The sequence below is a fragment of the Electrona antarctica genome (genome assembly GCF_951216825.1).
Source record: "Electrona antarctica genome assembly, contig: scaffold_232, whole genome shotgun sequence".
NCBI lineage: Eukaryota > Metazoa > Chordata > Actinopteri > Myctophiformes > Myctophidae > Electrona > Electrona antarctica.
Genome location: NW_027638008.1, coordinates 1 through 72,089, shown reverse-complemented (window position 1 = coordinate 72,089; position 72,089 = coordinate 1). Strand labels below are relative to the sequence as shown.

Genomic DNA, 72,089 nt, shown 5'->3' with positions numbered 1-72,089 from the left:
TTGAATATGAATGGGGGTTTTTTTGTCTGTCATTTAATAACCCATTTTGGGCGGGAACCCCTTTTGGTGTTTTAAACATTATGTTATAATTTGAGCTTGTAGGTCTGCTATTTTTGAAAAATTGTGAGAATATTTATTTATTTATTATCCATCATGGCCCATAGCACTTACCCTATACCGCCTTAGATAGCACTTTTTAGACTTAGATAGCATTTGAAACAGACTTATAGCATGTCATGTAGACAGCACAATAATTGCATTGTATGTAGTCAATAGCACTTCATAGTACATATGTATAGTATATATGTATAGTTTATATGTATAGTGTCATTATATAGATATGTTCTAGTTACGTTCTTAGCTTATGCATGTTTCATGATAAATGCATTTTATATATGTTATGTATTCCCATGCTTTTTTGTTCTAATGTAAATCGCTCTGGATTAAGAGCGTCTGCTAAATGCCTAAATTGTAAAGCTTGTAAGGTTTTATGGGAATCAACATGTTCAAATATGTGGAGAGAATTTAATTGGAAATATCATAACATATTTAACACCCCTGCAAAAACAATAGATACTATTGGAGATCATTCAATCAAAATGCAGCAAACCATTTGCATTCATTTTTTTTTAATGCCCAGTCCTGAATCCATATTGGAAGGAAATTCACAAACATTTGGAAGCTGTATTTGGAAATATCACCCCCTTCCAGTTTGACACGTTACACTTTATACAACCTCTCATATGACTTACTTATTTATTTATTTATTTAGTTGACAGGGACAAAGCTCATTAATCATTGTCAGTTTTCACCTCAATGTAAATGGGCCAGAGTTAGCCAAAGCTAAATTTCATCTGTAGTCCCTGAGCAGGCTCTTAAAAAATGAATGATAAAAAGAAAGACAGAGTGTATAGTGTGCCAGCACACAACACCATGCGTTGATGCCATGTGTGCATATGTGCCGGCCCAGCACACACAATAACAATACAATACAGATAAAAGAAAGACAGAGTGTGTAGTGTGCCAGCACACAGCACCATGCGTTGATGCCAGTCTTACTGGACTGCAATGATAAAAAATAATTATTCTGATCCTCCTGGTGGGGAGAAAGAAGGCTATCACGAGAAAGTGGCTCCAACCACAGCCGCCTACAGTTGAAAAATGGATTGAGATATTTACAAAATGGGAAAACTGTCTTACTCACTTACACAGACAGTTTGAGAGGGGGAGAGGTGGTGGAGTTAGCTGCTTTATAGCAGACCGTTTGAGAGGGGGAGAGGTGGTGGATTTAGCTGCTTTATAGCAGACAGTTTGAGAGGGGGAGAGGTGGTGGAGTTAGCTGCTTTATAGCAGACAGTTTGAGAGGGGGAGAGGTGGTGGAGTTAGCTGCTTTATAGCAGACAGTTTGAGAGGGGGAGAGGTGGTGGAGTTAGCTGCTTTATAGCAGACAGTTTGAGAGGGGGAGAGGTGGTGGAGTTAGCTGCTTTATAGCAGACCGTTTGAGAGGGGGAGAGGTGGTGGATTTAGCAAGGATTCCCAAGTCAATATATACTTGGCCGTGGAGCCACGTCCGAAAATATTTGGTTAAATGTTTTAAAAGTCTTCAACATTTTACACAAAGGAAATATTTTTGTCCGTAATATTTGATCAAATAATTGTGTTCCGGCTTGGATCAATGGAATTAACATGAAAGAGTTTAAAAAAGAAAAAAAATACGATTGCCGTTTATTTTTATAATTGTTTTGGGACCCTCTTGCTAAACTCCACCCCTCCCCAAAGTGCAATATGGGTGGGGCTAGGGGTAAATATTAGTTTTTCAGAAAACTAAAAGGTTAGGATTTAGAAGGCCTTTATAGAATCTGCCTGGACCCCCTCACCCATGTTGAACCTGTCAACCTGTAATTGGTACCCGTCTCCTTCTACTCGTTCTACTAGATTGTATAAACTCAAGAACAGTGGCTTCTATTTCAGCACGTTAACTTCCCAGTGAAAGATTTCTGTCATTCCTATTAGCTCGACATCGCTGTTGTGATGTCGTTGGTAGCTGGTAGGTAATCTAGGCAGGTCTGTGATGTCGTTGGTAGGTAATCTAGGCAGGTCTGTGATGTCGTTGGTAGGTAATCTAGGCAGGTCTGTGATGTCGTTGGTAGGTCATCTAGGCAGGTCTCTGAACAACTGTCGACACTACAGCCCACCAAAGAGGACCGCTTATAGCTGGGAGGGAATTCAGACAAAATCATCAAGATCGTGCACAAAAATAAAAGTTTGTCGATCCAAATGGATCAAGAAAAAGAAAAAAATACTAACAAACATGACATAAATGTAACCCAAAATAAATTGCAATAGTAATCGTGATCCTTAGGGTCATCCAAATAACATATTAAAACTTTATTTGACAGGGACAAAGCTCATTAATCATTGTCAGTTTTCACCTCAATGTAAATGGGCCAGAGTTAGCCAAAGCTAAATTTCATCTGTAGTCCCTGAGCAGGCTCTTAAAAAATGAATGATAAAAAGAAAGACAGAGTGTATAGTATAGTGTGCCAGCACACAACACCATGCGTTGATGCCATGTGTGCATATGTGCCGGCCCAGCACACACAATAACAATACAATACAGATAAAAAGAAAGACAGAGTGTATAGTATAGTGTGCCAGCACACAACACCATGCGTTGATGCCAGTCTTACTTGACTGCAATGATAAAAAATAATTATTCTGATCCTCCTGGTGGGGAGAAAGAAGGCTATCACGAGAAAGTGGCTACAACCACAGCCGCCTACAGTTGAAAAATGGATTGAGATATTTACAAAATGGGAAAACTGTCTTACTCACTTACACAGACAGTTTGAGAGGGGGAGAGGTGGTGGAGTTAGCTGCTTTATAGCAGACCGTTTGAGAGGGGGAGAGGTGGTGGATTTAGCTGCTTTATAGCAGACAGTTTGAGAGGGGGAGAGGTGGTGGAGTTAGCTGCTTTATAGCAGACAGTTTGAGAGGGGGAGAGGTGGTGGAGTTAGCTGCTTTATAGCAGACAGTTTGAGAGGGGGAGAGGTGGTGGAGTTAGCTGCTTTATAGCAGACAGTTTGAGAGGGGGAGAGGTGGTGGAGTTAGCTGCTTTATAGCAGACCGTTTGAGAGGGGGAGAGGTGGTGGATTTAGCTGCTTTATAGCAGACCGTTTGAGAAGGGGAGAGGTGGTGGAGTTAGCTGCTTTATAGCAGACCGTTTGAGAGGGGGAGAGGTGGTGGATTTAGCTGCTTTATAGCAGACCGTTTGAGAGGGGGAGAGGTGGTGGATTTAGCTGCTTTATAGCAGACCGTTTGAGAGGGGGAGAGGTGGTGGAGTTAGCTGCTTTATAGCAGACCGTTTGAGAGGGGGAGAGGTGGTGGATTTAGCTGCTTTATAGCAGACCGTTTGAGAGTGGGAGAGGTGGTGGAGTTGGCTGCTTTAGCAGACAGTTTGAGAGGGGGAGAGGTGGTGGAGTTAGCTGCTTTATAGCAGACAGTTTGAGAGGGGGAGAGGTGGTGGAGTTAGCTGCTTTATAGCAGACAGTTTGAGAGGGGGAGAGGTGGTGGAGTTAGCTGCTTTATAGCAGACCGTTTGAGAGGGGGAGAGGTGGTGGATTTAGCTGCTTTATAGCAGACCGTTTGAGAGGGGGAGAGGTGGTGGAGTTAGCTGCTTTATAGCAGACCGTTTGAGAGGGGGAGAGGTGGTGGATTTAGCTGCTTTATAGCAGACCGTTTGAGAGGGGGAGAGGTGGTGGAGTTAGCTGCTTTATAGCAGACCGTTTGAGAGGGGGAGAGGTGGTGGATTTAGCTGCTTTATAGCAGACCGTTTGAGAGGGGGAGAGGTGGTGGAGTTAGCTGCTTTATAGCAGACCGTTTGAGAGGGGGAGAGGTGGTGGAGTTAGCTGCTTTATAGCAGACCGTTTGAGAGGGGGAGAGAAGGTGGAGTTAGCTGCTTTATAGCAGACAGTTTGAGAGGGGGAGAGGTGGTGGAGTTAGCTGCTTTATAGCAGACAGTTTGAGAGGGGGAGAGGTGGTGGAGTTAGCTGCTTTATAGCAGACAGTTTGAGAGAGGGAGAGGTGGTGGAGTTAGCTGCTTTATAGCAGACAGTTTGAGAGGGGGAGAGGTGGTGGAGTTAGCTGCTTTATAGCAGACCGTTTGAGAGGGGGAGAGGTGGTGGAGTTGGCTGCTTTAGCAGACAGTTTGAGAGGGGGAGAGGTGGTGGAGTTAGCTGCTTTATAGCAGACAGTTTGAGAGGGGGAGAGGTGGTGGAGTTAGCTGCTTTATAGCAGACAGTTTGAGAGGGGGAGAGGTGGTGGAGTTAGCTGCTTTATAGCAGACCGTTTGAGAGGGGGAGAGGTGGTGGAGTTGGCTGCTTTAGCAGACAGTTTGAGAGGGGGAGAGGTGGTGGAGTTAGCTGATTTATAGCAGACAGTTTGAGAGGGGGAGAGGTGGTGGAGTTAGCTGCTTTATAGCAGACAGTTTGAGAGGGGGAGAGGTGGTGGAGTTAGCTGCTTTATATCAGATCGTTTGAGAGGGGGAGAAGTGGTGGAGTTGGCTGCTTTAGCAGACAGTTTGAGAGGGGGAGAGGTGGTGGAGTTAGCTGATTTATAGCAGACAGTTTGAGAGGGGGAGAGGTGGTGGAGTTAGCTGCTTTATAGCAGACAGTTTGAGAGGGGGAGAGGTGGTGGAGTTAGCTGCTTTAGCAGACAGTTTGAGAGGGGGAGAGGTGGTGGAGTTAGCTGCTTTAGCAGACAGTTTGAGAGGGGGAGAGGTGGTGGAGTTAGCTGCTTTAGCAGACAGTTTGAGATGGGGAGAGGTGGTGGAGTTAGCTGTTTTATAGCAGACAGTTTGAGAGGGGGAGAGGTGGTGGAGTTAGCTGCTTTATAGCAGACAGTTTGAGAGGGGGAGAGGTGGTGGAGTTAGCTGCTTTATAGCAGACAGTTTGAGAGGGGGAGAGGTGGTGGAGTTAGCTGCTTTATAGCAGACCGTTTGAGAGGGGGAGAGGTGGTGGATTTAGCTGCTTTATAGCAGACCGTTTGAGAAGGGGAGAGGTGGTGGAGTTAGCTGCTTTATAGCAGACCGTTTGAGAGGGGGAGAGGTGGTGGATTTAGCTGCTTTATAGCAGACCGTTTGAGAGGGGGAGAGGTGGTGGATTTAGCTGCTTTATAGCAGACCGTTTGAGAGGGGGAGAGGTGGTGGAGTTAGCTGCTTTATAGCAGACCGTTTGAGAGGGGGAGAGGTGGTGGATTTAGCTGCTTTATAGCAGACCGTTTGAGAGTGGGAGAGGTGGTGGAGTTGGCTGCTTTAGCAGACAGTTTGAGAGGGGGAGAGGTGGTGGAGTTAGCTGCTTTATAGCAGACAGTTTGAGAGGGGGAGAGGTGGTGGAGTTAGCTGCTTTATAGCAGACAGTTTGAGAGGGGGAGAGGTGGTGGAGTTAGCTGCTTTATAGCAGACCGTTTGAGAGGGGGAGAGGTGGTGGATTTAGCTGCTTTATAGCAGACCGTTTGAGAGGGGGAGAGGTGGTGGAGTTAGCTGCTTTATAGCAGACCGTTTGAGAGGGGGAGAGGTGGTGGATTTAGCTGCTTTATAGCAGACCGTTTGAGAGGGGGAGAGGTGGTGGAGTTAGCTGCTTTATAGCAGACCGTTTGAGAGGGGGAGAGGTGGTGGATTTAGCTGCTTTATAGCAGACCGTTTGAGAGGGGGAGAGGTGGTGGAGTTAGCTGCTTTATAGCAGACCGTTTGAGAGGGGGAGAGGTGGTGGAGTTAGCTGCTTTATAGCAGACCGTTTGAGAGGGGGAGAGAAGGTGGAGTTAGCTGCTTTATAGCAGACAGTTTGAGAGGGGGAGAGGTGGTGGAGTTAGCTGCTTTATAGCAGACAGTTTGAGAGGGGGAGAGGTGGTGGAGTTAGCTGCTTTATAGCAGACAGTTTGAGAGAGGGAGAGGTGGTGGAGTTAGCTGCTTTATAGCAGACAGTTTGAGAGGGGGAGAGGTGGTGGAGTTAGCTGCTTTATAGCAGACCGTTTGAGAGGGGGAGAGGTGGTGGAGTTGGCTGCTTTAGCAGACAGTTTGAGAGGGGGAGAGGTGGTGGAGTTAGCTGCTTTATAGCAGACAGTTTGAGAGGGGGAGAGGTGGTGGAGTTAGCTGCTTTATAGCAGACAGTTTGAGAGGGGGAGAGGTGGTGGAGTTAGCTGCTTTATAGCAGACCGTTTGAGAGGGGGAGAGGTGGTGGAGTTGGCTGCTTTAGCAGACAGTTTGAGAGGGGGAGAGGTGGTGGAGTTAGCTGATTTATAGCAGACAGTTTGAGAGGGGGAGAGGTGGTGGAGTTAGCTGCTTTATAGCAGACAGTTTGAGAGGGGGAGAGGTGGTGGAGTTAGCTGCTTTATATCAGATCGTTTGAGAGGGGGAGAAGTGGTGGAGTTGGCTGCTTTAGCAGACAGTTTGAGAGGGGGAGAGGTGGTGGAGTTAGCTGATTTATAGCAGACAGTTTGAGAGGGGGAGAGGTGGTGGAGTTAGCTGCTTTATAGCAGACAGTTTGAGAGGGGGAGAGGTGGTGGAGTTAGCTGCTTTAGCAGACAGTTTGAGAGGGGGAGAGGTGGTGGAGTTAGCTGCTTTAGCAGACAGTTTGAGAGGGGGAGAGGTGGTGGAGTTAGCTGCTTTAGCAGACAGTTTGAGATGGGGAGAGGTGGTGGAGTTAGCTGTTTTAGCAGACAGTTTGAGATGGGGAGAGGTGGTGGAGTTAGCTGCTTTAGCAGACAGTTGGAGAGGGGGAGAGGTGGTGGAGTTGGCTGCTTTAGCAGACAGTTTGAGAGGGGGAGAGGTGGTGGAGTTAGCTGATTTATAGCAGACAGTTTGAGAGGGGGAGAGGTGGTGGAGTTAGCTGCTTTATAGCAGACAGTTTGAGAGGGGGAGAGGTGGTGGAGTTAGCTGCTTTATATCAGATCGTTTGAGAGGGGGAGAAGTGGTGGAGTTGGCTGCTTTAGCAGACAGTTTGAGAGGGGGAGAGGTGGTGGAGTTAGCTGATTTATAGCAGACAGTTTGAGAGGGGGAGAGGTGGTGGAGTTAGCTGCTTTATAGCAGACAGTTTGAGAGGGGGAGAGGTGGTGGAGTTAGCTGCTTTAGCAGACAGTTTGAGAGGGGGAGAGGTGGTGGAGTTAGTTGCTTTAGCAGACAGTTTGAGAGGGGGAGAGGTGGTGGAGTTAGCTGCTTTAGCAGACAGTTTGAGATGGGGAGAGGTGGTGGAGTTAGCTGTTTTAGCAGACAGTTTGAGATGGGGAGAGGTGGTGGAGTTAGCTGCTTTAGCAGACAGTTTGAGAGGGGGAGAGGTGGTGGAGTTAGCTGCTTTAGCAGACAGTTTGAGATGGAGAGAGGTGGTGGAGTTAGCTGCTTTAGCAGACAGTTTGAGGGTCAAATGGAGTTAAGAGGTTGTGTCCGAAGTGCTTTCTACTACTTTCTATTGGCTTAATATTGTTTTAACCAACACACAGACGTAAAGGGTGTTCAATGGCTCTGATTCATGCAAACAACAATCAAAAACCTCCAAAATGGAGTTAGGTGGTTTCCTCCCAACATAAATACTGTTATTTATTAATTATGAACAAAACCACTTCATCAGTGTCTCCTAGATGTATTTTTAGGGTTAAAACAATCAGTAAAACACACTATAAACAACTGTACTTTTTTAGTGTTTATTATTGACAGAATGTATAAATACATTACGGGGTCAACAAACACTCGTCTATTTAATGTAACGTTACCACAATATAATGTACTGGTACAGTAACAGTGTTAATGGTACAGTAACAGTGTTAATGGTACAGTAACAGTGTTAATGTAATGGTACAGTAACAGTGTTAATGGTACAGTAACAGTGTTAATGGTACAGTAACAGTGTTAATGTAATGGTACAGTAACAGTGTTAATGTAATGGTACAGTAACAGTGTTAATGGTACAGTAACAGTGTTAATGGTACAGTAACAGTGTTAATGTAATGGTACAGTAACAGTGTTAATGGTACAGTAACAGTGTTAATGGTACAGTAACAGTGTTAATGGGACAGTAACAGTGTTAATCTAATGGTACAGTAACAGTGTTAATGTAATGGTACAGTAACAGTGTTACTGGTACAGTAACAGTGTTAATGTAATGGTACAGTAACAGTGTTACTGGTACAGTAACAGTATTAATGTAATGGTACAGTAACAGTGTTAATGGTACAGTAACAGTGTTAATGGTACAGTAACAGTGTTAATTGTACAGTAACAGTGTTAATTGTACAGTAACAGTGTTAATGGTACAGTAACAGTGTTAATGTAATGGTACAGTAACAGTGTTAATGGTACAGTAACAGTGTTAATGGTACAGTAACAGTATTAATGGTAAAGTAACAGTATTAATGGTAAAGTAACAGTGTTAATGGTACAGTAACAGTGTTAATGTAATGGTACAGTAACAGTGTTACTGGTACAGTAACAGTGTTAATGGTACAGTAACAGTGTTAATGTAATGGTACAGTAACAGTGTTAATGGTACAGTAACAATGTTAATGGTACAGTAACAGTGTTAATGGTACAGTAACAGTGTTAATGGTACAGTAACAGTGTTAATGTAATGGTACAGTAGCAGTGTTACTGGTACAGTAACAGTGTTAATGTAGAGGTACAGTAACAGTGTTAATGGTACAGTAACAGTGTTAAGAGTTTGAGAGGGGGAGAGGTGGTGGAGTTAGCTGCTTTAGCAGACAGTTTGAGAGGGGGAGAGGTGGTGGAGTTAGCTGCTTTATAGCAGACAGTTTGAGAGGGGGAGAGGTGGGGGAGTTAGCTGCTTTAGCAGACAGTTTGAGAGGGGGAGAGGTGGTGGATCGAGTTAGCTGCTTTAGCAGACAGTTTGAGAGGGGGAGAGGGTGGTGGAGTTACCTGCTTTAGCAGACAGTTTGAGATGGGGAGAGGTGGTGGAGTTAGCTGCTTTAGCAGACAGTTTGAGAGGGGGAGAGGTGGTGGAGTTAGCTGCTTTAGCAGACAGTTTGAGGGTCAAATGGAGTTAAGAGGTTGTGTCCGAAGTGCTTTCTACTACTTTCTATTGGCTTAATATTGTTTTAACCAACACACAGACGTAAAGGGTGTTCAATGGCTCTGATTCATGCAAACAACAATCAAAAACCTCCAAAATGGAGTTAGGTGGTTTCCTCCCAACATAAATACTGTTATTTATTAATTATGAACAAAACCACTTCATCAGTGTCTCCTAGATGTATTTTTAGGGTTAAAACAATCAGTAAAACACACTATAAACAACTGTACTTTTTTAATAAGTGTTTATTATTGACAGAATGTATAAATACATTACGGGGTCAACAAACACTCGTCTATTTAATGTAACGTTACCACAATATAATTTACTGGTACAGTAACAGTGTTAATGGTACAGTAACAGTGTTAATGTAATGGTACAGTAACAGTGTTAATGGTACAGTAACAGTGTTAATGGTACAGTAACAGTGTTAATGTAATGGTACAGTAACAGTGTTAATGGTACAGTAACAGTGTTAATGTAATGGTACAGTAACAGTGTTACTGGTACAGTAACAGTGTTAATGTAATGGTACAGTAACAGTGTTAATGGTACAGTAACAGTGTTAATGGTACAGTAACCGTGTTAATGTAATGGTACAGTAACAGTGTTAATTGTACAGTAACAGTGTTAATGGTACAGTAACAGTGTTAATGTAATGGTACAGTAACAGTGTTAATGGTACAGTAACAGTGTTAATGATACAGTAACAGTATTAATGGTACAGTAACAGTGTTAATGGTACAGTAACAGTGTTAATGTAATGGTACAGTAACAGTGTTAATGGTACAGTAACAGTGTTAATGGTACAGTAACAGTGTTAATGTAATGGTACAGTAACAGTGTTAATGGTACAGTAACAGTGTTAATGGTACAGTAACAGTGTTAATGTAATGGTACAGTAACAGTGTTAATGGTACAGTAACAGTGTTACTGGTACAGTAACAGTGTTAATGTAATGGTACAGTAACAGTGTTAATGGTACAGTAACAGTGTTAATGTAATGGTACAGTATCAGTGTTACTGGTACAGTAACAGTGTTAATGTAATGGTACAGTAACAGTGTTACTGGTACAGTAACAGTGTTCATGTAATGGTACAGTAACAGTGTTAATGGTACAGTAACAGTGTTAATGTAATGGTACAGTAACAGTGTTAATGTAATGGTACAGTAACAGTATTAATGGTACAGTAACACTGTACCATTAATACTGTATAATGTGTAATACATAGTGCTGTATGAAGTTAACATGTACTGTATCAGAATATGTAACATAGTGCTGTATGAAGTTAACATGTACTGTATCAGAATATGGAACATAGTGCTGTATGAAGTTAACATGTACTGTATCAGAATATGGAACATAGTGCTGTATGAAGTTAACATGTACTGTATCAGAATATGGAACATAGTGCTGTATGAAGTTAACATGTACTGTATCAGAATATGGAACATAGTGCTGTATGAAGTTAACATATATATATATATATAACATATATAGCCTATGTCTCAAAACACTGGCCTATACAGTTAAATTACTAAAAAAAACTAATAAACTAAATAAATATGAATTAGAAATTAAGACAAATACTGACAATGCTACTGATTGGTTCATTCTTTATTGGCTTGCAGTTAGTTATTGGTCAGGATGGGGAAAACAAGTCCTTTTTTAGAAAACATTCAGTTGGCACGCGCGCACGCACACACACACGCACACACAGCATGTATGCACGCACGCACGACGGCCCCCATGACGATTATAAAAACATTTCGTCTCTGAAAGGCAGAGCGTGCTGTTTTACAGGGAGACACGCAGCTAAGCTATACATCTCCTTACAACCGTACTCTACCGGATTTTTTATGAGAGTGGTTGTTGCACTTGCGTCTGAGAAAATGTCTAGTGTAATCAGCTGTTGTTCAGATCCATGCAGTACAGGGTTGTTGTTCTGCTGGGCTGAGCACGCCGTCACCCCCAAAGCAACACCAAAAGGTTGTGTTGGGACAAGACAGGTTTTTTAAGGTCAACCACACCAATGAAACTCATTGAGTGTTGCAATGGATTTTGATTTTAATCATGGAAACCCCCCTAGTTTGACCCGCATATTGTCACATGTTACTTAAAACAGGATGACATTTCGATATATTAACCTAATTATTAAAAACATGAATCCCTAATTCCCGTACCTGGCCTCCGTGCTGCTGAGCTTCTCTCTCTGCTGGACCACGGTGGCTCCCAGACGGAGCACCTCGTCTCGGAGATCCTCGGAGTCTTCCTCGCTGGCTGATAGCCTGGCCTCGGTGTTCTTCAGCTGGACTCTCTGCTCCACCACCATGTCCCTGAGATGTCTTAGCTCGGCCCAAAGAAGGTCATGGTCAGGTTGCTGTACCAGGGTACCAGCTGGTCCAGTCTGAGCCTCATGGTCAGGTTGCTGTACCAGGGTACCAGCTGGTCCAGTCTGAGCCTCATGGTCAGGTTGTTGTACCAGGGTACCAGCTGGTCCAGTCTGAGCCTCATGGTCAGGTTGCTGTACCAGGGTACCAGCTGGTCCAGTCTGAGCCTCATGGTCAGGTTGCTGTACCAGGTTACCAGCTGGTCCAGTCTGAGCCTCATGGTCAGGCTGCTGTACCAGGGTACCAGCTGGTCCAGTCTGAGCCTCATGGTCAGGCTGCTGTACCAGGGTACCAGCTGGTCCAGTCTGAGCCTCATGGTCAGGTTGTTGTACCAGGGTACCAGCTGGTCCAGTCTGAGCCTCATGGTGAGCCTCAGACAGACAGAAGAGCAGCAGCAGAACAGCCACACAGCAGAGCTTCATTCTGGAACAGAGTGACCACGTCGGCGTCTCCCCTTTTTTTATCCCCCAAAAAGACACGTAGCCGACGAACCAGCGTCGGCCGCGCGGTCGCGCCCAGTGGAAAGTTAATGTACAACCGCACGCCGTTGTGTCATAACAGTACCGGCGCTGGAAAAGAGCGTCTGAGAAAATGTCTAGTGTAATCAGCTGTTGTTCAGATCCATGCAGTACAGCAGGGATGTCAAACTCAAATACACAGTGGGCCAAAATAAAGAAATTGGTACAAGTCGAGGGCTGGACTGTGTTTCAACACACAGGCACTGCAGTCGTCCAAGGCAAACAGCAAAAAAAGTAAATCCATTTAAAACTGAAAATGGATTATTATTAATCTCAGTTTCCTGTTCTATGATCCTCACCATCACTGCTTTCATGGTATGTGATATGTGCCAATGCACTCGTAGTGCATTGTCGGACTTGTAGTATTATGGTGGTCCGTGCAATATACCCGAGGGCCAGTTCTAATACTAATTAAATATCATCCCGCGGGCCAAAGATAATTCATCCACGGGCCTGATTTGGCCCCCGGGCCTTGAGTTTGACATATATGCAGTACAGGGTTGTTGTTCTGCTGGGCTGAGCACGCCGTCACCCCCAAAGCAACACCAAAAGGTTGTGTTGGGACAAGACAGGTTTTTTAAGGTCAACCACACCAATGAAACTCATTGAGTCGTATTGGTGTGGTTGACCTTTGACCTTAAAAGGGTTTTGTCCCGAGCAGTCTCTACCGGTGTGGTTTGGGCTTTAGGGGCTCCATCTTGGGCTTTAGGGGCTCCATCTTGGGCTTTAGGGGCTCCATCTTGGTCTTTAGGGGCTCCATCTTGGTCTTTAGGGGCTCCATCTTGGGCTTTAGGGGCTCCATCTTGCGCCACCCCTTAACTCTTATCCCTAAACGTATTTGCTATTTTTTACTATTTAAAAAAAAACGTTTAAAATAGTTCAAATAGCCGATCTACAAGCTCACAACATGCATAGATGTAGATGTAGATCGGCTAGTTGAACTATTTTAAAATGATTTTCAAAATAGTAAAAAATGGCAAAATAAGTTTAGGGATAAGGGTGGCGCAAAGATGGAGCCCTAGATGTTCAGTTAAATATAAAAAAAATCACACCTGTGTGAAATGAGGGGCGCTCTCATCGTCATATATCATCATACTTCACATTCAGTGCTCAGCCAATCAGATGAGCACATTCTGTGCCAATCTGTATACAGACACACACAGCTGTAATAGATATACATTTATTCATTATTACTTGAACAAGCGGAGCGCGCAAGTACTGCGGTCGGCTGGATATGTATGTGTGTCGGTGGGCAACACAAACATATGCATAGGGCAACCTTAAAGCTGCTACAGTCTGGTTCCCTTCCTTCCTTCCAGAGAGGTACCTATGGATGTCACTAGCTCGTAGGTACCTTAGGGGGCCACTCCCCCGAGGGGTGTGGTTTTGCCTTAAGGGGTGTGGTTAACCCTTCTTTTTTTCACGCACTGTGTAATATAGTAGGTGGACAGTAGGTGTCAGACCAGAGCTCTTTACTCTATACTACTCTATTCTTATAGCTGGCATATAGCAAATTGTAATTTGCACTGTTCATTCCACTACATGTGTTTACATGTAATACATGTGATGTGTCTTTTCCTCAGGGTTCTGTGGAGATTTTACTAAGTTGCTTTTGAAATGAATATGGAGTTCCAAGCAGGCACATAATCCTTATTTCCGTTTATTGGTCAGCAATCAGTTACAGACAGGTTACAGATATCATCGTTCCATCGTATTGAGGCCTGCATCTCATGCAGGGCCCCCCTTGTCTCTCTCTCTCTCTGTCTCTCTCTGTATCTCACTCACTCTCTCCTTACTGATTCCCTGCATCATGTCTTATACATTCTTAACATGTGGGTGTCGCCTTGTTCCTGTGTGTGTGTGTGGGTGCGTGCGTGCGTGCGTGTGTGTGTGTGTGTGTGTGTGTGTGTGTTGTTGACCCTCAAGGCTTAGTCAACAAGCTACCACAGAGTCAGCAATCAGTCACCACAGCAGGGGTCCTTTTGTAAAAGGACTCCTGAGTGATAAAAGTCACTGTCCTTACTATATGACAGGAAGAACTCACAGCTGTTTGTAAGCTGACCATCCCAAGTGTCCCTAGGCTTAACTCTTCACTCATTGAGACTCAATGTGACCTCCTAAGCCAAAGTGTTGTGTACAATTATGACATATGTTGAGATGCATAAGCTATCAAAATATACATCAGACCCCCCTTCTGGGGAATTAAATATTCCCCAGACATAATTCATATTTTATAAATGACCAAAATTAATTTTCCAAAAAAATGTTCACTTTTTTATTTTTTCTCAAAAAATCCCAAAATGTTCAAATTCCCCAAACGGTCTCCCTTCGTAGGTAATTACCCTCTTCCCCCCTGGATAATGTGAAGATGAAACACAGTCAGGTTGACACAAAACTCAAAACAAAATGAACAAAATCAATCTGTTAGACAATGACCCTATCAGTCCGAAGCTGTTTGTTGTCACACCCAGATAAAATAAATTCAAGTGAACTGTTCCTAGGCTAATTACTATACTATTTTTAATTTGTTCCCCAACATTAGATAGGCTGATTCCTGTACCTGTATAGACATCAATATTTGTTTGGAAGTGGATTCCAATATCGACTTAATAAGAAATAATATAATATTCCCTTCTCCCCCCCTTCTTAGTTAGTGAGCAACTTTCATGGAATAATGGATGAATGGCCCTGCAGAAACCATCCATCCGACACTCGGAAAGTTGCACACAAACTAAGAACTAACATGTAATACTCATGGTGAGGTTTCAACCTGTATCAATATTATATGTGACTATTAACATAGTAACATTATACTGACTCCATCAGTTCAACATTGTCTGCAATATATTACTCGATAACCTAAAGCCTACGGGTTACTTCATCCTGTTTTAGTACTTGGTAATGTTCAGTACTTTGGTCTGTTCCACCCATATAAACAAGCACACAGAGGCGACCCCTGTGAACCCTGCCTCCCCAGGCAGACGAGTCAATTTAGTGCATGTGTATACAGGTTCCAATACCAACTCACTCACATCTTCTGACGTTAACTCATTATCCTAATGTAGGCCTATTTTAACTAACAATCAAAGAACATTTGTATTACTAACTAGAATATAATTCTCATTTTTGGATTGGATTTGAACTGTGATACTTAAGGAAGTTATCTAAAATGAACTCATATTATTACCATCAACTATTATTTTTAAACAAATCAACCAAAACCTTTTCAACTATCTATATTGTACCAAATTAGAACCGAACAAGCATGGGGCTTGTTCCGTTGTATCTCCTGTATGACAGACCTGAAACTGAACCATATTTAAAACAGAAATTAAACTCCTTATCTAACTGAAATCCTATTTAGACTAAATCAAATTCCTATATTGATTACATCCTGTTTAGACTAAATCAAATTCCTATATTGATTGAATACAAATAGCCTACCTGTAAATGAAAAGTTAACACTCATAGCATGACAAAATGGTTAATCATAAAAACAAACATCCCTAAAACAGTACTATTTCAGTACCTTGTTATATCTACTTTGACCTGTCAGCACAGAATACAACAAAACACAAACATTAGAGCAACTCTTCCAACATCAATCACAATTCAGAATCATTTCTTAGGATATTGATGACACTACAAGCTACTGGTCACTAAGATGACCTCTCTGGCCTTGATCTCATTCTTTTGCTAATCTCCCTAGTTCTGGCATGGAAAAGAAATGTAAATAACCATGGTGTTGAGAGATTACAATGAGACTATTAAATGAGAGTCATAAATAGTGTCGCTGAACTAACTAAATTCACTGATGTCACGTCACCAAACGTATTGATGGACAGGTGTTTTGAGCTGAGGGGCTGGCTTGCTTTAACCCTGAAAGGTTCAACCGTGGGTCTAGATCCCCCGGTTAAAACTTCCACTCCTGGAGATATGGGTCAAATCCCCCTCAGTATGCTACCAGCAAGTCTTGTGCTCAGAACACAGGGTGGCGAATTCCTGTGATCACCGTTATGCAGTAAGGCTGTAAGCCGTCGCCTCCATTACCCTACACACAAACAGACACTTTTGACTAAAACCAATACTTAAAATTCACACCATAATACACCCTTACAAATGTAGTCCTTAATTGCGACCTACTTGTTGACATCAGACTCCAAAAGCAGACTTTCTTCCCATCTTTTTCTCTAAATAGCACCCCCAATAAACAGCTCACAGCGGGTCAAACAGAGGTAGGAGGTATGGACAGGACAGGACAGGAGGTCCACAGGAGGTCCCTAAAGCCCTCTCCCTGTTATCTGAAACTAAACAAGGTATTTATTTTAGGGTGAGAAGGAAATAGCTCTCTCCCCCCTCTTTACCCTAAAGCACATTCCGTCAGAGCATATAAAGATTGACTCTCCAGCATTCGTATTCAGCTCTGTATGTATTTGCTCATTTAACTATCACTCTTAGAATGGCTTCTACTAGCAATATTTCACCGGACATAGATAGAACCTTGTTTGAAGTAAGTCTAGTATGAAGTACATTCAATCATTCATTCACTCACACATACATTCTCAGGCTTGTGTGACCTTCTCATTGAAACCCCTGGCTGGTGTCTACCCCAAACTCAAGCTTCATATGGCCTGGCAAACATACTGTACGTTTCTTCTGACACCTGTGACAGGTGTACCAAGCCATAAATCCACCACCAAAATAAAAAAGATCAACCGTAGACAAGTCTACCATTGCTATGCCATTTTCAATGAGAAGTTCCCTTGCCTGTACACACGCTCATACAGAGTTGATTCAAAATACTACCACTGTTTTAGTAGTATTATTTTCCAACCCTTCAAACATAACTCACCTAACTCACTCACTTCACACAGTCGAACAGAGAGGGGAGAGGGACCCCCCTCGTCTCACTCACTCATGCACTCAATCAGGCGGTGTCCCCTTTCACACACACATTTCAATAGAGAGGGGCGTGTCAAGTCAACTGTCAAAAGAAGAGCATGGCACTTCTCCTTTAGCTGTAGGTCCGGTCAACTTGACTTCCCTCAAAGTTTCCCAATGTGGTTTCTGATCACATTGTCCAGAAAAATGACCATATATCCCACATTTATGGCAAACACCTCTCATCCTCCAGCTTTCCGGGCTGTGACGTGTCTGTGGCTGTACTGCCCCCTGATAGGGTCGCACAGGTGGCTGACATCCCCATTGTTGCCATCTCTGCTGTCTCGGGTTCTCCCACTGCGGGTTCTCCCACTGCGTCTCTCGTACTCTCCATGGCAGAAGTGGTTGTGGAGGTTCCCACTGCTGTGGCAGCGGACGGTTCGGCAAAACAGCCGTGCAAAAACGCTGCAAGTGCGTCACATCGCCACACCTATAACAGCCTGTGTAATAACGTGGTCCACTCGGCTTGGGATTATGTGGACGAAACTGTTCGGGCTGAGTCTTGTCAACCCTGGGTGCACTGGGTAGGTCAAGAGCCGCCTGGGGCTCAACCCCAGCTGTCACGACAGCCGCTTGTATGATCTGTTGTGCGCCCTCCAACTGGGTCTTGGTCAGCAGTCGAACCATTTCTGTGTGACTTTGTTCCTGCTCATCTGCCTCCTTGCGAGCAAGTCCAACACAGTGCACAATGTGATCCACGTACAGAGCAAGGGGCAATTTCGCCAGGCCAACCACTGTCTGCAGATTGGCCCTGACTTTCTCAGGAAGACCTTGTTCAATTTTTGAGTAGACAATAGACCGTTCAAGATCGCTACGCTCAGGGTCCTTTCCTGTGGCATCCATCCATTCCTGGTACACGCGGGCGACATATTTGCGTGGTGGTTCGGAGACCCCCAGCGGAGATATCGTAATCGTATCCGGATGCACGACAGTGGGGTACAAGACTCTCAGCGCACGCCATAGTGCTCCTCTGTGACTCAAGAAAAGGTCTGCGTCTCCAGCCGTCGTGCCTGCGTACAGTCGAAGTCCCGCACGGATAAGAATGTCATCTAGGCCGTCTATGTCAATCAGATTTGCCAGAAGTTGTTTTAAGTCACCCACAGTTAGCTCTGTCTCAGTCAAAAGGTCCTCAAACTTCGATATCCAGCGGTGCGCACCATCCCGCAAAAGGGGAAGTTGACGCACAATGTCAGTCATGTCGACGGACGCCCATGGCTTGTATTCCATATGTCTGCCCTTCCCCAGCACCGGGAGCATCCTGGGGCAGTTATCATCAATGTCAGGTGTGGGCCTCTTTGATCTGCATGGGCATTCGTTCAAGGCCCCCCTGGAGTCTTTCACACGTCTCCGGCTCGAACGTGTGCGAGTGCCGGAATGGCTCTCACAATCACTGCTGTCCTGTTCAAAATCCTCATCACTTTTGTTGACGTACTTCCTCTTACTCCCACTCTGCCTGTCGTGACTCGGTAACACACGTTTCTCCGTGCGTCCAGCAGCTCTGTCACGGCAGTGTTTGCTCTCCAGCTCTTTCAACGCATCAGAATGGTCATTGTACAATCGAACCAAGTCTTTTTCTTGAGCAGCCAATCCAGCCAAACGCTCCGCCAGGTACGTAATATCGGCTGAATCAATATTCTCCCGCTCAATATTCTCTATCACAAAAATCTGCCCACGAAGAACGATGAGACTATCACCAAGAGAGCTCAGCACCATAGCGTCCTTCCTCACTTCCTCAGAAATGGTGCTCATCATGGCCGGATTGGGGCTTGCTGTCCTTCTGTAGATGTCATCACCTCCATGTAAACTGTGGCTGTGTGCAGCCTTGTCACTGAGATCACCCAAATCGAGGATCAAATGTGCCTCTTTCATCAGAATTTCACTCAACCGTGTTTCTATGGCACGCATAGACTGTCTTTGTGTCCTTAATTCACTGGTCAAGTCCTCTTTCAGGCAACGTACCCGTTCCAGCTCCCTCTTAACAGAGCTTTGAGTGTCGCTGTCATCTGGCCGTTGCTTAGATGTCCTCATGTCTCCGCTGTCATGAACTTTCACCTCAGCCTTTGCTGAGGGCACGTTGCTGTGGTCCACAATGTTAATGCACTGCTGCTTCTGGGCCGGTAGTACTGACTCACTGACATTGGGGCCTTCTGTACAGAACATATCTAATACTGATAATTCAGTCTTGCGTTTGAGTTTTCGCTCCTTCGTTTTCTGATCTGCTCTGTATCCATGCACCAGAACCCTTATGGTGTTAATGACTTCTCCATTAAAAGTACCCTCCAGAGGCCAGGGTTTGTCAATGTCTGGCCAACGCTGGTTAAATTTCTTTGAAATCTTCAAAATATCCTTGCATAAAACTGAATATTTCTCTTGGACAATGTCCACTGGGATTATTCCTGCGTCCATCATATCTACTAAATAGTAAATAATCTACTAGACACTAAACTTACACAGTCACACTGTGACACACTCATGCTGTGTCACCTCTCACTCAGTCACCGACATGCATACTCATTTGCATACTGTCCCCACAGAATGAGTAGTCAATAAACTTACTCCAAGGAAAACATGCAATACTTTCTCTCTCACCATTCACACAGGAAAGTGTAAAATAAAGAAATGAGAAAACTACTGACAGTGACAAAGAAATACAGAAATGCCTCTATATTTCTTTTTTAGACTAGCAAGTCAAATCACTGACTGAGGGAAGAGATTGACCCCCCTGCATGCACTCTAAGCAACTGTTTTGTCCCAGAATCAAATTACCCCTGCAGGCTATTTTTTTTGACTAAAATAAAAAACCTGTATGCTTAACCATCCAAATTAACCTATCTAATTTTACAAAGGATAAATGAAATATCCTAAATGTGATAATTTACAATGAGAAATGTATTGTCATTTACCTCCTAAATTTAGCTTGGACCCCAAATTAAAGCCAATTTAACCTGAATTAAATCCCCATTTTAATATCTATATTACTCCCCCCCAGAAACATGTTCCACATGCTTCAGAAATACCTAAAAGAAAAAATAATACTATAGGCCAACCCAAATAATAACACCCAAGCCTAAAGCATAAAATCCTCCCCCGCTCTGTCGCAAAGACAAAGAAAGACTTCCCCAGCATGCGGCATTCAACCCCAACTCACAAAGATGCTCTAGCACACACACAATCATACCATATAAGCTACACTACCATTCAACTCTTAAACTCTGTCAACTCCCTAACAGAAGCAGACTCCAAGAACCTAATTACTAACCTAACCAATAACCTGCCTAACACAGCGTTCAGATGTACACTATGGCCCTAACACGTACGCTTAACACAAGAATCACAAACCTATTCCATCATCCTAACTTCAGTCCTGGGTTCCATCCAAAGTCACGTTAAAAGCAACAAAAAATCCACAGATACGCAGGTCCGTCTCGCGTGGCGCAGAAAATCCCCAGACTTTTCCTCACCAACCACCCTCCAACGTCTGGCGCCATTTGTGATGTGTCTTTTCCTCAGGGTTCTGTGGAGATTTTACTAAGTTGCTTTTGAAATGAATATGGAGTTCCAAGCAGGCACATAATCCTTATTTCCGTTTATTGGTCAGCAATCAGTTACAGACAGGTTACAGATATCATCGTTCCATCGTATTGAGGCCTGCATCTCATGCAGGGCCCCCCTTGTCTCTCTCTCTGTCTCTCTCTGTATCTCACTCACTCTCTCCTTACTGATTCCCTGCATCATGTCTTATACATTCTTAACATGTGGGTGTCGCCTTGTTCCTGTGTGTGTGTGTGGGTGCGTGCGTGCGTGCGTGTGTGTGTGTGTGTGTGTGTGTTGTTGACCCTCAAGGCTTAGTCAACAAGCTACCACAGAGTCAGCAATCAGTCACCACAGCAGGGGTCCTTTTGTAAAAGGACTCCTGAGTGATAAAAGTCACTGTCCTTACTATATGACAGGAAGAACTCACAGCTGTTTGTAAGCTGACCATCCCAAGTGTCCCTAGGCTTAACTCTTCACTCATTGAGACTCAATGTGACCTCCTAAGCCAAAGTGTTGTGTACAATTATGACATATGTTGAGATGCATAAGCTATCAAAATATACATCACATGCAAACACATGTATGTACTACTCCACTACATCTCATAGGCATGGAGTAAATTACTTTTACTACACTACAATTATTTTAAAACTTGTTTTGTTTATACTAGTTACTTTGTAGATTTTTGATCACATCACAAACACCCACATTCATTTTAGCCATATAGCTACACAAGCTTGTGAGCTTGTACATCTGCTATTTTCCAAAAGATTTATATATATTTGAAAATTTGAAATGATACATTATGCATAAAGTGTAATTTCTACTTGTTACTTTTGTACTTTTACTCAAGTAAATGTTGCATTACAAACTTTTACTTGTATTTACCAAAGTAGTACTTTTAGTGCTTTTTCCAGGGGTATTTGTTTTCTCTTTAAAACATTTCTGGGGTCTACTCAGGTTTTTAAGTGAACCCCATACAGTTGCTTGAGTTAATTCTTAAGGTGCTAAATTAATTACATTAATTACATGTCTGTCTTGCAAGGCAGTTTGTAATCCCCCAAACCCCACCAAACAAAGAGTTAATTTGGCCTAGTATTATTGGTGGGGGGGGGCAGCAAGGCTGTGCTCACTGTCAGCATCTAGTTAACATTTTTTCTTGTTCTGAGCAGTGCTCAGTGTATTCTCTGTTTAGGGCCAGATAGCATTCTAGTTTACTATGCTTTAGTGTTGCTTTTTTCCAATGTGTCAATAGCTTTCCCGTCTTATTTGTTTTAGTACAGTGGATTTTCTATCTGGTGGCTCTTGCAGAGTTCCAAGGCCAGCTGGCTGAGGGGGCATCTCTCTAGAGTTTTGCTGTGTGCCTTGTTATGGAGTGCATCTGGGTCACTTTCTTTTAGGGGGTTGTAAAATTAATAATCCTGCCCTGCATGCATTATTTAATTAATCATATCCACGTTGACAACGTTTGTAATAAACCAACCCGTTTTTAAATCCGTCAAGATTTGAGCGAGTTATGACTGTTTTTGTTTGAGCTGCCATTGAACATACTGTACTGTCGTCCCGAAGCAAGATGGCCGCCGAGTGAACTACGTCAGAGATAGCCTGGTTAATAAACCAGACCGAATCAGCCGTTGGCAAAAAAAAGTTGCCTACCAGCGGATTACGGTCTGGCGAGGCTCAGTAGCACGCCTCTTTCCTACAGCAGAGAACAGGTCGGACCAATCGGGACACGGTATGCAATATAGGCGGGCTTTGGTACAGTGACGTTCAATGCTTGAGACTTTTGACTGACAGTAGCTCTGACCAATTGCGTCAAAGAGAAAATGTTCCCCGGGAAATGAAATCCAAGTGGAGCCAGCCCAGACTGATATACCGCGACAGTGTTGTGTGATATTAGTCTGGCTTATTAGCCAGGCTACGTCAGAGACTCCACCTTGAGCCATATAGCCTTTATACATGTCTATGGTCTCTATAGCTGTATGTAGAGGGGTCTTTTTTGCCACATCACAGAAATTGCATTTCCATTCATGCCAATGGACTCTGGTTATGGGACTACAGCGTTGACAGACAGCCCCTTCAACCAATCAGAGACTCTGGTTATGGGACTACAGCATTGACAGACAGCCCCTTCAGCCAATCAGAGACTCTGGTTATGGGACTACAGCATTGACAGACAGCCCCTTCAGCCAATCAGAGACTCTGGTTATGGGACTACAGTGTTGACAGACAGCCCCTTCAACCAATCAGAGACTCTGGTTATGGGACTACAGTGTTGACAGACAGCCCCTTCAACCAATCAGAGACTCTGGTTATGGGACTACAGCATTGACAGACAGCCCCTTCAGCCAATCCGAGACTCTGGTTATGGGACTACAGCGTTGACAGACAGCCCCTTCAACCAATCAGAGACTCTGGTTATGGGACTACAACGTTGACAGACAGCCCCTTCAACCAATCAGAGACTGGTTATGGGACTACATCGTTGACAGACAGCCCCTTTAGCCAATCAGCCTCACCAAAACAACCACACAGGAATGACCAATAGGGTCTGAGCAGGTTGGAGCTGACCAATAGGGTCTGAGCAGGTTGGAGCTGACCAATAGGGTCTGAGCAGGTTGGAGCTGACCAATAGGATCTGGGTAGAATCTAATAAAAACCCACATGGGAATTAAAGCCCATTTGTGATTTTTTCATAGCCTGAGCACAGAACGTGATGATGAGAGCGTGTGATTTGTATTTATTACTTGTCAAATTATTTCAGTCATCAATGTTTATATCGCTCATTGTGTTTATTGCGTATAGCTTTTTTCTTTGTTTTTGGGCTTGACCCCGGGGATCCTATAGCTGCTTGCAGCTATATTTATTATTATTATAGAATATGGATAATTGCTATGGACTTGGATGGTTTTAATTACTATGGACTTAGACTTAGATGTTTTTTATTACTATGGACTTAGACTTAGATGGTTTTTATTACTATGGACTTAGACTTAGATGTTTTTGAGTGGTGTAAACCACTCCTACAACTGGCTTTGTTAGTTTACATGTCTGTCTGTCTGTGCTCAAAAAATGAGCATGGTTGATGCTGATTGGTTGATGCTGATTTCATTACGTCAGACATTACGTCAGACCACAGCTGATCAGGCTATATAATACCTTACACAACTCAGTTCACACAGGTGTGATTTTTGTATTACTATGGACTTAGACTTAGATGGTTTTTATTACTATGGACTTAGATGGTTTTTCATCTCAACTGCTCATTATGGCTTCCCAGCAGCACCGCAATTGTGACGCACACAAAATGTATGGTCACATTTATGTTTGTATTTTATTTTGTTATGATTTTGAAGATGTTATTTGTTTTTGTGAAAAGAATATTGCTATATGAGCAAGAATGGACAATGCATGAGCAAGATTGGACAATGCATTTATATCTTGGTTTATTCCAAGCTCAATGACACTACACAGTGGAACTTTCCTAGTGTTTCCACCACTAGGGGGCAGTGTGGCGACTCGCTTCGTTTTCAGAGGCACTTGTTGAATGGACTGACCCACTTCCTCATTCTGCATGAGGAGGCTAAAAGGACAACACCGTCGTCACCTGTCCTATTCATTTTATTCCTGTTTTATCAGGTTTGTACTGCACAACAGACTCTTAAACTGCACACAGTTGTTGCCTATGTTTTATTTTACTTTAGAGATCGTTTTTGGTGAAGCTGAATATACTTTTGAGTGGTTTTGTGACCCAAACAATGTGCCGTTTTTCCATGTGCTTCTAAAATGGTGGTCCTGTTGTGTTTTGGTGAAAATGAGGGAAGACCACGTTTTTGGGGCTCCAGATCATTCCAGTTTTGTGTCTTTAGCTTAGTAATACTGTTCAGAAGTATTTTTGATGAACAGAATGTTTGATTATAAAACGTTTTTGTATAATTTTACATTTTAATGCACTTTAAGCATTTAAGCATTTTAGTACTATGAAAAACGTTTTGCCTACAGCCATTTGAAACTCAGTCCTGCACTATGATAATTACTTACCTGATGTTTAAGGGATATATATTTGTAGCACTATGCTAGGCTGCTATTTACAATGCATAATGAATGTGCACTACTGTCTGACACAGACATTTAAAGGAACAGTCCTTGTATTTTTGTGGTATGATAAAAACAGATGCTGGTGGTTATGAAAGTAACTAAAAGAGGTTATTTGTAACTAAATGTGGATTTAAATGTGAACACAATGTGATGTCATGAAAAAAGGGAATATTGTGACTATGTTGTATTTTGATCGATGTATTGATTTATTGAAAACGAAATGATACAGAGAAAAGAAATACATTGAATTGTGAATTAATAAATTAATTCTGCATGAGGAGGCTAAAAGGACAACACCGTCGTCACCTGTCCTATTCATTTTATTCCTGTTTTATCAGGCATAGGAGGGCTTCCCAGCAGCAATACTCATCTGCATATGGGTCTTACAACTGAGACCTGTAACAGATTTGTGGGGGCTCGTCCGGGATCGGCGCCACCTGATGGTCGGAGTAGGACGTCGATCCAGTGATTCCTGAACCTGTGGCCAGGGTGCTTCATCGTCAGAGCGAGGAGCTGTGAGAGTCGAGAGCGTCTGACTGCGGCCAGAGCAAGGACTTCACGAGCTGAGGGTGTCTGATTGATGTTCACGATGGCAGACAACGAGAGGAAAACGCTGACCTGGACCATAAAGAAGAAGCTATTCAACCTTTCTTCAGATGAACTGCTACAGCTTGCCAAAGTCGTTTCACGAGGGCCTACTCAAGCTAAGTTGGTCAACCAGGATGAAGAGAGCTGTATTGATTTTTTGTGTTCCTACATGGAGAGCACCGATTTGCTAGAGTCAGATGATCAGGGCATTTCGGAGTTAAGATGTATGCTAGACATTATTGCTGAAATTATTGATAAGCGTACTAAGAGTGATTTTAGTACCGGCGCTGGAGCAAATGTTGATGTATCTGTTGTATCTGATGCTGTTTCTGATGCTAATGTTTCATCACACTTATCTGAGAGTGTCCACACTGACACACATGTTACGGGTACACACTCTGACATTGCACCATTTGATTTGGCCGCTCAAACTGATGCCCTTGAATTACAAATCAGTAAGCTGATGTCTACTTATGATGATTTGCGCAAAAAGGTTAAACAGGGTGGGGCTTCACTTACTCCACACACCTTAACTGACACCATTCCCACTGATTCACACCAGTCCACACACCACAGCCCACACACCATAACCCACACTCAACCCACTGTTTCTCACCAGTCCCACAGTCCATACACCACAACTGACACACAACACACTTACCAGTCCCGCAGTCCACATGTCATAACATCCTCCCATCCCACCCATGATCACCATACTGGAAGTATGATTGCCCTCAAAGACCTACCCTTCCTCCAGAAGAAGGAATTCAAGGTGCATGGTGGACAGATTGGTGATAATGCATCCGAAGTAACCTACAGCAATATCAGCAAGCAGATTGACCAAGGACTGAGAGAAATGCACACTGAGGGTGAAATCATACGAGCAGTGTTTCGCATCATAAAGCCTGGAAACTTCAAGGATATGCTCTGCAGCAAGGATGACATGACCATAGCCGAGCTGAAGAGCTTTCTACAGTCTCATCTGGGAGAGAAAAGCAGTACTGAGCTGTTCCAGGAACTGATAAGTGCCAAACAACATGAACATGAAACACCACAGCAGTTTCTCTACAGGATGATGGGGCTCAAACAAAAAGTGATTTTCATGTCAAAACAGACAGACTCTGATATCAAGTACGAAGCACAAACAGCACAGAATGTCTTCCTTCGCACAGTTTATCAGGGCCTGAATGAGAAACATGATGATATCAGGAGGGAGTTGAAGCCACTCCTCTCAGACCCTGCAGTCACAGATGATGCACTTCTAAGACAAGTCAACAAAACGACAAGTGAAGAAAGTGAGAGGAAGCGACGCTTGGGACGCAGCAATCGCCCCAAGACAGCTCAAGCTCACAGTGGTGAAGTGACCACCAATGAAGTGAACAAAGAGAAGCCTGCTCCTGACACGCAAGTTAAAGATGAGCTCATCCAAAAACTCAGCGCTCAAGTACAAGCTCTGACGGAAGTCGTAACCTCCCTACAATCAAAAGCTGCATCAAATCCGTCAAGACCTGAGCCTCAGCCCCAGTCCACCTGTCAGTGTTCCACTAAACAGAGTCAGACTCGACAAGTAAGGAAAGAAAGACCATATGGCTGCCCTAACTGTGTTGCAAATGGCCGTCCCAACTGCAACCACTGTTTCGCCTGTGGAGAAGAGGGGCACCGTGCTGTTGGGTGCCTGAAGAGACCTAAGCCGTCGGGAAACTCCCCCCGGTCACAGCAGAGGGACCACCTGTGACCGGCACCAGCCTTCAGTCCCATCCAGACAATACCACACCAGTAGCAGTGCAGGTCAATCACCATCTTGCCGCCCCTTCTCACTCATCGGCTGATGACAAGTCACCATCGCAGCGAGTAGCTAAGCTAATTGGCAAGAAGTGCTTATTGAAATGCAATCTAAGTGGATACGCTGTGACGGTTCTGCTCGACTCTGGGGCCCAAGTCAGTATTATTGACAAGCCATGGAAACACAAATACCTACCTCAACAGGAAGTGCGCCCTCTCAGTGAACTCATAGGAAGCAGACCACTGGATCTCACTGCAGCCAATGGAGGACAGATCCCATATGATGGATGGGTGGAACTCACCTTTAACCTACCTGGCAACGATGATCCAAATCTCGCCATCAGAGTACCCTTCCTGGTCAGCCGTGTGAGCCTTGTGAGACCGATATTGGGCTTCAACGTCATTGAAGAGCTCATCCTAGGGCAGGAGAGTGACATTGAAGTTGTTGCGATTATTGGCAAGTTGCTGGGAGAGGCCATACAGATTGAAAATGACCAAGCAGAGACAATTGTGAACTTGATACAGACCCAGGAACCCGACCAGCACCATGCAGTGGTGAGAGTTGGACGTCAAGACATTGTCGTCCGCCCAGGCCATGTCGCTCGCATCAAGTGCAAGGTGCCTGCTGATTTCACGTCCTCTGTGGCACTGTTCGAGGTCAACCATCCAGACCCGAGACTGGAGGAGCTAGATATTGGTGATGGCTTGGTCGAAATCCACCACGTCAGGCAGCCCTATGTGGAGATTCCTGTGGGTAACCACACCCAACATGATGTGACTTTGAACAACTTCACAATGTTGGGCAGTATTCAGCCGATCGACAAGATTGTGGAGACAGATCAGATGGATAGCGTCGAGATCAGCAACGTCGACTTACCCGTTCCTGTCGATGGAGACAACAGTAACCAACAAGAACAACCATTCAAGCGGTGGTCTCCTCCTGTCGATATAAGCCACCTAAGTGACGAACACCAAGCTGTAGTCCAACAAATGCTCTACGAGGAGTCAAATGCGTTTGCTCAGGATGAAGATGACATGGGGTGCATTCCAAGCCTCCAAATGGGGATAACCCTGAAGGATGACATCCCAGTACAGAGGAGCTATAAAGCAATTCCCAAACCACTGTACAAGGAAGTTAAGGAGTACATCCAAGACTTACTGGCAAAGAAGTGGATTGTAAAGTCCAAATCCCCGTACTCCGCACCAGTGGTTTGTGTCCGCAAGAAGGATGGAAGTTTGCGGCTATGCATAGATTACAGGCTCCTGAACCAAAAGACAGTTCCAGATAGACACCCACTTCCCCGTATTCAAGACCTCATTGACACGCTGGGTGGCTACAACCTGTTCTCAATTTTGGATCAGGGAAAAGCCTATCATCAAGGCTTCATCACAGAAGGGTCGAGACACATGACCGCCTTCATCACTCCATGGGGCTTGTATGAGTGGGTGCGCATCCCCTTTGGGCTTTCAAACGCCCCAGCTGCTTTTCAGAGAAGCATGGAGGAAATGCTTGACTCCTTGCGAGACGAATGCTGCATACCATATTTGGATGACGTTCTCTGTTATAGTAAGACCTTTGAAGACCATGTAGAGTCACTGAGACGAGTGCTGAGGGCGCTCCAACGCCACGGCGTAAAGCTCAGGCCAAACAAGTGCGAGCTCTTCAAAAAGGAAGTTCGTTATTTGGGGAAGCTGGTCTCTGCTGAGGGAGTGCGGCTAGACCCCAAGGACCTGGAAGCCATTCAGGCCTTGAGGAGTAAAACCCCCAACACCGTCGGAGAGGTCCGTAAGCTTCTAGGATTCTTAAGCTACTACAGAACGTACATTCAAGATTTCTCTAAAATTGCCAAACCGATGTATGAGCTCTTGCAATCCAAAAACCCTGTCACCACCGTGCCTCAGCCCAGACAGAAACGGGGAAAAGGAGCCCAGATGTCATCCAGGACCCCGATACAGTGGACTGAAGAGCACCAGAGAACCCTTGACCAGCTCATCCACACTCTGTCCAACCCCCCAGTACTAGCGTATCCTGATTTTGATCTCCCTTACGTGCTGCACACAGACGCGTCACAACAAGGTCTTGGTGCGGTGCTATACCAGCGCCAGGGAGGGAAGCTCAGAATCATTGCATACGGGTCCAGGACGCTGACGCCAGCAGAGCGGAACTACAACCTTCATTCAGGGAAACTTGAGTTCCTGGCTTTAAAGTGGTCCATATGCGAAAAGTTCAGAGACTACCTCTTCTACGCGCCCCACTTTTTGGTGTACACGGATAACAACCCATTAACCTACGTGTTGAGCACCGCTAAGCTCAATGCTGTCGGCCACCGATGGGTTGGTGAGCTAGCGGACTTCCGGTTTGAAATCAAGTATCGACCGGGCAAGATTAATGTGGATGCCGACACCTTGTCCCGCATGCCATTAGACATTGACAACTACGTTGACGCCTGCACAGAGGAGCTGTCCAAAGACATCATACTGGCAACGTGGGAAGGCAGTCACGCCGCCAAGCAGAAGGATGTTGCTTATGTGGCAGTCCTGAACCTGTCACAAGATAGCTCAACCTCACAGTCAACAGAGCTACTCCCAACCATCCCCCATGATGAGCTCATTAAATCTCAACGAGATGATCCTGCCATCAGTCAAGTCATCCAGCTGAAAGAGACCACTAACACACTGACCAACGACATGAAAAAGGGAGTTAGTGGCCTTGCGAGAAAGATGCTACACCAATGGGAGAAACTCCATCTGGAAAATGGTCTGCTGTACCGGCGAACAAGCCAGAGGAGTCAGCTCGTCTTGCCTGACCAGTACCGACCTCTGGTGTTGAGACACCTCCATGACGAGATGGGCCATATGGGGACAGAGAGGGTCTTGGGACTAGCCAGGGACCGGTTCTACTGGCCATACATGAAGCAAGATGTTGAAGCTTATGTAACAAGAAAATGTCCCTGCATCAAGCAGAAGAAGCCGGTCTCACATATCAGGGCTCCAATGGGAAGCATTACCACTACATCACCCCTAGAGTTGGTTTGCATCGACTATCTTCACTTGGAGCAAAGCAAGGGAGGCTTCGAATACATTCTGGTTGTTATTGACCATTTTACAAGGTACGCCCAGGCCTACGCCACCAGAAATAAATCCGGAAAGACTGCTGCAGAGAAAATCTTTGAGGACTTCATTCCACGGTTTGCGTACCCTTGGAAATTGCACCATGACCAGGGTCGAGAATTTGAAAATGAACTCTTCAAGACCCTGCAACAACTCAGTGGAGTCGGTCACTCCAGGACCACGCCCTACCATCCTCAGGGTAATCCCGTGGAAAGATTCAACCGAACCTTGCTCCAAATGCTCAGAACTCTCGGAGAAAAGGAGAAGGAAAGATGGAGAGACCACTTACCACAAGTCATCCACGCCTATAATTGTACCAGGCATGAGGCAACAGGGTTTTCGCCTTTCTATTTAATGTATGGACGTCACCCACGCCTGCCTGTGGACATGATATTTGGCCTGGCAAAGGAAGAGGAAGCCACGTCTCCAAGAGGCTATGCTGAGAAGTGGGCTCAAAGGATGAAGGACGCTTACCGACTGGCCTCTGAGAATAGTCAACAGTCAAGTGCTCGAGGGAAGAGATACTATGACCGCCACATGAAGGGTGTTGTTGTCCTTGAACCAGGTGATCGTGTTCTGGTGCGTAATCTGAGTGAGAGAGGAGGCCCTGGTAAATTGAGGTCGTACTGGGAAAACACAGTCCATGTTGTGAAGGAGAGAATTGCTGATGGACCTGTTTACAGGGTGACACCGGAAACGGGTGGGAACAGGATCCGAACACTACACCGCAACCTGCTCCACGTGGTCAACGACTTACCTGTAGACTTACCTCCGCAGCCACAACCTGGAAGGAAAAGAGACTCACCTAGAGACCTACCTGAATCCCAAGCTCAACAGAGAACAAGGAACAGACAGTCAACTTCAAGGAGACAGAATGAACGGAGCCTCAGCAGCGAGTCCTCAGATTCAGATGATGATGGACCACGATACTGGCTGAGAGTGCCAATAACGAGAGAACCTGAGACTTCACAAGCACAGCCCCGTTGTGAGCCTCAGAGAAACACTGATCATGTAACATACACTCAGAGATTTGAACAAACCAGACCACTCATACCTGAAAGAGAAACCAGAGGATATCCTATCCAGGAAAGGAGAGTGGAAATGCCTGTGGAAGAGAACAGAGATGATGTTGTTGACATGGTACCAACAGAAGATGAGCAGTTACCTGCCGATACAAGACATTCAGATAATGAGCAGGAAGAAGTGGGCCAACACAGGGAAAGTTCAGTAGACCCTCAGACAATTGGTGTGCAACCTACCTGTGATCAACCCAGTAGTCCACAACCACGGAGATCCGAACGTGAAAGGAGGCCTACCCAGATGTTCACGTACGGCTCATTGGGCCAACCCTCTTACCAACCTCAACCCATGATCAACACAGTGGGAGCCTATGAAACGTCATCGATGCCAATCTGGGAGATGGGACCACATCCCATGACATACCCACCTTTCCAGACACTACCATACCCCATCCCATACCAAATGCTACCTTACCCCTCAACCATGCCATACAGTCGACCACTCTTTGTGTACTGATTGACACACACAGACAACTACAAACACTTACACTTACACGAACATACCTACCTCGATACAGTACTTACCTTGAACCTATGGGGAAACACACACACACAAACACACACGTACACTTGAGGTTTTTTGTTTTGATACTTACCTTTGAACTTACCTTTGAGTATTGAGAATTTGAGAATGTATTTTTGTATTTTGAATTTAGTAGTTTAAGAGTTGAATGTCTGGAGCCATTTTTCTTTTGTCGGGGAGCGTGTGACGCACACAAAATGTATGGTCACATTTATGTTTGTATTTTATTTTGTTATGATTTTGAAGATGTTATTTGTTTTTGTGAAAAGAATATTGCTATATGAGCAAGAATGGACAATGCATGAGCAAGATTGGACAATGCATTTATATCTTGGTTTATTCCAAGCTCAATGACACTACACAGTGGAACTTTCCTAGTGTTTCCACCACTAGGGGGCAGTGTGGCGACTCGCTTCGTTTTCAGAGGCACTTGTTGAATGGACTGACCCACTTCCTCATTCTGCATGAGGAGGCTAAAAGGACAACACCGTCGTCACCTGTCCTATTCATTTTATTCCTGTTTTATCAGGTTTGTACTGCACAACAGACTCTTAAACTGCACACAGTTGTTGCCTATGTTTTATTTTACTTTAGAGATCGTTTTTGGTGAAGCTGAATATACTTTTGAGTGGTTTTGTGACCCAAACAATGTGCCGTTTTTCCATGTGCTTCTAAAATGGTGGTCCTGTTGTGTTTTGGTGAAAATGAGGGAAGACCACGTTTTTGGGGCTCCAGATCATTCCAGTTTTGTGTCTTTAGCTTAGTAATACTGTTCAGAAGTATTTTTGATGAACAGAATGTTTGATTATAAAACGTTTTTGTATAATTTTACATTTTAATGCACTTTAAGCATTTAAGCATTTTAGTACTATGAAAAACGTTTTGCCTACAGCCATTTGAAACTCAGTCCTGCACTATGATAATTACTTACCTGATGTTTAAGGGATATATATTTGTAGCACTATGCTAGGCTGCTATTTACAATGCATAATGAATGTGCACTACTGTCTGACACAGACATTTAAAGGAACAGTCCTTGTATTTTTGTGGTATGATAAAAACAGATGCTGGTGGTTATGAAAGTAACTAAAAGAGGTTATTTGTAACTAAATGTGGATTTAAATGTGAACACAATGTGATGTCATGAAAAAAGGGAATATTGTGACTATGTTGTATTTTGATCGATGTATTGATTTATTGAAAACGAAATGATACAGAGAAAAGAAATACATTGAATTGTGAATTAATAAATTAATTCTGCATGAGGAGGCTAAAAGGACAACACCGTCGTCACCTGTCCTATTCATTTTATTCCTGTTTTATCAGGCATAGGAGGGCTTCCCAGCAGCAATACTCATCTGCATATGGGTCTTACAACTGAGACCTGTAACACAATGCCCAAATCTGGGGTTCCTGACATACATACTTATGTACTGTGACCTCACTGGTATGATACGACCAATCACAGCCAGTATGATAAAAAGCACTGGAGCCTCAGAGAGAGTTCAGATTGAATCAACTTCTCCAAGACTCAACTCTTCAACTGAGATCTCTACCAGGCTGTTATCTTCAAGACTCTTTCCACCAAGACTCAACTCTTCACCACAGATCTCTACCAGACTGTTATCTTCAAGACTCTTTCCACCAAGACTCAACTCTTCACCACAGATCTCTACCAGACTGTTATCTTCAAGACTCTTTCCACCAAGACTCAACTCTTCACCACAGATCTCTACCAGACTGTTATCTTCAAGACTCTTTCCACCAAGACTCAAAGAGCTCTAGAATCTAGAAGCGTACTTACTCTATAAGGGTGACCGGGCTCTCCTTTTCTTTGGCTCTTGAGATCTTCGTTCTTCTACAGAGCAGGAAACCAACAGGTTTACTTAAATTCACCATTAACTGTTAAAACATGCTTTCCTGGACGTTGCATCATAAAGGATCACCAAAGGAAGATGGTGCTGCTGTAGCATTGAGACACCAGCTGTACTACTTTGGAATGATCAATGACGAGAACCACGAGGATCAGGTTGGTGTGCAGGCCTTCAACACACTGACTTTACTCTGGAGGCAGTTGGCCCCAGTGACCTCTGGAAGAGGAGTACCTCACTTTGAGGTTCCCTCGCGCTGGGGCCACACAGCTGTCCTGATTGAAGATATTGTCTACCTCTGGGGAGGGTGTCCGTTTCTGTACTTCTCAGACGAGCACACCAACGTGCTTTATGCATTTGATGTTGACACCCACACATGGTTCAAACCACAGGTTTCTGGGTCAGTTCCAGAGGAGAGGTGTTACCACTCAGCCTGTGTGTTGGGGAAGGTCATGTTTATCCATGGAGGAAAAACCAAGCTGACTGTAGAGACTAATGACATCTACAAGTTGGACACCAGCACGATGGTCTGGTCTGTAATTAACACCAGAGGAACTCCACCTCCTGAGTCATCAGGTCACTCTGCAAGCATCATTGGGACAAAGATGTTTGTATTTGGAGGCTGCTGGTTTCAGTACTACAACACCATCAGAGTGTTTGACACAGAGACCAACTACTGGGTGACAACACCTTCTGCACAGCCTCTTCCAGAAGGACGTTGTCATCATTCAGCCTTTACCTACAATGGAGAGCTGTACATATTTGGTGGTTCATGTGAGGAAGGAGACCTCAATGATGTGTGGAAATTCAGTCCAGAGACCTTCTCCTGGAAGAAGGTTGAGCCCAAGGGGAAAGGCCCGTCTCCGACGTTTAATATGTGCTGTTGCATGGTGGGAGATCGTGCCATCCTCTTTGGAGGATACAACACCTCTGATGACCTGTCTGTCTTAGACTTCAGTCCTAGCCTCAAGACATTATGTAAGCTAGCAGTTATTCAGTACGGTCTGGAGCAGTCTGGACTCCCACACAACATCAGGTGGGAACTGGCAGCCATGACTAGCAACAGCAACGGAAAGAATAACAACATGAAAAAACAAAAAAACAAAAAAAACAGCAAGCCCAAAACCAAAACAAACAAACACTAAATCAAAGTTAGTGAGCTGGTAGTAATGACTACCATCTTCCACAACAGACGTTTTGTAATAATCCAAAGATAAATGATGACAGGAGATGCAGTCAAATAGACCCCTGACTGAAACCCTGTCTGTTAGCCATGGGTCAAATATGCCTTTATCCAGGCCCGTTCCCAGGCCTTATCAGGAAGGAATCATGCTGCTGAAATATGTTTCCCACTGAGTTTTTTAGCGGTCTAGGCCTTACATTAGACGTCGAAACAACGTCATTTCAACATCTATGTTTAGGCCTCCCAGCAGGTCAGTCATGCCCAAATATGGAGTCCCTGATACGTCATACTTATACTGTACCTGTGAGTGTCCAAATAAGTCAGAACTATAATTCATGATTAATTTATTAAATTATTATTAATTCATATTCAGCATTTTCTTTCTCTCCCTGAATTTGTGCACGTGTCTCATTCATATGCATGGCTATGTGCGTGCATGTGCGTGCGCACACACATGCACACGCGTGCCTGCAATACGTGCATGCCCATACACACGCCCTGCATGGCTATGTGCGTGCATGTGCGTGCGCACACACATGCACACGCGTGCCTGCAATACGTGCATGCCGGGAAGCAGTTTTCTGTCTGGTGGTTGTGCTTGTGTTAGTCCCAGAACTAGCTGGCTGAGGGGAACCCAACCTAGTAATTTGAGAAATTCTAGTAAGATTAAAAGTATTTTAGCAACTTAGTTGTAGTGTTACTTTTAGTAGCAAATTCTGATTTAAGCTCAGTCTTTGAACAATCCATTGAACTTTAGGCCTGCCTAGGCTACTTAAACTATCTAGTCTTAGCCAACTAAAAATTAACACTGGCATAAAATAAACTAAAACATAGTTACTATTGCAAACCAGCACTATAGGCGAGAGAGAGAGAGAGAGGGGCACTTAAAATGTTTGCCTGAGAGATGTAGTAAAGAGATGTAGTAAAAGTTAAAATGAAATCAAATTTTAACTCAGTAAATGCATAGTTACTTCAGTTCTGACCACTGATAGAAAAAGAAAAGAAAAAACATTTCCCCACCCCCACCATGCAGGCACATCTGGCTGGAGGACCATGTGTCCCAGACTGTTGCGTTCCCCAGGTTCTATGTTCCCCACCATGCAAAAAAGGTTATTTGTTCCCCACTTAGAATACACCTAAACCTAAACCAGAAATCTAACCTAGTAATTTTAGTAATTCTAGTAAGACTAAAAGTATTTTAGCAACTTAGTCTTAGTGTTACTTTTAGTAGCAAATTCTTATTTAAGCTCAGTCTTTGAACAATCCATTGAACTTTAGGCCTGCCTAGGCTAATTAAACTATCTAGTCTTAGCCAACTAAAAATGAACACTGGCATAAAATAAACTAAAACATAATTGCTCAGACTCTTCAACAAAGATGGCAAAAACAAACCACCTTTGTTCTGTACGGACTGTTCACTCACAAGGACAAAATGATCAGTGATCAATGATAAGTGTTAATGTAACACAGCGTTTACACCTTTATTTAATTCCTATTTATATCCAATATTTATTCGTAAATACATTGTTTTATTTTGATTGTCTTGTTCCACTTCAGCTTTGGCAATGTAAATGTACGTTTTCTCATGCCAATAAAGCTCCATTGAATTGAATTGAATTGGAGAGAGAGAGAGAGAGGGGGGGGGGGGGGGGAGAGTGAGAGAGAGAGAAAGAGAAAGAGAAGGAAATCTTCTAAATATATTTTATATATAAAAATATTTTTAAAATAGCAGATCTACAAGCTCGGAATGCATCGCACCATGGTGATTGTGAGCTTGTAGATCGGCTATTTTAAAATGGCCAAATTGTGTATAGGACTGAAGTTGTTAATATGTGTTTTGTTTACTTTGTTCCACTACATCTCAGAGACAAATATTGTATTTGTACGCCACTACATTTATTTGAAAACTTTAGGTAGTTACTTTGGAGATTTTGATTATTATAAAAAAACATGCATTAACCACTTCCTCAGTATAGTAGACTATTTGAAAATAGCGGATCTACAAGCTCACAATACGTCGTGATGTGCCACATTATGAGCTTGTAGATCTGCTATTTTCAAAAGATTTGTACACATTTGAAAACTTTAAATGGGACATTCTGCACAATGAGTACTTTCTACTTTTGGTACTTTAAGTACACTTTGATACCAATACTTTTGTACTTTTACTCAATTAAATGTTGAATACCGGACTGTTACTTGTAACAGTATGTATTTCAATGTATTTCTATATTGCAGTATTGATACTTTTACTCAAGTACAAAATGTGATACTTTTTCCACCACTGTATTCTGCTCATCATGGCTTGAAGCCACCTGGTGGTTGAATAGTCACTCCACATATTAAAATAAACCTGTGGGTGTGGCTGAGAATCTGGGGGTGTGACTGTGGGTGTGTCTAACAGAGGTACCTCTGGGTCCTGATAAATGTCACTTTGAGACTGAGGAAGAAAGATATGGGACCCCACTGTATAAGCAATATTATGTCAAACTTTTAATGTATTCAGACAGCCAGTAATGGGTAGAACGCTCCCAAAAGAAATGTAGTCTCTGTGACACATCTAGGGGCCACAATCTGCATTCAAAGATGTTCCTAGAAGCTTTGTCATTGGTCAACAAAAAAAAAACCTGTCGCAATGACTCAGGAAGCAGACAGGCAAATCGACCAATGACAAAGCTAAGAACATCTTTGAATGCAGATTGCGGCCCCTAGATGTGTCACAGAGACTACTTTTTTGGGGGGAGCGTTCTACCGATTGCTGGCTGTCTGAATACCAAAACAAAAAAAGAAAGAAAAAAAGGTTGACATTATTGCTTATAGCAGCTTACTCAGCAACGTCCCTGATTCCCACCAGGAGGATTAGGAGAAAACATAAAGGCATAGATGTGAAATATACGGTTTACAAATAGAAACCAAGACACGTTTAAAACCATCTCAAAACAGTTAAATGGAAACAAGACCGCAAAGGACATTTTTTTTTGGTGCTATCCCTTTTGGACCGAGTGTCTGACTGTACTAAGAGCGCCCCTCACTTCACACGAGTGTGATTTATTTTTTAACCAATAGGACTAGAGTAAAGGAGAGTCCTATTGGTTGCTGTCTGTGAGCCTATGACCATGTAGCTTCCCGGGTTTGTGTGAACACAAACATTGACTTGTGATTGGCTGTTCACCCCATGGCGATGATTTGATTGGCCGAGCAACGTACATATTGAAGATCAGTGGTTCCCAAACTTTTTCATGTCAAGGACGCCCAAATTGACACTAATTAGCCCCGCCCCCGTGGACCCCCATTTGAAAACATATGCCAGGGACCCCCATGAGAGAAGATTTTTACGGCTCTAGCAGTGATTCTCAACCTGGTTCATTTCAAGGACCCCCAGTTTGACATGCATTATTCTACGGTCCCCCATTTAATGGCATTTCTATCTCTGGGACCCCCAATTTATATTTTTTTATAGTTTATTTAACTCACAGAGTAAGTTCCATAAGTACTTATGGAACCAAATGGACCCGTTATGGTCCATTTGGTTCCATTTGTACACTCCATTTGTACACTCTCTGAGTTACAGTCCTATAAGGGTCCATTTGGTTCCTAATCTATCATTGAGCTGGATACCCCCTGGAACTCTCTCAAGGACCCCTGGGGGTCCCCAGACCCCCCTTTGGGGGAACCACTGTTGAAGATAATACTGAGGGCAGAAATGTGAGGGACGCAAATTGTGATTGGCCAGATGTTGTATGATGACCAAGAGCGCCCCTCACTTCACATGGGTGTGATTTTTACATTTTGTCTATAAACTATTCAATCAATCAATCAATCAATCAAAGGGGACCAAAGTGGTTCATCTCAATGTAGTCTGCAGGTCATTAGGGCCCAGTTCAGAGTTGACCTTTGGCCTTTGGCACCTTGAATTTGGGGACATTGTACGTGATCGGGTGTGTTGGAGTTCAAATCAAATCAAACTTTATAGCTCAGTGGCAGGGCTGGATTAACACCAGGGCCCCTGGGCACCGAAGCTCGAAGGGCCCCCCCTGCACATATGCACATGCAAACCTGTGTTTGCTTTATTTTACCTTTTGTTTTGTTTTTAAAGGGCCCCCTGGTGACCCGAATTCGGCTACGGTACCCTGTTTAATGGTATTTCTAGGTCTGGGACCCCTAATGTATAATGTAAAATCAAAGTTAATTTAACTCGGCCTGAGCCGTGGCTCAGTGGTCCTGGCACCAAGGCTGGTAATCCAGTCTGGCAGTGTGCCACGGGTTCGACTCCCGATCCCGACGGCCTTTACTGCATGTCACTCCCCCAATCTCTCTCCCCATTTCCTGTCAGCCCTCCATAAAAAAAAATATATAAAATAAGTAGTAAGTAAGTACATTTTATATATAGAGCACCTTTTGAAACAATGTAACAAAGTACTGTACAGTGGTCAACAAGGTAAAACAATCATGTTAAAACAAGGGCAAGAAACAAACACAAAAAAAACAATAGAATGCAAAACATTGAAATGCAAATATGTCAAGTAAAAATACATCATAAAGTAAAGTGCTGAAATAAATTAGTTTTTAACAAGTTCTTAAAACCCTCGACAGACACTGCATTTTTTTAGCTCAAAGGGCAGGGCGTTCCACAAAGTGGGAGCAACCCATAGAGTATATAAAAGGATAGAGACTGAACTGGCGCGAAGCTCCGCCCCCCCAGCTATTCATGTCAGTGGAAGTTGCTCAGTGGCGTTTTGAAGCACCCGGAAGACTGCCGGAAGTCCCTCCTCCGGACCTCAACTTTGAGGTCCGGGGTGACGTATGCAACCGAGCGCTCAATGTTAAAGCCCAGCTGCACGGGGTTTCCCGGTCATGAATCCACGGGTCCGCCTGTAGTCCCTCCTCCTACCACTAGGGAGGAGAGCTTCAACGTTGAATAGCCTCACTGGCCCCTTGGAGCAACCACTGCAAATGCACGGTCCCACATGAACCATATAGTGACCCTATTCTGGGCATGTCAAAGGATTTACAGACTCACACCGTGTCACAACTTGGATTGGCTTTCATTCAGCAAAGATTTGTTGTTGTAGGAGAAAGAAAAGAAAAGTATAGGGTATATAATATTCTTAAAGATATATTCAGTGATTTCACTTAATTCAAATATCACTTATTTTTTCTTATTTTTTGGATAATCCTCCCTACTATAAAGTGTGCTGACCATATAAGGAGTTCCTCCCTGTCCCCAGTGAGCCCCTGGGGTCAAAAAACCCTAGTTTCGGTTTGGGCTTTGGGTGGCAAAGCCTTCATCCAATCAGGATGAGAGGGGCCTTCTTCCAATCATGATCGAGTGGGGCGGGCATTGGTGCACGTGCTGTTGGTCTGTTGTACTTCCCCCACTGTAGAGCGTGTGCATGTGCACATCTTGTTACCGGGTGGTAATCACCCAAATCACTGAATGCTCCTTTAAATCCAGTGGATATTCAGTCATACCTTTCATTACTGAAAGGTCTAAATCTTTTATTATTATATATATATATATTTTTACTTTACTCCCGTTTCTTATTTAGATCTCCGGACTTAACCCATTTCGGACGGGAACCCATTTTGGTTGACCTACAAGCTCGTAGCGCGCCACCGAGTGGCGCGCTACGAGCTTGTAGGTCAACCAAAATGGGTAGGTTGTAGGTTGCTTGTAGGTCTGCTATTTTTGAAAAATCGAAGAAACACTGACATAGAAACATAGCCTTTTCTGAAAACTGTCAGGATGTAGAAGACATTTTTAGAATCTGATCTCAGGTCAAAATAAGAACCTTTAGGGATACAGATATACCAAACCTCCATATCTATTCTTCCAAGAAACAGACCGTTGGTTTGTTGTTTACACTTCTGGTATAATCACTGATGATGATGAAGCTCCAGGATTCGCGTTAAGAGGACCTCCGGGGACTTTGAAGGGGAAGGAAATATCCCCGGAGGACACAGTACATTTGTTGTGTGGCTCCCCTTCCATGGAGACCAGCATCGCCCGGTGATGAGACCTATAGCTTTGTTGTTATGTGAACCAAGCAATGCTTGCCTGTGCACAGTGGTGTGCACAGACATTTAGAGGGGCAGGTGCTCAAGTTAAAAAAGGGCACCTTGTGCAGCGCGTGGAACCGGCCGGTTGCCTTAATCTATTTTGGGCGGGAACCCCTTTTGGTGTTAGCATTATGTTATGCTTTAGCTATTGAAAAATAGCAGATCTACAAGCTCATAGCGCGCCACCGAGTGGCGCGCTACGAGCTTGTAGGTCTGCTATTTTTGAAAAAAAAAAAAAAAAGGGCACATTGCCAAAAGGGCAGGGGGTGCTCTAGCACCCCCTAGTGTCTATCTGTGCACGCCACTGCCTGTGCATGATGCAGGCCAACAAGGTTATGCAGGCAGCGAAGTGCAGCTATACACACCCGAGTAGGTACTGCATGTGCTCTCTGGGAAGAGAAAACACCTGAACAAGGGCAAGGGTCAACCGCCACAGCTCTAATCCTTAGCCCTATAACCGGCGTAGAGAATGGAGGTTAATAATAATGTCAGGAATAATAACCGATGGCAAAGGCTGTTCAGATGGCGTCAGATGCAGAAAGTGAGCGAGGAGGGAGATCAGCAGGGAGAGAAGAAGGATAACAGTCCTCAGGCGGAGGTCAAAGCGAAGTAAGTGACTATATTTTATATATTATATGAAAAGCACAAATGAAAAAGAAGTATCAAGCTACCGTAGAAATAAAACTAAAGGAAAAAGAACTAGAACAAAAAGTAAACAAAAATTTGGTTTACATTCGTTTTTCAGTCAGACATAACAGTTCATATATAAGGTGTACTTAATATGTTATATCTTATCTTTATAATATATATACACATGTGTATACATATTATTCTTACATACAATTTTACATATATATTTACCCATCATTATTGTTTTCTATGATAGTTTGTTTGTTCTGCTGCTATATATGCATCAATTACCTTTGCTTTAAAACCCATTCTGGGCGGGAACCCCTTTTGGTGTTAGCATTATGTCATGCTTTAGCTATTGAAAAATAGCAGATCTACAAGCTCATAGCGCGCCACCGAGTGGCGCGCTACGAGCTTGTAGGTCTGCTATTTTTGAAAAATCGAAGAACGACTGACATAGAAACATAGCTTTTTCAGAAAACTGTCAGGATGAAGAAGACATTTTTAGAATCTGATCTCAGGCCAAAATGGGTTAACATTCCTTGATTACATGGCCAGCACTAATTCCCTCTCCCTCCCCATCCTGTCATGTCCCTATAGCTGGAAAGAATGGATGGTTGACCCATCCGAACAGTTCTACTACATATGGCTACAGGTCATGATCATTCCCATCTTCTACAACTGGGTGATTATCATCTGCAGGTATACCTACGTTTCTGCATGAACATAACATTTATGATGTGTATATGAATTAAATATACGGTAGCTTCACTTTTCATCCAGACCAGGGGTGGCCAACTTTGACGATGGCGAGCGCCAATATATTTCCACACTCACTCCAGAGGGGCCACAGTGCATATTACCGTCGTAGCAAAAAAATAGCCGATCTACAAGCTCAAAACGCGTCGCGATGCGACACGTTTTGAGCTTGTAGATCAGCTTTTTTTAAATTGAAAACCAGAATAATTTTTTGGCTATTTTTGAATTGGAATCCTGAAAAGTGACCTTTTTATTGAATTTCAAATGCATTTAGTTATAGTTATGTTAACTTTATGAACTGTTAACATAACTACATTGGACACAAAAAGACAATAACATTTGGTAATACTAGTCATTAAGTACTAGTCATTTAATACTAGTCATGAAGTAATTAAAGCGGGTTTGGAATTGTAACAGCTGAAATCAATACTATATCAGTATTCTGATATTAACATGCATTAAGTGAAGGTCGCCAGTTGCCCACCCCTGATCCAGACCATGTAAGAACAAGTCAAATGTTTTCATACATGTATAGTAAGGCTTCATTAACACTGTCTCTCAACAGGACATGTTTCCAATCAATTGAGGTGACCTACTTGGCTGTGTGGCTTACATTGGACTACGTGTCCGACCTCATGTATGTGGCTGACATGATCATCAAATTTCGCACAGGTAAATGCTACTGCGTGACTGTTCACTGTTCGTGACTTTTACCATCATAATATAATTACCGTATATACAGTAGTATAGTATGTGCTGTCTATTTAGTAAACAGATATGGTATGATTCAGAATCCAAATCTTGCTCTCAACTCGAGACAGTGCTGTTGTTGTCGACTAAAACTAAGACGAGAAAAATGTTCGTCGACTACCTTTTTTCACTGACGAAAACTAAATGGAAACTAAATGAAAACTATGACTAAAACTAAGACTAAATGTATTGACAATTTCGTCAACAGATACAAATTAGTCTAAAATGTTAGGAAGGGACTAGTGGACAAGAGATCCAGTATAAGTCATTTTACACTTGGTTGCATGCTGAAAATAGCAGATCTACAAGCTCACAACGTTGTGAGCTTGTAGATCGGCTATTTTCAACAAGTGTAAAATGAGCCATTACGATGGCATCAAGGTGCACCAAAATCGATTTTAGTCAACTAAATGAACTGCAGATTTTTTTTTTTAAGATATTTTTTTTGCGGCTTATGCCTTTTATTGGTTTTTGAAGGGACAGACAGTAGGCTGACAGGAAACGGGAGAGAGATGGGGGAAGACATGCAGTAAAGGCCGTGTCGGGCTCGGGAGTCGAACCCGCGGCACACTGCGACTGGATTACCAGTCGGGTGCCCAGACGGTTACGCCACCGCCTGGGCCAATGAACTGCAGATTTAGTCGACTAAAATCTTATGACATTTAGTCGAATAAAACTAGACTAACACTAAAACATTCCAGGTGACAAAAATCAAATATGATTTATGAAATATGACTAAATTAAGTTTCATTCCAAAGACTAAACTAAAATAGAAATTTGCTGCAAAAAACAACACTGACTAGAGATAGATGCTGTCTTTTCAACAGTAAGCCAGCCAAACTACAAATGCTTTGCGTAGGAATAGTAGCTACTGTATACTGTGGACTTGATGTATGCTTGTTGTATGAGATGTACGCTTGTTGTAAGCTCTCAATGCATTTCCAATGGGAGTCACATGGTTTGACACAACATTTGTGTTGTATGAGGGGGAGGGGGGCAGTCGAAACACAGCCGAAAGCCATACAACAGCTTGTAGTCCAAGATGTTGTATCAAACCATGTGACTTCCATTGGAAATGCATTGGGGCGGCCATGACACTTACAACATTCATACAACAAGCATGCATTAATGTTTTAAAGGTGTGAGTCGCCCCTTTGACTTACATACATTTTAATTAAAATTGTACTCATTGTACAAATTCAGCTCAGCAGCTGAAACGAAAAAAATGTAAACGATGGATTCCCAGCAGCGGTGGAAAGTAACTAAGTACTTTTACTTAAGTAGTGTACTTAAGTATAATTTTGAGGTATTTGTACTTTACTCGAGTATTTCCAATTTCCAGTACTTTTACTTCTACTCCACTACATCTCGGAGCCCAAATTTGTACTTTTACTTCACTACAATTATTTGAAAACTTTAGTTACTAGTTACTTTGGCGATTTTTGGCGATCTACAAGCTCACAATGCGCATTGAGAGCTTGTAGATCGGCTATTTTCAATTGATTTTCTACACATTTTGAACTTGTGAAATGGGACATTCTGCAATAAGTACTTTTACTTTTAGTACTTTAAGTACATTTTGATGCCGATACTTTTGTACTTTCACTGAAGTACATTTTCAATTCTGTACTTTTACTTACAGTAGTTCTAAATTGCAGTATTGGTATACTTTTACTTAAGTAAAACAATTGAGTACTTTTTTCCACCACTGGTTCCCAGATTGCTCTATTATTAATTACATGTTCTCTGCTGCCCTCTACAGGCTACCTGGAGCAAGGCATGATGATCAAAGACACGGCCCGTCTGAAGAAGCACTATCTGCGCTCCTCCGGCTTCCTGTGGGACCTGCTCTCCATCCTGCCCACGGACCTCCTGTACCTCCACTTCGGCGTGCACGCTCCCCTGGTGCGGGTGAACCGCTTCCTGCGCACGGCGCGCCTCGGCGAGGCCCTGGACCGCATGGAGACGCGCACCTCCTACCCCAACACCTTCCGCATCGCCAAGCTCATGCTCTACATCTTCGTGCTCATCCACTGGAACGCCTGCCTCTACTTCGCCCTGTCCCGCTACATCGGCTTCGGCGCCGACCGCTGGGTCTACCCCAACGTCAGCGACCCCGTGTTCGCCTCCATGCGTCGCCAGTACTTCTACTGCTTCTGGTTCTCCGCGCAGATCTTCACCACGGTGGGCGACACGCCGCTCCCCGACCGGGAGGAGGAGTTCATGTTCATGATCGCCGACCTGCTCATCGCCGTGCTGGTGTTCGCGTCCATCGTGGGGAACGTCGGGAACGTCATCACCAACCTGAGGGACCGCGACAACGTCTTCTTCCCCAACCATGAGCTGGTGAGCACTAGGAGACCTGACTGAATAGAGTAGAGACAGACATTGTCCGAGTAGAAGTGGAAGTTAAAGGTATCTTCGGTGATTTCACTTAATTCAAATATCACTTATTTTTTTGTTTTATTGTGATAATCCTCCCTACTATAGAGTGTGCTGACCATATAAGGAGTTCCTCCCTGTCCCCAGTTAACCCCTGCAGGGGGTCAAAAAACCGTAGGTTTTGTTTTTTTGGCTAGGTGGCCCAGCCTTCATCCAATCAGGATAGAGAGGGGCCTTCCGCCAATCATGATCGAGCGGGGGGCGGGCCTTGGTGTGTGTGCTGTTGGCCTGTCGCGTGGCCCCCCCACTGTAGTGCGTGTATGTGCACATCTTGTTACCGGGGTGGACCGGGGGGTTTTCCAAATCACCCAAATCACTGAATGCTCCTTTAAGTGTAAGAAATAGATGCACCCGTGACCACAGTTACCACCCTGTCACATTAAAAGTAAAAAAGTAGACATGAGCAAATAAAGTGTAAGCTTTGTGTTTTGTCTTCCTCAACCATGCTATAGTTTCAATTGTACCTCCGGTGTCCATAGACAATGTCCGACATACTGCAAACTATACGTTAACTAACTTTCATTCTTCTCTTCCCACCATAAATAATAATCTTTATTGTCCCAAAGGATATTCGTCTTCACAGTCTGTTCAACACCCACATCACAAACAACACAGAGCACATAACACCAAGACGATACAAAAATATGAGGTCCAACACAGTATACAGAACCATCCTATCGGCGGGGCAGTTTGTTTAATGCCGCGATGGCCGAGGGAACAAAACTCCTACTAAAACTGACCTTTTTCCCATGGCAAGGTTCTGTATCTTTGTCCAGATGGCATGAGGTTAAAGAAGCGATGCAGGGGATGATCAGTGTAATTTGATATCCAAAGTGCTAGCCGTGTGATGGACTTATCGTTCATATCAGAAAGTTTGGGTGTGGGAAGTCCGATGATCTTGGAAACAATACGGGTAATACTGAAAAGTTTGTTCCATGTCAGGTGAAGGCCTACCTGCGCAGCCGTCACATCAGCAAGGAGCTGCGCAAGCGCGTCAACGACTGGTACCAGCACCTGCACATCAACAAGAAGATCACGCGCGAGAACGAGATCCTGCAGCAGCTGCCCGTGCAGCTGCAGACGGAGATCGCCGTCAGCGTCCACCTGCCCACGCTCTCCAAGGTCACCATCTTCCAGAACTGCGAGAAGAGTCTGCTGGAGGAGCTCGTGCTTAAGCTCACGCCTCAGGTCAGGGTGGAAAGTAACTAAGTACTTTTACTTAAGTACTGTACTTAAGTACAATTTTGAGGTATTTGTACTTTACTTGAGTATTTCCAATTTCCAGTACTTTTACTTCTACTCCATTACATCTCAGAGCCAACATTTGTACTTTAACTTCACTACAATCATTTGAAAACTTTAGTTACTACTTACTAGTTACTTTGGAGATTTTAATTTTGATTATAAAACATACATTAACCACTTTAACCCTATTCAGTATTTTAGCTGTGACGTGAGCGCGAGCACGTGAGATACTTCCGGGTCCTACTTTTGTGTCCCCATATACGCTTTTGTGTCCCCATAGAGTTATACTGTGATGCTCCGTCGGACTAAATCTGAGACGAAAACAACCATGAAAGTCTCATTTTACCGCTTTCCTCGCAACAACAAAGCTGCGCTGCTCTCCCAAATCTGGCTGTGACAGGCCGTCTGCCCCACACGGAATAATATCGCCATTTTATTTCATTGTGTCAACTAAATCCTCATTAATGCAAACTAGATTCAACATACTCAAGCCTGCAAACATTATAAATATGCCCCCGAAATATTTTACTGAGCAAATGGACTGTTACCACCTTCAATAATAATGATAATAATAGTCTTTATTGTCTCCACATCATGTTTTTTTTATGGAAACTTGTACAAAACATTAATAATTCTACTCGAGTTGGAAGCATTAAGACCCATTTTAACCCTCAATGGCTTCCTTTCTGAAAAATAACGTCATTGTAAAAAGATTCACGCGTTTAGATATTCTATTGACAATGAGATGCGGACGGGAGCTGGTGCCACTTGGACCCGGACGTAACGTAGCACTACAAAATGACGTCGGACTTAAATACTGAATACATTTCGGCCATTTGAAAATAGCAGATCTACAAGCTCACAATGCGTCGCAACGCGTCGCATTGTGAGCTTCTAGATCTACTATTTTCAATAGATTTTGTACACATTTTGAACTTGTGAAATGGGACATTCTGCACAATGAGTACTTACTTTTAGTACTTTAAGTACATTTTGATGCCGATACTTTTGTACTTTTACTCAAGTACATTTTCAATTCCGTACTTTTACTTGTAACGAAGTAGTTCTAAATTGCAGTATTGGTACTTTTACTTAAGTAAAACAATTGAGTACTTTTTCCACCACTGGAAAAGCTACAGGTCACGGGGTCATCAGGTTTTTTTTTAGTGGTGTAACCACTCATAGGCTGAGCTCACACCTTTAATGCAATTCTCGTGCTCGTTGGATCAATGCTGTGTAGTATCATGGCCGCCCAATGCATTTCCAATGGAGGTCACATGGTTTGACACAACATTGTGTTGTGTGAGGGGGAGGGGCGCAGTCGAAACACAGCTGAAAGCCATACAACAGACCATGTGACCTCCATTGGAAATGCATTGGGGGCGGCCATGACACTCACAACAAAAATCACATTAACCGTGTGAGCTCAGCCTTATAGACAGCTATGTGTGTCCCTGGGTCTGTCTGTCCGAGCACGAATATAGCGTTAGAGCGTTTGTTCACCACCAAGTGTCACTGTTGCACAGCCTAACACACAAACACACATACAGGCCAGGGAGGAGGGCTTGTACAGTACAGTGCAGTACAGTACAGTACAGTACAGTACAGTACAGTACAGTACAGTACAGTACAGTGCAGTACAGTACAGTACAGTACAGTACAGTACAGTACAGTACAGTACAGTACAGTACAGTACAGTACAGCACCACTCACTTCAGACGGATCTGATTTTTCTGTGTTTGTTTGTCTCTCTTTATTGAAAAAAATCACACCCGTGTGAAGTGAGTGGTGCAACTCTGTGTGGGGGTCCCCCGGGGGGGAGGGGGAGCTCCAGACCCACAGGAATGCACCCAGGGTGCCGGAACGATTTTGGCGAGCCGCCCCGCGTCCGAAACGGTTGAGAAATGACAGTAGGGGTCCCTACTGTACTGTACCGTCACTGTACTGTACTGGCACACCCAAAATCACCATATATATAGTTAATATGTGCGTGTGTGTTAGGTTGCGCACAGTTGGTGAAAAACAACCATGCTGTTTTCGTGCTCAGACGCACCCAGCCACCCACCCACCCCCACACACACATTGCTCTGTAAGGGAGTGGTTGCACCACAAAGTGGTTGCACCACAAATGTATTAAAAGTTTGTTTAATGGGTGCAGTTCAAGGAAGGTACGGGTCAATACAAAATATGCTAAGAGGTTAAAACCAGAAAAAAGCACTAAGACTTGTTTACATAAGGGTCCTCCATTTTCAATTCATCAGAACAAGACATACAAATAAACACTTCTATGCGAAAACAATAAACCATCTATTATACATTTGAAAAGGTGTCCCCAAAGCCCGAACCACGAAAAGAAAGTCACCAGCTACTACGTCACTGACACGCTGCAACACGCTGCAACACACACTGCAACAACACACTAACACGTCACACACTTACCCTCCGCGTCGTTCGTTCCCTATCTCCTAATGTCGCGCCGCTCGGCCACACTCCACACCACCCGCGTAAAAATTGTCATCGCACTGCCACTAAAGCCGGCTCCCGTCCACACTCGCAAACAATATCAATATAAATAATAAACACAAACACGCCACAAGCACCGACACCCCCGCCTAATTTGTTGCCACGTCTATGAAAACAAGCCCAGAAAAAATGCCATTCAACACGCTACTTACAACTCGCTTACAATTCGCGGACCTGGCAACACTGCATCCTGTTTTCCCATTGGCTACGGTTGCTACAACACGCATTTGCACTGCATCTTGGGAGCAACACAGCTTAATGTAGGGGTCACCGATTGCTGTGCTACATCCCCCTCATGTTCTCACCACCCCGTTCGGCTACACCACACACACTAACCTACACAATTCTCCACATGCAACACAGGGCCCTTATTGGCTAGCCCCCTCACATGGCGATCCCCACACCCGAGGCGCATATATGGATACGAACAACAACAGCAACACCACACGCACACGCGCGCGCTGCAACAACAAAAAGCTACGTACAGTGTGTGTGTGTGTGTGTGTGTGTGTGTGTGTGCGCGCGCGCGCGGGGGGGGGGGGATTTGGATCGCCGCGCGATGCAGCGCAAATTGCACTACACTACACAGGGCTCGACAGTGCGACTACGTACTCGCATTTGCGACTTCACATATCACCGTGCAAGTTGTACAATTCACTTTGTAGCACCGGTGCGACTACACAATCCGATCTTTAAAGCTAAACGTTGCGCAGTTTACATCCAAAAGAATGTGTCACTCTCTCGGTTCTGCACCGCTGCTGGAGAAGTATAGCACTGTCGAAGGCAGCGCAACTAATCCCCCCCCCCCCCCCCCCCAGCGAGGGAGGAGAGAGAAGAGAGCGAGAGAGAGAGAGTGGCAGTGGCAGCCAGCAGCGATGTAACATGAGCCTGTGCATTTCACGCTTTTCACCCTATATAACTTCAACGCATAGGCAATCAAGTCAAGACCATTAATTAATGACTGCTGTGTAGGGGTGACGATTGCGTGATGCTTATATGTACAGGATTCTATAGGTCACCACTTTTGGTGTGACACACACACGGCTCCTGTCTCTGTTTACAATGCGTTGTCAAGATTTTGGAGAAGACTGATAGTTCATCCTTTAGTAATTAGGCTGTGGAAGTATTCACAATAGACTACTTTTGGATTTATTGGGATTGGCAATTTGGGGAAAGGAGGAGGAGGAGGTGATCAAGCTCCACAAGACCACATTGGTGGCTCAACGCTGCACTTATTTCCCTTTTTTTCCCTCTCGAGGGCGCATGGGATGATGTGACCCCCTCCAGCAGGCTAGGGAGCCCCGCTCAGGTTAGCGGAAAATGACCGCGGGGTGCGGGTTGCCAGGTTTTTTTATAAGTAAAGTATTCAAAACAAAACAAATTAAATTCCAAAACATATATATATAATAATATATTTGAATTTACGTCATATTTTGCGGCATTTTGACCTACTTTCTCTGTTCATTGTCAATGGCAAATATTGACACATGTGGGGACTAAAGCTGTATATAGGATAGGAGGGCCCTCACACACATGATTTCATAACTTTTCATCGTGCTCCTACAATAATTTGCGTGCTACTTGGAAAAATGCTAAGCGTCGAGCCCTGCTCACACACACTACAACACGCTTAAAACTCGCGCACCTGGCAACACTGCATCCTTTTTTCCCATTGGCTATGTTGTTAATTTGTTGCCACGTCTATGAAAACAAGCACAGAAAAAATCTACACCTGGCGTGGAACAAACGGGACGAACCAAGGCGCATATATGGATCACAACAACACCAACAACACTACACGCACACGCGCGCACGCGCTGCAACACAAAACAGCTGCATACAACGCGTGTCACTGTGGACTTCTGTACCTGTGGACTTCTGTATCGCAACGCGGGGCAACGCAACTCTGGGATGAGCGGGCCGAAGGCCCGCGAAATTCTAGTGATGTACACTAGTGTTTATGTGCATTACTGTGTGGCCACCACACAATCATGACCAGCCACCACAGTAGGATTTTTAGTAGGCGCCCACGAATAGGCTAAATAATAATAATAATAAAAGGCAAATAACCACAAAAGACTGCAAAACAAAATCATACATGTGTGCACAGGTCCGTCACATGCATGAGCGTGCATGTGTGAAAGCTCCCCCCACACTATCAAGAAAGAAAAATAGGGAGGGGGGTCTTTAACCTTTTACAGTGGCCAGTTTCGTATTGCAGCCGCCCGTAAGTGCTCTTTGGGAGCGGTTTTGAAGGAGTCAAGACCAGGATTCATATTCACACACATGTCTTATCCAAAACAACTTATTAGTATTGGTTTTTAACTAATTAAAACCAGGAAAGCATCTGTGCCAGTTTAGATTTTAGCGTTTGCTATTCAAAAATAGCAGATCTACAAGCTCACAGCGCGTGACTTCACTTCGTGCCACACTGCGAGCTTTGTACAGGTTTATGAACATTTAAAAAAAAATGCTCTTTAAAGTGTGAGAACTACTGATTTAGAAGGCATTTGCCTCAGGTCGTTAATGGGTTAATAAACCACAAATATTATACCAACAACTACTGCCACTGTCATCATCAATATCAGGTTATTAATGTTAACATTATTACCACTACTGACATTTAATGTGTTTTTGATCAAGACTCTATATATAATTTATCATCATCATCTTTGTCTTCGTCATTGTTATCATCATCATGTCTACATTGTCCAGAGTTAGACAGATCTAGGTAAGATCTTCAGAGTACCACCAGGACCAGTGACAATGCATGGAAAGAGTGTGTCAGTGAACCTGTATCTGTATGTGTGTGTTAGTATCAGGATCACAGAATGACAGCTTTCCTTCATTCCAGTCCAGCTGGACTCTGATCCTCTGAGGTTTCTGCTTCACTGAGAGAACAGTGTCTGACCATGAGGAGGCTGCTCTGTAGTTACCTTCATCTAACCATATTCTCCAGCATGGACCCATTATGTTTCCCTTCCTCTGAAAGGACTCTGCTAACACACCTACTCCCCAGTGTGTATTGTCTCCAACCTCAACATCCCATCTGTGACTCCCTGAGTTAAAGCCTACAGAACCAAGGACATATCCGAGCTGGTCAAATCTCTCTGCATTGTCAGGAATCTGCTGTTTCTCTCCACGTCTCACGCTGGTCAGATCATCAGACAGGGTGTATACTGGATGGGCAGTTTTGGGGTCCAGAATGACAGGAGTGTAGGAGACAATGTCCTTCATCTTGTCCCAGACTCTGAAGGCCAGGTTGCCCAGGTGTTTGGCCACGTCTATCAGTGCTCCTGAGACCGGATGTGGGTCCTGCAGTGTGAGCTGGACTCTCTCCATTGTGGTCTTGTAGTTCTGCAGGAATGAGATGTGTTCAGCTCTCAGCTCCTCCTCTATGGCTCTGATCGTGTGTGAAATGGTTGATATGGCTCTGTTCAGACCCTCGATCTTCTCCTTCATCATCTGACTCTTCTGCTGCTCTTCCTCCCTCAGTTCGGTGATCCTGGCCTCCTCTTCATCATGTAGAAACTGATGAAGCTTCTTAAACTGTTCCTTCATCTGCGTCTCTGTGTGTCGGGTCTGGAACGTAATGTGTTCTGCTGTTTGGTCATAGTTTGTTTTAGTTTTAATAAAGACCTCCAGTTTGTCCTGTAAAGGCTTCAGTGATTTCTGGACCTCCTCCTTGTGATCCAGAGCAGCTTCATCGACGGGCCTGATTCTGTGGCCGGTGTGTTTTTTAGAATCTCGACACACAAGACAAACTGGCTGTTGACATTCCAGACAGAACAGTTTGAGTTTCTCAGCATGCAGACTGCAGAGATCCTCAGACCCTGATGAAGCTTTCTGATGTCTCTCCTGTGTGAAGGCCTCACACAGGTTCTTCAGAGCCAGGTTACGGGGTGGATGATCCGTCGAAGATATTTCCTTACAAACTGGACACTCCTTTATTCTCTTCTCTTGCCACCAGTCCTGTAGACAGGCTTTACAGAAGCTGTGGCTACAGGACAGGAGAACAGGATCTTTAAAGATGTCACAGCACACAGGACAGGAAAAGTCCTCTTCAGAGAGAGACAATTTGGAAGCCATTTTAACAAACACTCGCTCACGCAGTCGACACTGGAACTCTGCCAGTCAGTCGTGGTAACACTTCCAGAATATTCCCTGAAGTTTACTTTCACTTTGAGTCCTGTTTCTTGTTAAAGTCCATTCAGTTGACAGACAGAGTCAGCAGCAGGTTCCAGTGGTCTGGGTCAGTATTAACTCCTGTATAGCTTTTGGAAAGACAGTCTGTCCTTCCTCACTGGACGACGTTGTGTGTTCGATCTGAATGTGAATCTGATCGTCTGTCTCACTATGAGTCAGACAAGAGGTGGAGCTGCCTTTGACAGACCCAGTTGTAAAGTGCGCACACACACACACACACACACACACACACACACACACACACACACACACACACACACACACACACACACACACACACACACACACACACACACACACACACACACACACACACACACACACACACACACACACACACACACACAAATGAGAAAGGACGGTATTTTTTACATCATTATATTTAGTACAGACAAAGGTTGTGTTCTTATCGTGTCAGAGTGAACTTTGACTGTTCACAGTGCTTTACAACATACCGTACGCCTCACTTTAACCTTTTAACAGCACCACGACAGATGCAGCCATGCACGTCACCTGCCTGCTCTTTAGGAGCAGTTGGGTGTTAAAGGACCACTTCACCACTTTTCAACCTATCTTCATATAATAGGTCCTCACTAATAATCATGATAAAATGGCACATTTATTTCCTACTCAGTCTGTGTCTCATAGGAGGGCTGTGGGCAGCCACCCCGTGTCCGAAACAGTTGAGAAATGACAGAGTTACCGTGTGGGGGTCCCTCTATTGTACTGTACAGTACTGTCACTGTACTGTACTGTACTTCACACCCAAAATCACCATATATACAGTTAATATGTGTGTGTGTGTGTGTTTGTGTGTGTGTTAGGTTGCGCACAGGTGGTGAAAAACAACTACGCTGTTTTCGTGCTCAGACGCACCCACCCACCCAGCCACACACATAGCTCCGTAAGGGAGTGGTTGCACCACTCAAAAAGCTCTATCTCTCTCTCCCCATTTGTGAATCCTTTGGAGCAGAGGTTCCCAAACACTGGTACTAGTACCACTGGTGGTACGTGAGCCCCCCTCTGGTGGTACACAGAGTCGCCCCAAAAAGGAGGAAAAAAAACAAAAGTGGAATGAAATATTTATGTTACTACAGGTAGCTCTTCTGACCAAGCAATTGATTTAAATAGTCTCTCCAGCCGTGCTGAAATGAGCATGACATCACACCTAGCCGTTAATAGAAGATTTGAGAACGGATTAATCACATTAGAAATATCATCAGTTGTGCTGTTAAGTGATTAGTTTTGTCAGAGCAGCAGCATTATTGACTTATAGGAATGGAACACAAAGGGCTGGTCTACGCTCCTGTACTTTAACATCAGTTATTAACTTATTACGGTGGTACTTGGAGAGGTGGTACTTCAGTATAAAAAGGTTGGGGACCAATGCTTTGGAGTGTATGGCTCTGTTGTGGAGGTGGGGTGCATGTGTACAACGTTTATGCTTTATAAATAAAATTGTCTTGACTTCACTTCACTTTAAGTTAAATTGGAGAGCCCACCCAGGACATGTAATATTTCTGGTAATTGTTGTTATTGGCATTATTAAGATCTGTGGTGTTTAAGAATTATTTCTGTTTTGTCAACAGTTCATATTAAGAATCTTTACTTGTTAATTCTGCATTTAAAGATCTCACACCGCTGTCTGCCTTGGGCATGGTCTTGCAGGTCTACAGTCCAGGAGAGTATGTCTGCAAGAAAGGTGACGTGGGCCATGAAATGTACATCATCAAAGAAGGAAAACTTGGAGTAGTGGCAGACGATGGGGTCACAACGTTTGCCGTCTTGAGTGACGGCAATTTCTTTGGGGAGATTAGTATCATCAACATCAAAGGTAAAGTACTACAGTATGTAATAACACTGGTTTGGCCATCATATACAATGCTTTTTTTAAGTAACCAGTGCCGTTTTGTTTGAATAAAATATTGTATACTGTACTTTGTTGACTGGTGTCCCCCAGGGGTCTATATTTGGCCCCCTCCTTGTTTCCTGCGTACACATCCCTTTAGCAAAAATTGCTGATTACAACAAGGTCACGTTGTGACAGAATGTGAGCTTATACTGCAGATCTGCTATCTCTTACTACGACATGCCCAAAAGGGACACTATAGGATTGTGGTTAAACAAACCATAACTATACATTACAAAATAAATACAAATGAACCCATTTTGGGGCGGGAACCCCTTTTGGTGTTTTAAGCACCAAAAGGGGTAGCTAAAGCATGTTATACTTTAGCTATTGAAAAATAGCAGATCTACAAGCTCATAGCACGGCACTCGGTGCCGCGCTATGAACTTGTAGTTAAAAAAAAAACGTTTTTAACTCAAATCTTTGCTTCTGAGGGGTCCCTGGAACAACATATTTTCAGATGGGGGTCGGCGGTCAATTACATATATTTTTTGGGGGTCCTAGACATGAAAAGGGTTGAGCACAACTGACATATAGAAACATAGGTATTTCAGAAAACTGTCAGGATTTTAGAAGACATTTTCTACATTTCGGATTCAGGTCTATAAATGGGTTAACTTAGTTAAAAAAAACTTTTTTTTTTAAGGCAACAAATCGGGCAACCGCCGCACAGCCAACATCCGCAGCATCGGCCACTCGGACCTCTTCAGCTTGTCCAAGGAGGACCTCACGGACGTCCTGTCCGAGTTCCCCGCCGCCAAACGCCACCTGGAGGAGAAGGGCCGACAGATCCTCACCAAGATGGGCATGCTGGACGAGTCCGTGGAGGGGGCAGCGGACGGTGGGGGGCCGCCGGAGAAGGCGGAGACCAAGGTGAGCAGGCTGGAGGACGCCATGGACGCTCTGCAGACCAAACTGGCCCGACTCATGGTGGAGCTGGAGTCCAGCAACGCCAAGATGCTGGCCCGGGTGGCGCTGCTGGAGCTGCAAGTGGAGTGTCATGAAGTTCCACCAGAGAATGAAGATAATACGGACGACGGAGGAGGAGAGGGGGAAAGAGAGAGGGAGAGAGATGATGATGAAGGGGTGGGAGGAGGGCAGGTGGAAGGGGAGAGAGAGGAGGGAGATGGAGAGGAGGTTGAAATGCGAGGACGAGGGGAGGACGTGAAAGAGGAGAGCCGGGAAGAAGCTCAGTGTATGGAGGGGGTGAAGGCGGAAGGAGCAGAGGATGGAACAGGAGAAGACTCTGGTGGTGGAGGACAGACTAGAGGAGACGATAGAATGGAAGGTGAAATGAAAACAGATGAGCGTCGACCTGCTGCGGGGGACGGAGGTGAGAGCGGGAGACAGAGGTCCGAAGGGAGAGAGAGAGAGAACAAATCAGCCAGCCATCATGACAACAAGAACTCAACAGATGTTGAACAAAAGACACACGAAGGAGAAGGATGAGCAGATGAAATGTGGATATAGGTCAAAGATTATGATAAATACATTCAGAATAAGTCTGGTGTCATTATCACCCTCAGATTTGACTAGAAATACTCACAAGCTATCATTGTTTCAAAGTGGTGCCATTTAAAGGATGGTACAGAGACACTTTCTTTCATATTTTGTTTGAATGTTAAAGATGTCAAATGGACAAAATCTACTAATCAATGGGAAACACAGGTGAACAGTAACTTATTCACATTACCACAGCTATGGTGAATTTGCGCCCCCTTGTGACTAAAAGTAAAACAAAACAATATTCCCTTTGAAAGAAAATGTAAAATGTGTTCTGTATAAAATGATCTGAGGAGTAGTGGCGTTAATGTTATAGAATGTATTGTACAGTTATACTTATGCATTCCATTGTCGATTTTGAGATGACCACAACTTTAAAAAAATAACATGATTATAGGCACTTTAGCCAATTATGTATATGCATTTAACCCAATCAGCTCAGTGGCCTTGCAGAGAGTGTCCGCCCGGAGATTGGGAGCTCGGAATTCAATCCCCCGGCCAGATCAAAGACTATTAAAAAAAAAAATCACACCCGCTCTTATCATGTAGATTTGCTCAAACACATGCAACGTAAATTGTCCATTCATTGTCAATGGCAATTCATGTTTGTGTCAGGACAAAAATCTACACACTAGGCCTATAGCTGAATATAGGGACCCAATAATGCCTCCATGCTTGGCACTCGGCATCAAGGGCCGGATTGGGGTCAAGTCTCTCTGGGGCTGGGACATACTAGCGTCATGTCCAGGCGCATTCATGAATCTAAAGGCTCATTCATAGTCTGGATTTTCGGTGGTGAGGTGACCAACGGAGCTGAAAGAACGTTGAACGGTGGTGAGTAAAAACAGAGAAGGACTGGGGCGGTGGCGGTGGTTTGCTCTTCACCACGGCTCGTGACGTCATGTTGTAGTTCGGTGGTCACCTCACCACCGAAAATCCAGACTATGAATGAGCCTTTACAACAATAGGATATAGTATAGGCTCCTGCCCTATGGGCAACATGGCTACTAACTGCTACTACTATCCTATCCATTAGTTTTGTACTACAATTAGTACAAAACTCAGCTGCCCATCTTAGCTACTCTCCATTGGTTACCCGTTAGTTTCAGAATTTATTTTAAATTTTTACTCAAAGCCCTGAATAGCCAGACTCCTAGCTATGTCTCCAACATGCAGAAACCCTACGCTCAGCTTGTCACTAAGGGCGGCAGGGCCTTTGCAACCCGGGCCCCCCACACTCTGGAATGCCCTACCTACTGACCTAAGATGTGCAACAAAAAAAAAATCAGTATCCACGTTTAAATCTCTCCTGAAAACCCACCTTTATTATGTTAAAGCTTTTTCTTAATTGTCACTTTTGTATTATGTATGTTTTGTATTTTTATGCCTGCTATTGCATGGATTGATCTTTTGTCGTAAAGCACTCTGTGACTTTGTCTAGAAATGTGCTATATAAATAAATTCATCATCATTAGTAGTGGGAAGTCATTCTCTGGTGCCCATGGGGACCAGCTCCAGATGCCATGCTTCATGCTGCACTGAGTAACAGCAGGAGACATGTCACTGAAATCTATAGAATTATGATTTTTTTATTAGAAATAACATTAGAATTCACATTACACACATTTCCAAAAGTTCGTTCCAAACAAATTATTTCTTAAAACTACTTCTTTAAACTAATCTAACTATTAAAATTAAAGTTTTTTTTTTTTTTTTTTGTAATTCAGACTGAACAACACCAATTGGGCACTTCTGGATCCATTTGTACACATTAAAGAATAACATTTTTGAATAATAAGACCAACAGAATGTTGGGGGACCACTGAACTCATTAGCCAGGGTTCGCTGCGTTCCGCGGATCTGAAAATGTCACGACTTTCGTGACATTTTCAGACCCGCGGAAAGCAGGCAGGAACCCAGGCTACTGAGCCCATGCTACTTAGTAGAACAGTAAACAGTAACGTGGCATTTATCGACAACCACACTCGTCCACCACCATGTCCTGGTAGTGTCTCAGCACCACGTTGTCGTTGTTGTCGTAGTAGAGCATGGAGATGGGCGAGAGGCGGACGGGCACGCAGCAGGGCTGCGGCGTGCCGTGCGGGTCCAGCGAGTGCACCAGCGTCTGCAGGATGGCGTGGTTGGTGCCGTTGAGGCTCTCGCTCAGCGGGAACGGGCACTCGCCGTGGCAGTAGTTGGCCATGTAGCCCTGCGGCGCGATGATCCAGTCCTGCCAGCCCACGTCCTTGAAGTCGATGTAGAGGCGCCGCGGCTTGCACACGTTGCTGGGCGTCACGGGGAGGTGGAGGAGGGCGGCGGCGCTTCGCCGCTGCCGGGAGCGGCACTGCTGGGGGTTGAGGGACACGGCCACGAGCGAGACGTGGATCTCCGGCAGGGCGAACGGCGACGTCGGCGGCTCCAGCGGAAGGGAGTTACCTGGGTTGACGTCGAAATTCAAAAAATGTATTTTTAAAATATATTGTTTTCTGAAAAACCTCATGTTTCTATATCAGTGGTTCTCAATATTTCATGTCAAGGACCCCAAAAATTATATGTAATATGCCACCGACCCCCATCTGAAAATATGTTGTTCCAAGGACCTCCCCAGAAGCAAAGATTTTAGTTAAAAAACTGAAACTCTGATATATTCAAAGATTTGAGGCACATTTCATGATTTTTCTAAAATAGCAGACCTACAAGTTCGGTGCCGTGCTATGAGCTTGTAGATCTGCTATTTTTCAATAAAGTATAATACAATGCTTAAAACATCAAAAGGGGTTCCCGCCCAAAATGGGTTAATCGCCGTTAAGAAATTAGTCGGTTAAACTTAACAGTTAATAACTACTCTGATAAATCGAAACGTCTCTGCTTTTGCATGTGATGCGACGGACAAGACAGTGCACTTTTCAATCGATAAGCTTATCAAAACATATCAATTAACTATTAATGCATTAAATCGATAATTCCCGTCTCTTACCTGGGTGAAACGGAAGGAGCTCCTCTGGGTTTGCGGCGCCGCCGTCGTGCGGAGGCTGCAACTCCAACAGCAGACCGTAGTTGCGGCCCGGCTTCCGCCAGCTCTCCGCCAGGGAGGTGAGGTCCAACGTGAGTGACGTGGACTCGGGCTGGAGCTGCACGGACTGCGCCAGGAGGAGCCTCCGGTTCACCTCGTGACTCGCTCCCCTCAGCGTGGCTCGGAGGACCTGGTAGAGGGACACGCCGAGGGCGCGGGGGGGCTCCAGGAAGGGGTGGTGAGGAGGGGAGTCCCACTGGAACTTGATCTCCAGCTGAGCCATGGAGAGCTGCTCCACGGCCTGGAGCACAGACACGTTGAAGAAGAGGTGTTTCTCCACGCAGCCCTGGCAGCTGCTTCCCCAGCCAGACACCAGCCTACCTGCACGACGTTATGGAGGAATACATGAGTCACTTTGATGAGAACATTTATAAATAATAGCCCACAGCAGTGTTGTTGAGACAAAACCCCTTATGGGCAGTTTAACCCATTTTCTGTACAGTTTTAAACATTATGTTATACTATACTATTGAAAAATAGCACAAGCTCATAGCGCGGCACAGAGTGCCACGCTATGAGCTTGTATTTTGTGTACTGTATTTTCAGATGTGGGTCAGCGGCCAATTACATATATTTTTGGGGGTCCTTGACATGAAAATGTTTGAGAATTTTTCAGAGAACTGTCATAATTTTGAAGACATTTGTAGAATCGTCCTCAGGTCTAAATGGGTTAACTTGGTATCATTGGAATTAACCACTTCAGTGGTATACTCCGTCATACAACAAATAGCTAAGATAGCCTGATAGAAACTCGCATAACATTCACAAGGCGATGCAATGCTATTTTTTCTATTTTTTGAACATTTGGAATTAATTACCATTTTTGAAATATTTCAGCCAATGACATCCTCCAAATTACGATGCCACAAGCTTGAATCAGTGGTTAATGTATTACATTCTCAAACCTTTTAACTTCAGGGATCATAGTTTGATATGAATTAACCCATTTAGGCCCGACGTCGAAATAAATAATAAAGTCTTCTGAAAGAATATATATTCAAAGATGTGTGCCGCATTTTCACGATTTTTCAAAAATAGCAGACCTACAAGCTCGTAGCGCGCCACTCGGTGGCACGCTACGAGTTTGTAGATCTGCTATTTTTCAATAGCTAAAGCATAACATAATGCTAACACCAAAAGGGGTTCCCGCCCAGAAGGAATTAAGCCACAAAACCCCGTTTGATACAAATGTTATCTCTATAACCAAACACAATCTACACTGTAACATCCTCAGTGTTTATCTCAGAGTTACAGACCTGCCAGGGTCAACTTGGTTCTACCAATCAATCATTTAGCTGGGGAGCCCCTGGAACTTCTCCAAGCGAGGACCCCTGGAGCTGGGGGGGTCCAACATTCAAGGACCCCTGGAGCTGGGGGTCCAACATTCAAGGACCCCTGGAGCTGGGGGGGGTCCAACATTCAAGGACCCTGGAGGCCCAAATACCTCATGTCGAGGTTTTTGGAAACCAGTTAGGACTATACAAACTAAGTATTTCTCTACCAGAGCTTGTATAATTGCGTAATTGTGTGTGTGTGTGTGTGTGTGTGTGTGTGTGTGTGTGTGTGTGTGTGTGTGTGTGTGTGTGTGTGTGTGTGTGTGTGTGTGTGTGTGTGTGTGTGTGTGTGTGTGTGTGTGTGTGTGTGTGTGTGTGTGTGTGAGAGACTATAGGCCCACATTGTTTAGGCCCCCTAATTATTACTATTACATTTCGGCCATTTGAAAACAGCCGATAAGACAAGCTCGCAATGCATCACAAATTTGGGACCAACTGAATCCATTCTCTTTGCATCAAATAATAATAGGCTTCTTGGTTAGAGTGGGTGACAATATTATCACACGAAAAGATGAAATTACATACCTAGGTTCCATCCTGGAGGCAAATCTTTCCCCCTGCCCTTAATTTTCCCTCTGGACAGCAATGTGCCCTTTTTAATTTAATTTATTTTGGTACAGTGTACACTGTACAGTATGTGGACCATGGTGACATTGATCAATTCTTGATAAAAAGCTTCCAATATATTATTTAGGCCCCAAAATCTATAAATCTCAGGGATAGTTCAGATTTTTTGAACTTAAGTTGTATGAAATACTTGCCATTAATATAGTGGTTGCAACTGTATTAATTGATTGCCCGAGTCCTGTGGTGGGAGTTCTGCTCTGGTTTTGGTTAAATATCAAGTAGTTCCGGTCATTTTGTGGGGGGCACTGGGGGCCACGCAGTAAAAGTAAATTAATCCATTTGTATTGTTGACCTATTTCTAAAATATTAGTGCAACTTCCGTTCTTTTTTTACCCCTCTATCACACAGAACTATGTTTTTTGTGTCCATATCACTACGCCCAAAAAATAGTTCCAAGTGATAGAGGGGTCAAAGTTGAACGAAAGTCGCGCTAATATTTTAGAAATAGGTCAACAATACAAATTACGTTCGTTTTGTGGATACATTTACTTTCACTGCGTGGCCCCAGTGCCCCCCACAAAATGACCGGAACTACTTAATATTGACCAAAACCAGAGCAGAACTCCCACCATGGGACTCGGGCAATCAATTAATACAGTTGCAACCACTATATTAATGGCAAGTATTTCATACAACTGAAGTTCAAAAAATCTAAACTATCCCTTCAAGGCAAGCGGGCGGTTCCAGGCGCTGCACAAGGTGCCCTTTTTTCACTTGAGCACCTGCCCCTCTAAATGTCTGTGCACGCCACTACCTGCACTGTGCATGTTTTCTTTTTCCCTTTTTAGTTTTTACCTCCTGATGATTTACTGTTTTTTGCGGCTATATAGAAGTGTATATTACTATATTTGTATCATACAAATATAGTATGTATACAAATTGTATGTCTCTAAATGTTATGATGAATTGAACAAGGGTCGTCCACTCACAGTTAAGTTTTTTGTATGAGTTGTGCTTGAAATTGTACTGTAATTCTGCAAACTGTTAATACTTCAATCAATCAATGATGAACTGAACACTGTGGACCTTCTTGTAAGTTAAGTGTAGTGCTTTATGGTGTGGTCCACTCAGTTTTTTGTATCGAGTATTTGAGTTGTGCTTGAAATGTACTGGATTTCTGCAAACTGTTAAATCAATGATGTCGTCCACAGTTAACAGTCTTGTATTGAGCAGTTGTGCTTGAAATGTAGGCTACTGTAATTCTGCAAACTGTTAATAAATACTTCAATCAAAACCACCAGAAGTTATTTCATCAACCACACAAACAAAGAGGCTATACTATTCTGACGAATCGAAAAAAACCTCTACGAGAGTCTAAATGTTTGGGCTAAGGCTATACCTTGATCTTGCACATATCGGATGATATTCCCCCGGACTCCATATTCAGACACCATGCACGCGTCGCTGTCTAGTCTGGCCTCGTTGTGGTCCTTCTTCTTCTCGGTGCTCCGTCCGAACATGCCCCACAGCACGGAGGGCACCCTCCGGGGGTGTCTGACTCTGGCGGCAGCCTTCGGCCGCCCGGAGAGACCCAGGGAATGTAGAAACAAGCGCTCTTGAGTCTTCAAGTCCTCCACGACACTCGAGACTGAGAGTGCACCACGGACGCTTACAAAGAATAATAATACGCACAGAAACAAACACATGCCTAAAAAAGACGACGCCATATTTAGCCTATTGCGTGAACTGTGCTCTTCTTCACAACCCGCCGCCAGGCCTCCAAGAGAGTAAAACAAATACTTCCAATTCCTGTGTTGACTAATTTTAAATCCCCCGCGTCCTTGTCGTCCACGCAGCTGAGCTGATTGATGATCGGAGCTGATAGGAAGACCTCCTATCAGTGGTGGGAGGGGGGAGGGGGGGCTCCCAGGTGACACAAATCTTATACTAATGAGTCTATTAAAAGCCTGTGGTTTTCAACCCTATGTTTTTCATTTCAAGGCTCCATAATTTGATTTGGTTTTTTGAGCCACGGACCACCATTTGATGAGATTTGATCAGACCCAAAACTAAAGAATATTTTGTTGTCGACTCGTTTGATAAGATTTTGTCCACAATTCCAAGCTTTTGGCAAACGTTAATCGAAATAACAATTCTTCTATGTAATTCTCTAATTGTGTAGACTTCTCATAAATGAAGTAATGCAGATGCATATGTTTAACAATAATGTAACTCTTGAGAGCGTAAAATGAAACCAAATGGACCCCTACGGGTCCTTCATTGTACACTCTCAAGAGTAAAAAAATATATAAGGGTCCATTTGGTTACCAACTCTCCCCTCATTTAGCTGGGGACCACCTGGAACCCCACTCAAGGACCACTGGTGGTCCCCGGACCACTGGTTGAAAACCACTATTCTAAGCGACTGAAGACTTGTAGATAATTGGCTGTTGTCACTATAATAAAATATGGGCCTTGAGAGCATAGCCTGCTTCCAACATGGCATAAGCAGCTATGTGTTCACTACAGTGAACTGTCTGATTGTCCAGTACTCCTGTTTCCTGCAGGTTCATCTTTCAGCACTCTTTCATTGTGTGTGTGTGTGTGTGTGTGTGTGTATGTGTGTGCGTGCGTGCGTGTGTCAAAGCACCATATATGTGCTGTTGTTTGAAGTTGAACATCATACTTGATAACGTGTTTGTTTCTGCTCCTGCTGGTTCTCTGATCAAAATAAGTCTTCAAGGACATTTTTGTCCTTCAATCATTCAATTGTTTGTTAAATGTTTTGTGGCGTCATAGATTGTGGATTGCTTGTGTGGGTCTGGAGTATCATGATACATATACATGTAGTGAAAATGGTGAGTTAACCCATTTTGGGCGGGAATCCCTTTTGGTGTTTTAAACATTATGTTATAATTTAGCTATTGAAAAATAGCAGATCTACAAGCTCATAGCGCACCACCGAGTGGCGCGCTACGAGCTTGTAGATCTGCTATTTTTGAAAAATCGAAGAACGACTGACATAGAAACATAGCTTTTTCAGAAAACTGTCAGGATGTAGAAGACATTTTTAGAATCTGATCTCAGGTCAAAATGGGTTTAATCTAACACTCAGGATTTATGAGGAAAAGGATCAGTCTTATCAACGAATGTTACACCTCTAAAAGGTTCTGGCATGTGGCATCAGTAAAATTGTGCGTGCGTGCGTGCGTGCGTGTGTCTGTATTACTAGCCTATACTGTATTTGTGAGGGCCAAATATTTGAGGAATGTCACATTGTGAGGAAGACAATTTCCCTGTTCCTCTTGAGATAAACGCTGTTGTTTTATGTTTTAGCCTTACACAATTAGGAAAATAATCCGGTTGCGGTTTATATGGGGTTGGGAATTTGGGATTATTAGACACTTCATGCTTAGGTTTATGGGATCGAGGTTAGTATTACAGTAGGCTATATGCCTCATTTATATATATTTACTTGTGTGCGCCAGTATTGTGCATAATTATGTAACATAGCAGATCTACAAGCTAGCTACGAAACAAGCTTGTATAGGTAACCTGGGTGGGAACCCCTTTTGGTGTTTTAACTAAGCATTTAGCTATTGAAAAATAGCAGATCTACAAGCTCATAGCGCGCCACCGAGTGGCGCGCTACGAGCTTGTAGGTCTGCTATTTTTGAAAAATCGTGAAAATGCGGCACAAATCTTTGAATATAATATATTCTTTCAGAAGACTTTTTTTTTGTCAGGCCTAAATGGGTAAAAAAAAAATCCCAAAACGTCGATGTCCTCACAAGTATGGTGATAATGCCCGTGTCTGTGTGCGTGCGTGTGTGTGTGTGTGTGTGCGTGTGTGCGTGCGTGCGTGCTTTGATTGAGTGTGAATCCTCTCACTGCAGCGTCCAGGTCTTATCAGCATGAGCTGGCTCTCAGATATGCAGAGGCCTTCATGGATGGTCTCTGCTCTGCAGCATGCATACGAGGCCATGGGCGCCTGGTACGCCGACCACACCGTAACCCCTGTTGCCAGGCAACCTGCTCGGAGGAACTCCTTTAACAATCCATCACTGTGTTCCGTCCATATCTGACTGCAGGGGTGTGTAAGGTATATATCCAAGTATATTTACTCAAGTATGCACTTAATCCATTTAGACCTGAGGACGATTCTACAAAATGTCCTGACGGTTTTCTGAAAAAACGCATGTTTCTATGTCAGTGGTTCTCAAACTATTTCATGTCAAGAACCCCCAGAATTATATGTAATTGGCCTCCGACCCCCATCTGAAAATATGTTGTTCCAGGGCAAAGCACCCAGCAGCAAAGATTTGAGTTAAAAACGCTCTGAAAGAATATATATATATATATTCAAAGATTTGAGGCACATTTTCACGATTTTTCAAAAATAGCAGACCTACAAGCTCATAGCGCGGCACTCGGTGCCGTGCTATGAGCTTGTAGATCTGCTATTTTTCAACAGCTAAAGCATAACATAGTGCTTAAAACACCAAAAGGGTTCCCGCCCAGAATGTACAATATCAAGGTAGGCCTATATATACCGTTACTTTATTTGAGTATTCCCATTTCTTCCAAAGCCGATGTGCAGGCTATTTTCAAAAGAAGCCAAATTATGAAATAGGTCTTAAGTGGTTAATAAACAATACTTATAGTCCAATGTAACATGATAGGTTATATGATTTGGAATTGGCATTCTGCATGAAGAACATTTTTACATTTGCTACCGTAAGTATATCTGAATAGTGAACTTCTTCCACAACTGCATATCTCAGTGGTTTTCAAACTTTTAGGACACGACCCCCCAAAATAATCATATTTGAACTGGGGACCCCCACCTTGACAAGCCTCACTCTTCCTTTTATTATTTGCCAATTTGGCCAATGTTTCACCATGCATTTATAGTATAGTTTGTAAATTACTTTTGTTGTAGTAGTAGTGGTCTTTTTCTTTTCTCTCTTTTTTTGGAGATATTAAAAAAAGCTCTTAGGCCTGGGCCATGGCTCAGTGGTCCAGGCACCTTGGCTGGTAATCCAGTCTGGCAGTGTGCCGCGGGTTCGACTCCCAATCCCGGCGGCCTTTACTGCATGTCTTCCCCCCATCTCTCTCCCCCATTTCCTGTCAGTCTACTGTCTGTCCCTCCATAAAAAATATAAAATAAAGGCGAAAGCAACAAAAAAACATTAAAAATTGTCACTTTACTGTCATCCGGGGGACCCCCCCAGAATCCCGTGGGGACCCAACCCACAGGTTGAGAACCGGTTCCTGCACCTCTGCACAGCAGCCCTCCATCAGCCTCCGACATGTACATGAAACACATATGGGTTGAGTTTACAGTATGTGAGGGGAAACAATGCATGCAATGTGTGTGTGTGTGTGTGTGTGTGTGTGTGTGTGTGTGTGTGTGCATGTCTGTGTGTTGCAGGTGGTGGGTACTGTAGTTAGTGTGTGAAGATGAAGTTTTATGAAGATGTGCTAAGATTCCCTCTGCCTGTGTGTGCACGCACGTGTGCGTGTGTGTGTGTGTGTGTGTGTGTGTGTGTGTGTGTGTGTGTGAATGCTTTGAGGCAGCTCCCTCATTCCTTTGGCTGCCAGCAGTATAAAGCACAGCAGAGCTCTCAGCACAGACAGAGTTTGGTCGGTACTGTTGGACTCTGTCTCTGTAGTGTTCTGTGTTGACTTCAAACATACAGTACAATATAACCAGGAACCCAGAGGATCTATTCTATGGCAAAGACAATATCCTGGTAAGCACAGGTTTGAGTGCGTGCGTGCGTGCATGCGTGTGCGTGCGTGCTTGCGTGGGTGGGTGCACGTATGCGTGTGCATGTGGGTGCTGTGCATGCAAGTGTGTGTGTGTGTAGGTAGTTCTATGAAGATGTCTCAATTGTCTTTTTCTTTCACTGTCTTTCTCTCTCTTTGCGTGTGAAAGGTGGTTTTATGAAGATGTCTTTCTCAAGACTTGCACTAAAAGATTCTCTCTCTCTCTGTCTCCTTCTCTCCCTCTGTGTGTGCGTGCGTGTGTGTGTGTGTTTGTGTGTGTGTGTGTGTGTGTGGCTGTGCGTGTGGCCGTGTGTGTGCCTGTGTGGCTGTGTGTGCATGTGTGTGGCTGTGTGTGTGGCTGTGTGTGTGGCTGTGTGTGTGGCTGTGTGTGGCTGTGTGTGCGGCTGTGTGTGTCTGTGTGTGTGGCTGTGTGTGTGTGTGGCTGTGTGTGGCTGCCCTCTTGGCTGTGTGTGGCTGTGTGTGGCTGCCCTCTTGGCTGTGTGTGTGGCTGTGTGTGGCTGCCCTATTGGCTGTGTGTGTGGCTGTGTGTGGCTGCCCTCTTGGCTGTGTGTGTGGCTGTGTGTGGCTGCCCTATTGGCTGTGTGTGTGGCTGTGTGTGGCTGCCCTCTTGGCTGTGTGTGTGGCTGTGTGTGGCTGCCCTATTGGCTGTGTGTGTGGCTGTGTGTGGCTGCCCTATTGGCTGTGTGTGTGGCTGTGTGTGGCTGCCCTATTGGCTGTGTGTGTGGCTGTGTGTGGCTGCCCTATTGGCTGTGTGTGTGGCTGTGTGTGTGTGTGGCTGTGTGTGGCTGTGTGTGTGGCTGTGTGCGGCTGTGTGTGTGGCTGTGTGTGTGGCTGTGTGTGTGTGGCTGTGTGTGTGTGTGTGGCTGTGTGTGGCTCTGTGTGGCTGTGTGTGTGGCTGTGTGTGTGTGTGTGTGTGTGTGTGGCTGGCTGTGTGTGGCTCTGTGTGTGTGTGGCTGTGTGTGGCTGCCCTCTTGGCTGTGTGTGTGTGTGTGGCTGTGTGTGGCTGTGTGTGGCTGTGTGTGTGGCTGTGTGTGTGTGTGTGTGTGTGTGGCTGGCTGTGTGTGGCTCTGTGTGGCTGTGTGTGTGTGTGGCTGTGTGTGGCTGCCCTCTTGGCTGTGTGTGTGGCTGTGTGTGTGGCTCCTGGCTGCCCTCTTGTCTTCCAGGCAGAGGTCATGCCTTTGGCTGAGCTGTTGCTGGACGTTGGCTGCGTGTACGCCATGGACCGCAGCAGCGGCGGCGGCCTCGCACCTGGTCCAGATGTCCCCGACCCCCCCTGCTGTGGTGATGGTCGTCCGGGGTGACGGACCAAGGCCTCTCCCCGACCCCGGGTCTGGCCATGAGCCAGAGCCGACACAACGCAGTGCAGATTCAACCTTCACTCACCCACACAGGTAAAATAAAATAAACACATATCTAACAAAGTTAAAAACAGTATAGGCTACAAATAAAATACTGGTAGGCTACAGTTAGTCTAAAGACCTTTTTTTTGCCGCAATGGGGGATTTTTCACCCCTGTGTCAATTATCTATAACGTGATCCTGGGCTCTACACACCCTCCGCCAACCTGGGGAGAGCAACGTACTTGAACTCATGCTTCCTTCATGCCTGAGTGTCCAAGTTGCTCCTTTACACCTGACAGGGGGGAGTTTCCCCGGCCGGACGTAGCGCGTGGAAAGGAACACGTTATTCCAACCAGTTCCTTTCCCCTCCATCAGGGGGAGGAACTGGAGGATTACTGCATGTTTTTGTGAGGGTACCCACCCTAGGGGACACGGGGAGAGCATGTGAGGGTACCTACCCTAGGGGACACGGGGAGAACATGCAAACTCCACACAGAAAGGCCCTTTCACCAACCCCGCCTCGGGTATGGGCACTGATGACGCGGAGGAGAGGACACGCCCCCAGCGGGAATCGAACCCACTGTGCCACCGTGGTCGCATTTACTATGAAAACGTGCATTTCCCGTCAGTGGGTTGGTTGGATGGTCATGCCTCGTGACATCACCAGGGATGGAGATCCCTGATGTCATCAATATTGGCCAGCAACTCTACACCTGACCTCAAACCCTTAGAACTCCATATATGGAGCTGACCTGTTCTGACATTCCATATGTTGATTCTTCCCCATCCATCCTACCTCTTCGATGTCTCCCTTTTGACTGATACCTGTCCATTTATACTCTAGACGGGCCCGCCCTAAAGTTATTAGTGCAGCTGCGTCCGGCAGCCGGTGAAAACCAGAGTTCTCAACAGGCCCGAAAATGAAGGCCCGGCCCTACCTGGGCCCTCATTAAACCCTGTACACTCAAGACACTGCCTCCGCTGCCACCCTTAGATCTCCATATATGGAGCTGACCTGTTCTGACATTCCATATATTGATCTGACCACATCAAACCCTGTACACTCAAGACACCCTCCATAATATATTATGGCCAGTACAGAATTCATTCCATATGTTGATCTGACCCCCCCATGCCAAAGCGCCAGCACTCGCCCTCAGGCGTCTTACTGGTTTATCTCGGTCATGATTTAACAAAACAGTTGAACATACCAAATAAAAGGGAACAAGATAACAATTGACCGAAAAGGTACTGTATATGGGCTGAAGCGAAAGCTCATTATGTCCACCTTATTATCTTATATCTTGAGATATAAAACAAAATCATATATATATATATATATATACACCTGTACATTGTATACAATTTTGCTTGGTGGTTGTTCGTATATAGCACACATTAGACACAATAATCTACAAAAAGAGAAGATACAAATTTTGTCTTTGTCTCTCTCTGTTCCTGATGTGGCTATTGACCTTTGAGACCCAAAGTGCACTTTATATTGAATCATAATATATGAACGGTCTGTTTGTTTGATGCTTATATTTTCTAAAATATCTGCTTGCAGAAATCCCACAGTGGTTTTGGCACAGACGCCCGAGGCAGCTACAGAGTCCCCGTCAGCGGTCAACAACACCCCTACTGCACCTGCAACGAACGCTACTCCATCCACACCCTCTCCTCCACCTCCAGCAGAGGCCCAAACGACCGTGGCGAGTAGCCCGTCTTCGATCCCCTCAGGAGCATTACCAACGCCAACGCCACCGCCGCCCCCAACTGCCCCAACGCCTTCCACCCCCACCACAACGCAGCCCGACGAATCCTCTTCTCCGACGCTCCTTCCGCCCGCGGCAAACGAAACCGCTCCGGTACCGAGCTCTGCGCCTCCCGCGTCGGCGGGCAAACCTACGGTCAAAACACAGGCGCGTTCGAGCACGGTGAAGGAGGAGGAGCCACCACTGTGCGACATTGACCCCTGCGTGCACCTCCAGCAGCCCTGCCCGGAGCTCAAAGAGGCCAAGGGGTGGAGCTGCACGTGTCCCGGCGCACGTTCCGGTGGCCCCTCCACGGCGCCCGGGCCCGTCGTGGCCCTCGAGGTCACGAGGGTGTGGCCGAGGGCGGCCGGCGTCCGCTGGTGCGCCCCGTACTCCACCCTGACCTCCTTCCTGGTGTGGGTGCTGCGACAACAGGACGGGAGCGTCGCCGTCAGCAACGCCAGCGTGAGCTCCCGGGCCAGGCGGACCGACGTGTTCGGCCTGGAGGCGGGACACGCCTATATTTTGTGCGTGAGCGCGCGGAACGGCGCTTCCGCGGCGTCTCACGCGCGCTGCGTGCCCGTGGCCACGCCCCGGGACGGCGAGGCCATCGCGCTGTACGTCCTGGCGGGAGGCTGCGCGGCCCTGCTGCTGACGGCCGCCGTGCTGAGCGTCTGTCTGCACCGGCAGTGCGAGAGGGGGCGGGCGGCGAGCGGCGGCGCCCCCCCGGCGGCACTCCTCAACAACCCCACCGCCGCCGCGCAAATGGCGCTCCACGTCGAGCCGCGGCTCGCCAGTCTGGTGTCCATCGCCAACCCGGCGTACGCGCATCCCGAGGAGCGTGCGCCCTGCACCGGCGTCAACGCGTACCAACACACACACGGCAGAGAACAGACCAACGCGCACCACACGCAGCCCAAGAAATCCACCAACGTCAACAGGAAATAAAAGAAAGGACGTGGACCGTCGTCACTTTGTATTATGATGGGAAGTTATCATATTATCGTGTAATAATTACACGGCCAAACCTTGTTGGCCATGCACCCCGTTACCTCCCGACCTAGCTGATGCACCCCCCCCCCCCCCCCACATGGAAATATAAATTGCATAAGCTATATAGAGACATATATTTCCTTTTTTATCCATATGCACATTATATGAACCTGAATATGGCATAATATATGCAGCATAGGCTATATTCTGCATCACTTGCCATATATTGGCATAATATGTTAATATATTTCGAATAAAACCATAGCACCACCATTAGACTTTATGTTGCGCACCCCCTAGAAGGCGCTCGCACACCACAAGGGGTGCACGCACCACAGCACCCCCTAGAAGGCGCTCGCACACCACAAGGGGTGCACGCACCACAGCACCCCCTAGAAGGCGCTCGCACACCACAAGGGGTGCACGCACCACAGCACCCCCTAGAAGGCGCTCGCGCACCACAAGGGGTGCACGCACCACAGTTTGGGAACCACCAAATACATGTATCTAGCAG

At 44.7% G+C, this 72,089-nt stretch overlaps 4 protein-coding genes across 4 annotated transcripts; 2 read left to right on the top strand and 2 right to left on the bottom strand.

Annotated features, from left to right (window-relative positions):
* Positions 1-41,286: 41,286 nt before the first annotated feature.
* On the top strand, positions 41,287-56,667 carry LOC306918472 (cyclic nucleotide-gated channel alpha-4-like; the record flags this gene model as incomplete). Its single annotated transcript, XM_079531374.1, has 7 exons — positions 41,287-41,363; positions 41,985-42,086; positions 42,709-42,815; positions 44,656-45,239; positions 46,278-46,523; positions 54,978-55,143; positions 55,865-56,667. 7 exons carry the CDS (start codon positions 41,287-41,289, stop codon positions 56,665-56,667), a joined length of 2,085 nt encoding a protein of 694 aa, XP_079387500.1.
* On the bottom strand, positions 51,888-53,401 carry LOC306918469 (E3 ubiquitin-protein ligase TRIM39-like; the record flags this gene model as incomplete). The annotated part of the gene is made up of 1 exon (XM_079531371.1): positions 51,888-53,401. The coding sequence occupies exon 1, from the start codon at positions 53,190-53,192 to the stop codon at positions 51,888-51,890; it is 1,305 nt and encodes a 434-aa protein (XP_079387497.1). The 5' UTR covers positions 53,193-53,401.
* A 1,625-nt stretch (positions 56,668-58,292) lies between the features above and the next one.
* On the bottom strand, positions 58,293-63,550 carry LOC306918468 (protein DVR-1-like). Its single transcript, XM_079531370.1, has 3 exons — positions 63,095-63,550; positions 59,699-60,115; positions 58,293-59,157 (listed from the first exon to the last, which is right to left on the bottom strand). The coding sequence occupies exons 1-3, from the start codon at positions 63,420-63,422 to the stop codon at positions 58,691-58,693; spliced, it is 1,212 nt and encodes a 403-aa protein (XP_079387496.1). The 5' UTR covers positions 63,423-63,550; the 3' UTR covers positions 58,293-58,690.
* A 3,761-nt stretch (positions 63,551-67,311) lies between these two features.
* Positions 67,312-71,636, top strand: LOC306918470 (uncharacterized protein). Its single transcript, XM_079531372.1, has 3 exons — positions 67,312-67,451; positions 68,652-68,879; positions 70,396-71,636. The coding sequence occupies exons 1-3, from the start codon at positions 67,432-67,434 to the stop codon at positions 71,528-71,530; spliced, it is 1,383 nt and encodes a 460-aa protein (XP_079387498.1). The 5' UTR covers positions 67,312-67,431; the 3' UTR covers positions 71,531-71,636.
* Positions 71,637-72,089: the final 453 nt, after the last annotated feature.

Coding starts and splice junctions, on each gene's coding strand:
- LOC306918468 (XM_079531370.1), bottom strand. CDS start 63,422: ATGGCGTCGTCTTTTTTAGGCATGTGTTTGTTTCTGTGCGTATTATTA. Junction 60,116..63,094: donor CCGATATGTGCAAGATCAAG/GTATAGCCTTAG, acceptor AACGTCGTGCAG/GTAGGCTGGTGTCTGGCTGG. Junction 59,158..59,698: donor GCTCCTTCCGTTTCACCCAG/GTAAGAGACGGG, acceptor ACGTCAACCCAG/GTAACTCCCTTCCGCTGGAG.
- LOC306918470 (XM_079531372.1), top strand. CDS start 67,432: ATGGCAAAGACAATATCCTG. Junction 67,452..68,651: donor ATGGCAAAGACAATATCCTG/GTAAGCACAGGT, acceptor CTTGTCTTCCAG/GCAGAGGTCATGCCTTTGGC. Junction 68,880..70,395: donor ACCTTCACTCACCCACACAG/GTAAAATAAAAT, acceptor ATCTGCTTGCAG/AAATCCCACAGTGGTTTTGG.